At 35.6% G+C, this 72,089-nt stretch overlaps 1 long non-coding RNA gene across 1 annotated transcript; it reads left to right on the top strand.

Annotated features, from left to right (window-relative positions):
* The first annotated feature begins 13,599 nt into the window (after positions 1 to 13,599).
* On the top strand, positions 13,600 to 52,940 carry LOC144300801 (uncharacterized). Its single transcript, XR_013367585.1, has 2 exons — positions 13,600 to 13,758; positions 52,540 to 52,940. It is a non-coding gene; the product is annotated as an uncharacterized LOC144300801 (long non-coding RNA).
* The last annotated feature ends 19,149 nt before the right edge of the window (positions 52,941 to 72,089 follow it).

Below are 72,089 nucleotides of genomic sequence, written 5' to 3'. Positions count from 1 at the left end.
GTGATGACACTCTTTTCAAGGGGTCCTGCCTTTTCTTCTTTTCTTTCTCCATGGAGACTTATATATGTTGCATACATGGTGAACATTCAACAAGTATTTGTAGTACAGAGAGAGATTGGCTTAGAGAAGAGAATATTGGATTCATGCAGAAGGACTTGGTTTAATTTTTTGGAATTACCACTTATTGGCCACGTAACTAAGAGAAAATGTAATAATCTTCTGTACCTTATTTTCTGCTATTGAGATGGATTCTTGAGTTGGAACTTCTGGCTTTACAACTCCACAGGTCCTTCCCAGGTGATTGCATTTATACAGTGGTTCGTTCGTTCTTTCTTTCTTTCTTTCTTTCTTTCTTTCTTTCTTTCTTTCTTCTTCTTCTTTCTTTCTTTCTTTCTTTCTTTCTTTCTTTTCTTTCTTCTTTCTTTCTTTCTTTCTTTCTTTCTTTCTTTCTTTCTTTCTTCTTTCTTTCTTTCTTTCTTTCTTTCTTTCTTTCTTTCTTTCTTTCTTTCTTTCTTCTTTCTTTCTAGATTTTTTATTTATTTGAGAAAGTATGCAAGCAGAAAGAGGGAATCTCAAGCAGATTCTGTGCTGAAAAAAAAAAAAAAAAGATTCTGGATTCTGTGCTGAGCACGGAGCCTGACCTAGGGCTTCATCTCACAACTCTGAGATCATGACCTGAGGTGAAACCAAGAGTTTGTCTGCTTAACTGACTGAGCCACTTATGTACCCCTATACTGTGGTTTCTGTTACCACCTAAACACAGATGGTTCCAAAGTGCTTTTTTTTTTAATTGGAGTTCAATTTGCCAACATATAGCATAACACCCAGTGCTCATCCACCAAGTGCCCCCCTCAGTGCCCATCACCCAGTCACCCCAACCCCCCCACCTCCCTTTCCACTACCCCTTGTTCATTTCCCAGAGTTAGGTGTCTCTCATGTTTTGTCACCCTCACTGATGTTTTCACTCATTTTCTCTCCTTTCCCTTTATTACCTTTCACTAATTTTCATATTCCCCAAATGAATGAGGCCATATAATCAAACTGTTTCTTCAGTCCACATTCCAGGCCTTTATATCAGCCTGGTTATGGGTAATCTCTAGCTAGATGATTGCAGATACTCCAAATCAACAGATCAGAAAATAAAAAGAAATACTACCCAAACCTTTCCACTTAATCATCATGAAGAACCACTCTCCTCTTGCACTCTTTATCCTAACAAATAATAATTCTCTACCTCAGACTTTTCCTTTATCATAGGAATCTGTATCTCAACTACCTGGAGAGAAGAGAAACTTATGTCTATAGCCTAAAGACGGTTTTAAAGGCCAATGAATAACTCTTCCAAAAAGTTTTGTGTTATTAAACATAATAATACCTTATATTTATATGACTTTGCAAGGTCTATAAATGCATTTTCAAAAATCCCATGGCTTGAGATGGGATAATCTTAAGATAAAATAATGTATTTTAATGTTAAAATTTATTCTGTAGTGAGGGGTTATCAGAAAAACAAAACAAAACAAAACATTATTGGATCAGGAAAAATTAGGATTAAAAATAGCCTGGGTCTATTTACCCTGGATTTTCAGTAGTTTGTAGTTGTTTACTAAATACTAATTTTTAAAAATGAGTACATGCTTCTCTAATATTTATTGTGTCCACAAATAATTCAAGGATTAAAAGGTGCATATGCACGGATATATACAGCTTACACAAAAGAAGGTCAAATGGCTGCCTGCCAAACACAAACTTCAGGATGCCATATAGCATAGACTGAGGATATGGAGTCTTGCCCCATGATTTAGGCAGTCTACATTCATTCTCTTTATTTTTTTAGCTATATCTTTCATCCCTTGTGCTTCCAAATCTCAAAACATCACAAGAACACCTCATTGTGGAGTCAGCAATAATGGAACAATAAATCTAATCAGGCACAAGATATTACTGGAGAGAAAGAAATGTGCTCCTCTTTGGCTGGAAATAGATAATGCACTCAGGTCTACCCTCCTAGGTCCAGAGTGGAAGAGAACCCTATAAAAATCTTCAAGAGTTATTATTACTATGAGTGTTCCCTGTTAAGGATGGCATGAAGAGTTAGACCAATAGATTGCGACCTATCATTTTATTAATGTATTTTAGTAACTTTATTGTTATATAATTCACAACCATGAATTTCACCCCTTTAAGGGTAGAGTTCAATGTTTTTTTTTTTTTTTGAGCTACCACCACAATCTAATTTTGAAACAAATCTAATTTTATCTCTCCATCAGAACCGCAGGTACTTTACATTCACTTCTATCTGTTCCCCTCCTTCTAGTCCTAGCAAACATTAACCTAATTTCTGTCTCTATAGATTTACCATTATGGACATCTCATATAAATAGAATCCTTTTTGTGACTATTTCTTTCTAATAGGGTAAAAATTTCAAGGTTCATCCATGTTTTAGTTTATATTGGTACTACATTGATTTTACTGCAGAATGATATTCCATTGTATGGCTATATGAGTATATAACATTTTATTTCTCTATCTATGAGATGATGAAGAGTTAGGCCTTTCTCACTGTTGGCAATTATAAACAGTACTTCTATAAACATTTGAGTACAAGTTTTTGTATGGACATGTATGTTTTCACTGCTCTTGGGTATACAAGAGTGGAATTCCTGGATCATTTTGGTAACTCTATATTCAAACTTTTGAAAAACTTCTAGTCTTATCCAAAGCAGCTATACCATTGTACATTCTTATCAATGGTGTATGAGGGTTCTAACTTCTTCACATCCTTATCAAAGCTTGTTATTATCTGCCTTTCAGTTGTAGCCATCCTAGTGGGTGTAAAATGGAAGATTGTAGTTTTGATTTTCATTTCCCTAACAACTGATGATGCTGAGCACCTTCTCATGATGTTATTAACTGCTTGCATATCTTCTTTGTGAAAATTTTATGCTTTGGGGATGGATGAAGAGCTTAGGTTTTTGACAGGAAAATTTTCCAGATTGATATTCCCTTACAAAGGAAATATATATATATATATATATATATATATATATATATATATATATATAACCAATCAGTTTGGCAGAGGTTTTAGAGATGTTTATAAGGGACCTCAGCTGCAGTCCTATGGCCAGTGATTTACTAAATTAAGCATAGCATTCAACTACCCAATTTATAAATATGTATTTTAGTAGTCAGTATTAATAGGTCACAAAACCCCACTTAGTCTCACTTGTGTCCATTCTGACTACATGATTTAGGGCTACCTTACCTACAGGACACTCTTCACACTTCTCATATAGGCATATGGGATGAGATGGGTCGGGGAAGCATGCTGAGATGTTCCAATAACTCATCTAATGCCTGATGGTGAGAGAGTCCTTAGTGGCAGCCCAGTGAGGCTTTCATTTTAAGATAATCCAGGAACTGGAGACAAGAGAGTTATATGAATTAGTGAATATGGCTAGTGTCACTATAGTAGGATCTTTATATTCAATACCAGGAAATCTGGCTTCTACTGCCTAGTCTGAAGGAAATGCTTATACATAACATTTATTAAAAACTTGTACCCAAATCACTGTACCACACTACCCCTGCCCGACACATTAGCTATCTCATCTCAATACTATTAAAATACATAATTATTATTACACCAGTTCCATATATTATACAGTGTTGTGATGGGCCCAAATAAAAATAATAGAGATGAAATGCTTGGAAAATTATGTGATACTTTGCAAGAAGTAGTATAGTAAACTTTATACCTATAGAAGCTATTCAGGTCACATGGAGTGTGATCCCTTCTACATGGCACAAGCACCATTGAACTCCATGGAAAGTGGGAATGTGGCCTTAGAACTTGCAAAAGTCCGTATTTTAAAATAAACTGAAAAGCTATCACTTTAATGTAAGATTTAAATTTTAAATATTATCTCAGGATATTCAGGTTAAAAAAATGTCCGGGCTCTGGCTTGAGATATCTGTACCAAGTAAATGGAAAATTGTATTGTTGAAAGATCCCTTGAACAGTAGGGAGGAGACTAATGCTATTGTATGAATTCTGGAAGTCAGTTTGTGGAGGGCGAGAAAATTAAGGCCATTCCACTTTAAGTTCAGTGTTAAGCACAAGTACAGCCATCCCAGGCCCCTGTGAATAAGAGCTGAAATTTACATTATTTTAGTTACAGGAAAACAACAACAACAACAACAACAACAAACAGCTTACAGCTTAACGCCCTAGAAAGCCCCATATTAGAATGAGAACAGAACTCAAGCCCTTGAAAGCCCCATATCAGAATGTAAACAGAACTTGAGAAATTCCTCCACCCCTTCTGGAGGTCCCCTAGACCAGCCCATAAAACTAAGCTGGAACCCACTTCGGGGTCCAAGTCCCTGCTCCTCTGTGTCTGGTACACTTAGACCCAAGCTCAAATTTGCAAATAAACCCTCATGCGCTTGCATGGGTGTCGGCTCCGGCTCCTTGGTGGTTTTTCGGATTCGCAATCTTGGGCACAGCAAGTTAACCTTCTGGGACCTCAAGTGCCTAGTTTGTAACATTATGATAACAGGAATTTGGGCCAATTCTGTTTATCTCACCTGGTCACAACTTTAAAATCTTAGATTTCTCATGTTGGCAATGGACTTTGTCTTTAAGAATCTTGTATTGCTAAGAAATGGAAAATAGATGAAAAAAATACAGAACTCATTTTACAGAAGCCTGAACAAATACAAATACTACTCCCCCAAATTAATTTTGGTGTTCACTAAAAAAAAAAAAAAAAAAAAAAATGGTCTTCACTTGTCAACGGAAGGATTTATTAGAAATAGGGAAATAGAAAATTAAAGGTGGATTACTTGTCAGAGAACAAAAAGGACATAGACAACTGAGACTTTAGATATGGAGTGTATTTAACAACAGCATTTGGATCAGGGGGGTAAACAAAAGGTTGGGTTTCAAAAACTCATACTTTGAGAAACGTATAAAATAACTTCAAAGGAGAGAAGTCAAGGGAGGACATAATAGGTATTTTCCAATACCCAAAGGGCTGTCAAGTGGGAAGAGAGGTTAAATTTGTTCTGTATGATCCCAAGGGTGGAATTAGCCTCACTGAGTGGAATGTACTGGGTCCTGCCTTGTGTGTATATTAGAATGCATTTTCAAAATTGCTTAGTTATGTAGAAGACTTCTCCAAGAGGTGACAGATGTATACACATCTACTGATACCAGTAGAGATATGCAATTGATGATTAAAGTAACACTTGATGGAATGTTCCAAAATGGATTTTAGCATTAGAGAGAAGAGGGAGGAAATAGATAAACTAAAGTTTGAAGATCCTTAGCTTTTTTCTAGTCTATTTAGATGTCCCCATTTCAAGTCTGAGAGTCCATGGGAATAATGTAGTAAGCAGGTTCTTCTTCAAATCTATTCTAACCCAGACATTCTCTTTAACAATATTCTACTTAGCATACACTCTGATCTAGTCACTGTGATAATTTCTCTTTATGTTCATTATATTATACCTTATTTTTATCATAACTCTCTGGGGTGGAATTTACAGATAAGAAAAGTAAGGCTTTGAGAAGTTATAATTATAGCTCATGTGTGATGGACCCAAAATTTTATTTCTGATAATTTTGATTTCAAAACATTTCCATCGCTGCACATAGTGAATACAGGCTTATTGTATGCCTAGAACACATGGGACATTTTTGGAGACCTGAAATGTAACTCCAGGAAAGGAATAATACCTGTGGTACATTTGTGAGCAGAGGAACATTTGAGATTGCCAGTTTCCCGACTTACCCCTGTGATCTCAGATAGTTTCTGAAAGTATATGAGTAAAATGAATTCAAGGGGCAAGGGACAAGGGTACAAGGGCAAGGAGGCAAAAGAAAATTTGAGAAAAAAATATTTTTAAGATGTAATGATATTTATCCAATGAATGCCAAGAATTGTCTGTCCATGTATAATGCAGCCTTGCCCTTAACGTAATGCAGAGCTTTCTCAAAATGAGATGGATGAGCAGAAATGTGATGAACATGTAATGCAAGCCAATAATACAAATACAATTAAGATGACCTGTCCCAGTGGAGGGAGCTGTGCCCTTGGTGATACAAATTTCAATTTTCTATGTCTCCACATCAAAGTAATGCATAGCAGCCCTTTGTGATGCTCAGGCAGCTCTGTTTTACTTCTTTATTTCTTCCCCCAGGACAGGAAAAGGGAAATAAGAAAATCATGTTTTCTTTTTCTTTTTTTTTTCTCCATTTCAAGCTGACTGAATTTTTCTAAATTAAAGTGGGATATGGTTAAATAAAGGTCAGTCCAGCCTTGACGCTTTCTTCATTAACAGTAAATCTACATCTAGCTGTGTGTTCCTACCTCTCTTACTAAATCAAGATGCTTGAAGGAAGATGTTTTCAGTATGGCTAGGGAAACATAGAATATATATCTGGAATTATCAATAGCAGAGGCAAGAGGCAATTATTATTTAAGTCAATATATTTACTTTATGTGCATAACAGCACTGTAAATACAATAGCTAGATTTAATACCATACTATTAATTCTAGAGATAATTACTTTTCTGCAGAAAAACAGTGGGCCAATTGCATTGTGCAGCGGTGCTTAGTCAGAGGCTGTGGTTCCTCCTGATACAGAAGTGTTAAAAGTCCTTTTTTAACATCCTTTTTTCCTTTTTAACTAAGTCTCTGTGCTGATACCATTTTTATAGCCCAAAATGTACTGGCTCTCTAGAGACATTGAATAGATTTCTGTCAATAAATATGATCTGAAGTGAAAGGGAAAAAAGGCAATAGTCAAAAAATTAGGGGACAATTAAATTGGAGCAAAAAACATATATATAACTGTGAACCATGCTTCAGAAGTAGTATTTGGGTTAGGTCTATGTTCAGAATCTCTTAGGAACCGATTAAATATTTAATCATTAGTAGAATCTGGTGGCTAATTGGATGAGGAAGAGGTTCATTTTGAAACCCACATGAATGTAGTATTTAGGATAGAAGATATAAGTAAAAGTAGGTGACTATAAATTCATTTATGTAGTACTGCAACCAGCACTATTAAACATTAATTTGCAGTAAGTATATCTGTGACCTTATAAAAATTAAAAGATTGTTTTAGAGCACCATTTAACCACTTTTTTACAATTAAACTTTTAATTTTGAGATGATTATGGATTTATAGCAGTTGTAAGAAATAATACAAAGATCATGCATACTCAGTTTTGAAAGGGAGTATGTTGTAAAACTAGAGTAATATATCAAAAGCAAAATATTGACACTGATGCAGTTTAGATACTTAACAGCTCCATTACCATAAATATCCCTCATGTTGCCCTTTTATAGCTATGCTTAACTTCCTTTGAATATCATTACATATTTTTGTGTGCACATAGCTTTTATTTTCCTGGAAAAAAATGTCAACAAATGCAGTTATTGGGTTACAGGGAAACTGCATGTTTAGCTTTATAAAATGTTGCCGAATTATTTTCCAGAGTGACTGGACCATTTTACATTTTCGTCAGCAATCTACGAATGACCCAGTTTCTCCATATCCTATTCAGCATTTGGTATTGTCACTTTGTTTTTGTTTTTGTTATTGTTTTTAGTTTTAGCTATTCAGATAAGTATGTAATGAGATATCATTGTGGTTTCAACTTGCATTTCCCTTTTGGTTAACTGTGGTGAACATCTCGTGCATATGCGTCATCTGCAATTATATTCTCTTTGGTGAAATGTCTGTTTGTGACTTTTGCTTGTTTTTTACTGTTAAAATATTATTTTTGTTTTATTTTATTATGGTAATAACACTTAGCATATCTAATCGCCTAACATTTAATTTTACATCTGTTTATTTTTAAAGCAGAATATTCTTTTTTTTAAGATTTTATTTATTTATTCATGACAGACACAGAGAGTGGTAGAGACATAGGCAGAGGGAGAAGCAGGCTCCATGCAGGGAGTCCGACGCAGGACTTGATCCCAGTATTCCAGGATCATGCCCCTTAAAGCAAAATATTCTTAATGAATGAGATGTTGTTTGAGGTTCATAGGACATAATCTGACCATGATTACTACACAAATATTTCCAAGCCCAATGATCAATTTTTAATAAACCCACATTTATTTATTTTAATTCATCTTGTGGGGAATGAAAAGATCTCATTTTAAGTGATTGTGAATCAGCAAAAGTTTCACGTCTAGTTATCCAGGCAGGAAGTATGGGCAAAACAGTTAGGTCCAGAAGTGCTGGTGGTAGCAAGGAGAAAATCACAGTGTCAGAGAAATTAAATGTGTCCTAAGGGTGGAATAACTTTTCACATCTTTTAAAGACATTCCATTAAATTTTGCACTATTTATTGAGTTCCTACCATGTTCAAGGTACTGGATTAAGTAGAAGTAGTGGTAGGAGGAAAGACTTAGAAAGAGATAAACCATACCTTGTATTCTCATAATTACAATCCAGAAGGAAGAATAAGGGGCACTTGGGTAGCTCAGTGGTTGAGCATCTGCCTTTAGCTCAGGGAGTGATCCTGGGGTCATTGGGCTCCTTACAGGGGGCCTGCTCCTCTCTCTGCCTTTGCCTCTGACTCTCTCTGTGTGTCTCTCATGAATAAATAAATAAAATATTTCAAAAAGTAAATAATAGAAGGAATAATAAAAGCAGTTTAGATATACCTATATACAAGGCAAAATATAGTCATTAATCCAAAATAAATATTCATGTAATGGTTTATTGGCCAAAATGTTTCTTAAGTACTTTTAAAGAAAAAGAGTTGGGTCATTTACCTGACATCTACTTTGAAAAATCTGCCCAGTGGCCAAGAATCTTGGGAAGAAACAGAATATTTTAGAGACTCTCCAGCTCTGACACTGAAGTCTTCTACATCACTTTATTCTATTCTTGGTCTTCTAGATTTAAGTCTCCAGCAAGAATTTAGAAATACACTCTGTAGGTGGTATTCCTGCCAACATAGTCCCTGACACCAAAAGTGGCTTTAGGGGATCCAGGCTGTAAATCCCAGAATTCAAAAATAAATATTGAATGCCATCAATAATCTGTGCTCCTTTACTTGTTCTTGACCTGACATGAGTCTGTATTTTTTACCCATATTCTACTTCCTTGGTCTGTCCTGAGCCAAAGCCCATAGTCTTTGCTTTTCTTTTTTCCCCCAGCTTTATTGAGATATTATTGACTTACACCATGTATAAGATTAAGGTATAAAATATGACAAGTTGATACACGTATATATTGGAAAGTGATTGCCACAATGAGGTTAGTTAACACCTTCAACCCCTCACATAATCATTTGTGTGTGTTTTGTGATAACATTTAAAGTCTATTCTCTTAACACCTGTCAAATATGTAACACAATATTGTTACAATATTATTAGTTATAGTCGCCATGCTGTGTCTATAATCTCCAGGATTTACTCATTTTATGGCTAGAAGTTTGTACCCTTTGACCAACATTTCACCATTGCCCCCACTTCTCAACCCCTAACAACCACTATTCTACTCTCTGTTTCTATGAGCTCAGCTTTTTAGATTTCACATATAAATGAGGATATACAGTAATCATCCTTCTCTGATTTATATTAGTTAGCATTATGCCCAAAAGATACATCCATATTACTGCAAAATGGCCTCACGTGGCTGGCGGCCAGCCTTGCTTTAGCACACCACGACACAGTCACATAGTACAATAAGCTCATTTAAGCCTGTGACTATAATTTTTTTAAGATTTTATTTATTTATTCATAGACACAGAGAGAGAGGGGCAGAGACACAGACAGAGGGAGAAGCAGGCTCCACGCAGGGAGCCCGATGTGGGACTCGATTCTGGGTCTCCAGGATCACACCCCAGGCTGCAGGGGATTTCTTTCTTTTTTATAGCTTCATAATACTGTATTACATATATGAAATACATAAATTTCACCATATATACACATATATATTCATATTTCCTTTGTATATTCATCCACTGATGTACACTTAGATTGTTTCCACGTCTTGACTATTATAAATCATGTTATAATGAACATGGAGATATTGATATCTTTTAGAGATAGTAATTTAATTTTCTTAGGATATCTATCCAGAAGTGGAATTGCTAAATCATATGTTAGCTCCATTTTTAACTTTTTAGGGACAGTGGCTGTATAAGATTACATTTCCATCAACAGTGCATCAGATATCCTATTTATCCACATATTTTCTAATACTTATTGTCATTTCATAATAGCCATCCTAACAGGTGTGAGATGACATCTCATTGTGGTTTTGATTTGTATTTCCCTAATGTTGAGTGATATTGAGTACCTTTTTCTGTTAGTTTCATGAACCTTTCATGATGTTGGCCATTTGGATGTCTTCTTTGGAAAATATCTATGCAAGTCCTTTGTCCATTTTTAAAATTGGATTGCTTGTTGTTTTATTCTTGAGTTATATGTGTCCCTGTGTGACTGTCTGGTAGACTTTAACATTGGGTAGAGTAATTTCTCCCATTTTAAGATTGTTTTAAATATCCTATGGTCACTGCCTTTCCATATAATTTTGGAGAAAGCTTGTCTATATCCACTAAAACATTCTGGGATTTTGGTAGGAATCTCACTAAGTCTAGAGATCACTTTTAAGAACTGATACATTTACTATGTTGAGTCTTCCAATTCATTAACCTAGTATGTCTCTTCATTTACTTATTTCTTTGTCAATATGAGAAAGCTTTCCTAGGAGATTTTGTTGTCTGGGCCATTTGCCAGTTCTGGCTTGAAGGCTTCTGGTGCTCTGTCTTATTTAAGAAGCAATAAGGAAACCCAAACCCCAAGAACTCAACACCATGTTGTTCCTCAAATCTTGAGTTTCCTAGGCAGTATGCCTTCTGTTTCCTATCTTTCAGAGACTTCCTATGGTTGTTGTGTGATTTCTAGAGCTTTTAAATGTAATGAGATCTGAAAGAGAGGAGAGTATCTTGGCATATCCATTAAATCCTTTTTTGTCTTCACCTCTAATTTAAAAAAAAATTAAAAGATTTTATTTATTTATTCATGACAGACACACAGAGAGAGGCAGAGACATAGACGGAGAAGCAGACTCCTCTCAGGGAGCTGCATGCCGGACTTGATCCCTGGACCCAGGATCATGCCCTGAGCCAAAGGCAGATGCTCAACCTCTGAGCCACCCAGGAGTCCCATTTTTCACCTTTAATGCAACTTAATTTGAAACTATAAGTAAGCCCTGAGATTGTCACTTTATTTCTGTCAATACTATAGCATATAAGACACACATACACTTACACAAACATGCATACATGTACACCCACACATGTTTAATGGTCATGTTTAGCACAAACTTGTCTCTCCTATGCTGTTATTTAGGTAGGCACTTCATCACATTAATCAAAAGTAATGACTTAATTATTCATTTGTCTGTTGCAATTATTTGGAATTTTAGTATCTGATTTCTTGTTGGAAAAAAGCTCAACACTAATGAGAGACAGGCATTACCAAATCATTTCAGAATCTTATCTTTGATGTTCCAATCCCTAGATCAATTCTCCGTACAGGGGCACCTGGGTGGCTCAGTGGTTGAGTGTCTGCCTTCGGCTCAGGTCATGATCCTGGGATCCTGAGATTGAGTCTGCTTTCAGCTCCCCAAAGGGAGCCTGCTTCTCCCTCTCCCTGTGTCTCTGCCTCTCTCTGTGTGACTCTCATGAATGAATAAATAAAATCTTAAAAAGAATTCTTCATGCAGTCATAGTTTTCAGCCAGAGTAAAGGCTTGTGTATTTATAAATGAAAGATAATAACTTAATTATTGACACATTAAGTGTTCTTTTGGTTTCTCTCTCTCTCTCTCTCTCTGAGCAATAAGCCTTTTAGTCATATTTGTCCATAAATTGGGAGGGAACATGTAATTGCAAGTACAGAAAATCATCTAAGAAATTATCACCAATGGATGCAGGGACAGAGAATGAATAAATCTAAGTGTTTTATATGCTATAGTTATAAATAAGGTGCAGTAAAAAGAAAAGCATGTTTCAGAAAATTACTAGTCTTCTATAAAGATAGTTGAGGAAGAACTATTGTGTATATATGTTTTCTCTTCTTATCTCTGCATGGTAGTATTTTTATTTAAATATAAAATTAAACTTTCATTCAGATTTTCTTTAAATCCAATTGATTCTCAATCTTTATAAAATTGCTTCAGGGATATAGACATAAGACAGTATAATATAAGTTATTACATAAAAAGTCATCAAGCCTAAACCTAAATGTAAAACAGTGAGGTAATAAGTTATGACATTACTTTATAACAGTTTTTCTTTTCAAAAGCATTTCTTATTTATAATAAAATGGTATATTATTACCCACATACAATAAGCTATCTTATTTGTGCACACATGAAGGATAGAGTAGAAACATTTTGATTTCTTACTTAGGTTTCTCATTTATACTATTACATCTTAGTGTAAAGGGCCATCAAAAAAATGCTGCCGCTGGTAATATGCTATTATATAAAGAGTAGTAAAATTATCCATTCACAGAAGTAAAAAAGATCAAATGCATTTTTTCAAGACTTGAGGATTATATATCACCAATGTCCTTAGGAATTAAGACTCAGTTGGAAAGAGGATAGTTCATGAAAGGGTTTAAGAAGGGTGAACAAGATGAGAAATGATATAGAGCTAAGATTTTAGAGCCAAACTACTCTAAAAATCATCATGTACACAGGCTGGGTCTATCAAGTTCATGTCCTCAAATAATTGTGCCCATTTCTGCCAGGTGGTTCTGAGCCATCAGAGCCTGAATGCAAAGTTGTCTGCACGCAAAAGCAAGTTTTCTAAAAATGAGCCTGGAAAGGTTGATGAATCCTCTTGGACTTTACTTGGAATCCAAGTAAAGTTAACCATACTTTAAAAGTTCAGTCCCTTGGTACAATCTCTGATTCCTGAACAAGTTTATCCAAAGAAACAGAAACAGTAGGATACATATAGATATATGCATGTACATCTCCTTCTAGCTATCTAATCACATAGTAGGATATATATTTACACACATACAGAGAGGGAGAAAGAATTTGAAGGAAATGGCTTATGTAATTTTGGAGGCTGACAAGTCTAAAGTCTGTAAGGCAGACTGGCAGGTTGAGGAAAAGAGCTGGTATTGCAGTGTCAATGTAGAATTACTTCTGGGAAATGATTTTTTCACAGGCCTTTCAGTTTGGATCAGGCCCAGTTACAGTATGAAAGTAATCTCCAGTACTTAAAATTAATGATTGTATATGTTACTTGCATCTACAAAACATCTTCACAGCAATACCTAGGTCAGTGTTTGATGAAATACCTGGGAACTATAGCTTAGCCACGTTGAAACATAAAATTAACCATCTATAAGTTTCAATGTCATCTTCTTAACTTCTGTAGCAGTGATCATTTCCAAGAGAACGTTGAAAAACTTGTGAGGGATGGTTTAGGGTCACTTTGAAAAGGTAATCAAGGTAATAGCTCTAACAAAAGTAAGGTCATTAGTATTTCCTTTCTGAATTTTTTTTTATGTTTTATTTCTTTTTAGAAAGAGTGTGTGCAAGTAGGAGCAAGAGGCAGAGGGAGAAGAAGACAGAGAATCTTAAGCAGGCACCACGCCCAGCATGGAGCCTGATGAAGGGCTTGATCTCATGATCCTGAGATCATGACCTGAGCTGAAGAGTTGGACAACTCAAATGACTGAGCCACTCAGGTACCCCAATTTCCATTCTGATTTTGATAAGAGCAGCCTCATAGTTGCCCAAATGTTGACTTCTTGAGGATAAGAAGTACCAGAGAAAATTCATAGTTAGCGCTTTTCTACCAAGTCTGATGAAGACTTGGTTCAGAATCTAATTTTCCTAGAATAAAAATCAGCTGTCTGTAGTGTGACCCAAGGCTAGCTACATACAGCTTTTTGGATCCAGGGTTCTGGTAGGATGTCTGACTTACAGATTGTCCATTTTATTAAAGCAGTGCTGGTAGATTATTCATTTGAACCATTGATCTGGAAGTTTAAAGTAGTTAACACTACCAATCCTAGTAATGTCAATCTTAGGAGCCTCTACATCTGGAGACTTCTATACTCATTCCTGAAAAACTGTGTTCTTTTGCAAACTTCATTTGGGGAGCTCATATTTATTGAATATGTATAGTGGATTAGATGCTGGGTCATACCTGGAGGATCCATAGTTTTTATTTTCAAGGTGTTTACAATCTTTATAGGGGAGTTGAATATAAGAAAATAGTAATTATCTTATATATATAAAGAGCAATGAAAATGGCATGCCAATTTAATCATGAAATTATAGTCTAGGAGGAAAAATGGGGTAGGAGGGGAAGGGCCAGTACAAATGATATCCTTGATATGTACTATCTGAATCTTGAAATATAAGTAGGGATCTGTTAAATGGACATGTTAGGAATATTAGTAACAATAGAAAATATTTGTGGAATGTCTAAAACATATACTGATTATGCTTTATAAATATTATCTCATCAACTCTAAGAGGTAGGTGATCTTATTATTTCTCTTTTACAAGTAACTAACTATAAGCTAAGGAAAGCTAAGTGGTAGACCCAACATACAAACCTAGACTATATGGGTCTGGAGCATCTGTTCTTGTCTTTGAGCACTGCCTTGCTTATAAAAATGTAGAGGACAGTCTGTAATATAAAAAGGCAGCCTGTACAAATGTAGGAAGCAAATCTGAGTAATGACAAGTGAACTGGAATAGCAAGAAGGAAAAAAAAAAAAAAAGGAATAGCAAGAAGGGACCAGATCATGATGTACCTCAACCAAATACTAGATTATATCTAGAATGCATTGGAGGGCACTCAAGAATTTCAAGCAATAGAGTGGACATTGCCAGACATGCCTTTTAGGGATGCCTGGGTGGCTCAGCAGTTGAGCGACTGCCTTTGGCTCAGGGTGTGATCCTGGAGTTCCCAGATTGAGTTCCACATCGGGCTGCCTTCATGGAACCTGCTTCTCCCTCTGCCTAAGTCTCCGCCTTTCTCCTTCTGTGTCTCTCATGAATAAATAAATAAAATCTTAAAAAAAAAAAGTCATGCCTTTTAGAGAGCTTGTTGTGGTAGTCATGCACTGACATGGGTTGTAGGCTAGTTAGACAAGTGATGGAGAGGCATAACAGACTGACACAGAATGCAGAGAGAAATAAAGAGGCATGAAAAGATAGGATCAGTGAAATACAGAAGCCAGACAAGAATAAGGATTGTGTGGAAGGTAGATTTCATAGGACTTTGTGACAGATCTCAAGCAGAGATAACTCTAGAATAATTCCATGATTTCTGGAATGGGCAACTGGATAAAGGATTGTAATTATCTTTGAGGTGGGAAATACAAGAAGAGGCAAGCAGGTTTGTCAAGGAAGTTTGACTTTCACTTTTTTGATTTAGATAAGTTGGATGAGCCCCTATGCCTATGCTGTCTAATACAGCAATATGTACAGCCAATACATATTACATACAGCCAATACCAATAACTACAGACAAATGTAGTTATTTAAATTTAAATCAATTAGAACTAAGCAACATATTGCTAGAGGGTGGTCATTGTATTGGACAGTATAGATGAGGAAATATTTATATCATCACAGAAAAAGTTGTATTGGAGAATATTGCTCTAGGTTATGCAAGTAAAGTTATTCACCAGAAATTTGAATATGTTTTTCTTTGATTTAGAGAGCCATGTAATGTGTTGCCTCAGGAAGTAATACATTTCTGATCTTTAGAGATAAATCTTTGGTGAGGATGTTGGAGGGAAGATACAATTGTCAGATGAATAGTTAGATAGAATACACAAGTGTCACTGAGTGTGTTCGAAGGACTGCATATTGTGTTAGGTTAATACATTGTTACTAAATTTGAAAATAATGATGATATATCACAGAATTACACGAGAAGACCAGGGGCCACTTTTTAATGTTAACTTTAATGTCACTTTTTAATGGTACACTGCTCTAAAAATTTCAAAGCAAAAACCATCAAAAACATTGAAAAAATATCTCAGTATTTTAAAATACATGTGTCATTATATGAATATGTAGTTTGTGTGTATTAGCATATATTTAAACATTTTAGCACATTTTCTTGGCTCATTGTTGGTCTGGTACGGGTAGAAAAATAATTCATTTCTAGTTTTAAAAACTTCTAGATTATAAGATAGTTATTTTCTTTAATCATATGGAATATTTTTTGAAGTATAATTTGTATACCATAAAATACTCCCATTTTAAATGTACAATTCAATGATTTTTAGAAAACTTACAGGTATGCAACTTTCATCACAATATAATTTTAGAATGTTTCTATCCCCCACAAAGATTCTTAGTGCCTATTTGCATTCACTCTCCATTGCCGTCCCCACCCTCAGATAACCACTATTTATATTTTGTTTCTATAAATAATGTTTCTCTAGACATATTACATAAATGTAATCATGCAATAAGTAGTCTTTTACATCGAGCTTTATTCAGCTAAAAATATTTTTTGAGATTCATCTTGTCATAGCTAGTATAAGTTCTTTCATCTTTGTAACTGCTGAATAGTGTTCTCTCTGATAAACATTCATATTATTCATTTATATTCATATTCATATTCATTTATAAGTTGATGGTCATTTGGGTTGTTTCCATTTTTAGGCTACATGAAATAATGCTGTTATGAACACTCATGTAGAACATAATACTTATGAACATAATTTTTCCTTTCTCTGGGAATGATATCTTAGTAGGGAAATTGAGGGTGAATATGACAAGTTTATATTTAACTGTTCAAGGAACTACCAAAGTGGCTGCACCATTTTAACATTACCACCAGAGGGCTCTAATTTCCCCCACATTCTCTCCAGCACTTGTCTATTTTAACCATTCTTGCCAATGGAAGTGGTATCACATTGTGATTTTAATTTGAATTTTCCTGATGACTTAGGATGTTTAGAATCTTTTCATGTGCTTGTTGGCTATTCACAGGTCTCTTTGATGTCTTTTTATATCTTTTGCCTATTTCCTTTTTCTGATACTCTTCCCTGAAGTGAAAACAGTGTAATTGGGCAGCTGCAAGGCTAAAGGCAAAGTGCTCTCCTCTCATTATTTGCTTGTGCCAGAGAGAGATCCCCTTTGCTCTTCATTTTTCCTAGGTGCTTTTCTCTTCTTTCACACTACTATGTGGGAATCTCTTTAATGTCAGTTGTCAACTTGCTCAGAATAAATACATACATGATACATGTAGGAGACTAACCACAGAAGCAACTAGAACATTATTGTAGTGCCCTATGTCCTTGTTCCAGACCTTCAACTTAAAAAAAAAAAAAAAGACATCTTAGTAAAAGATATTAAAGTCATCACCAGATGCTTGTCTGTTCCAAGAGTGTGAGGAAGCCAGACCATAGAGTGAAGTCCTGAGCAGCTTCCAGGACCTGAGTTTCACTTATTTGGACACTTCTATTTGAGGTTAAAAATAAAGCAGGGGTTGTATTAACTTGGTTAACTCTTCTGCAATCAAAGACTTTCAAATCCACATCAGTCTACCAGCCTGTGCACTTGGGGTCTTCCCATGTATCAGGCATTGATGAGTAAGTAGAGAAGCTCAATTACACAGCTCCTGTCATCAAGGAGTCTCCATAAGGACCTGTCAGGAGTGATGTAGAACACTTGAAATGGAATAAATCTTAAATCAACCTATCCTCAAATTCTGTAATAATCTTAGTCTCTAAGCAGCACATGGCCCCAGAAGCTGAGCATTATTTTCTTCCTGAGGTCAGCAGTCAGTTGTCCTGCCTGAGGACCTGAAGTGGGCCCTCTCCTGTGTTCGAACTCTCATCTTTATTCCAGGCTTCCAGTGTCTATGCTCTCTCTTGACGTAAAGCAACTACTCATCCCCAGCATCTGACTTCACAGTCCGCAGGCTGATTGACAGGGTTCACAAAGGTGAACCAGAGTCTCTAAACTCACAGAACTTAGAGTCTTGTACCAGAGATAGACATGGTACAATATTCATAATACTGAACATATTCGTAGCTATTATGAGTATATTAACAGGAAGATTTAAAGTAGTATCAAAGTATTTCACATAGTGTAGGGAGTCAGGGAAGACTGACAATCAGCCTAGATGTGGATGTAGCTTGGTGATTGCCAAAAGCCCACAGTGATGAGAGGAAAGACTCTTGCAATGAAATGTCATTCTCTTCTAGAAACTGCTGGGGCCTATGATCTGGGGCCTATCTACAACCCACTCCCAGCTAGCAGTTTGACTCTCTCTTCCTGATGTGGCTTGGGTAGGGGGAGGAGATTATTAAATATATTTATACCAAAGAATTTATTGTCCCACATTTTTTTTGCTAGCAGTATATTATACTATATAGTATAATATATTTCCTGCCTTACTCTGCCTGCAATGATGGATGTGGCCCACACTGTCTCAGGCATATTTCTTTAACTCTCATGCTATCAACACTATATTCTTCATAATGGGCTGGTGGAAAATGTGACCTATTTATGTGTAAATCTAGTATTTATGGCAGCACTGTTCTATAATAATAATAATACAAAAAATTTAAAATGGCTTTCTCTGTTTTGAAATTTGCTCCATAAATAAATCCAGAATGCCAATTATTTATTAAATAATTAACAAGTTATAGTTTCCTGAAAGATGAATGTACTTTGTCATCCTTTTCTGCTAGTCTTTTTTTTTTGTCTCTTTTTCCCTACCAGAAGCAAATAATGTAAATTCAATACATTTAGCAATGAGTTTTACATAGTTGTTTCTTAATCCCCCACTAATATCTCTGATGCATTTTCTTGGTTTGAACATCTTCTCTTTCTTAGTTGGGAAAAGTCCTTTTGCTGATGTGATTATAATAGTGTTTTTTGTTTTTGCTCTCAATCCACGATAAATAGTGGGTGCTAATTGATTCCCATTTTTTCTCTCTATTTTCCTACATATAATCTACAACATGGATATAATATATAAAGTATTTAGCATGATATAAGTAATGATGACAACTGAAAAATATAACATTTCAGGAAAAAAACATGATGACCACAAAAAGAAACAAAGACTCACCATCTAAAACAAAGAATCTCATAAATATTAATGAATACAATTTACCTGAGAGAAAACCACAGACTTCATTCCTTCAACATAAAAATTTGATCTTGCACAAACAATTCAGCAAGGTTTCAAGAACCATGATTATTCACAGAACCAAAGGATTCTTTAAGTTTCCAAGGGATTCACTGCAGGGTTCTTTTAAACATTGAGTTATCCAAGTGCATTCTAAATATAATTCAGTTGTTTTAAATCTAAATCACTCCCAACTTTGCAGGAATGCATTTATTGCTCTCATATAAAGTGAGACCCCAGTGACATTAAAATCTGTAGCCCAGTCGGGTAGCTTCTACAAGAGATGTCCCATAAAAACAAATGCTATTTTTAATCATGAACTATATGGTGTGAAGTTAATGTGTAGCCCCAGAAAGATTTCCTTTTATAACCTCCCTGGGAGTCAGCTTTTTAGAGCTATGGTTCTTCCTCTAATGGCTCCAGACAGAGGAGAATTCATGAAGAATTCAACTATCATCAAGAGTGACAATGGTGCAGTCCTGCAGCCCTTACCCCTCCAAGAGCACACTCTTTGAAGCTCCTTGAACTTGATTCGTTTTTATTTGCTTGTCAGCATGTTCATCTGCTTGTCTTAGGCTGTCATTTCCTAAAAATGATGAAAATCATTGCTCATCAGGATTATTTCATTAAAATAGGGCATTTATACCTGAGGAAAGACATCTTCATGCTGCTAGTCCAGAAAAATTTGAAGCAATGCCTCAAAGTGAACAAGGCACTTTGCCACGCAGTTGGCCACAACTTTTAAAGGGTAAAGCTACAAATCTATGCAACTGACAGTTTACGTTTAAGCACATTTACTTGTTTAAGTTTATGCCTCTGATGTTATGGAAGCACAATCACTAATGAGAAAACATATCAATTTTAATCTGTTTTTAAAAATGTTAAAAACATTACAGAACAGTATAAGTGTATTTTTAATAGGAAATATGTATACAGCTGGGTGATATCATATGGACTCGAATCCAACCAAAATGTCTACAGAAGTTGCTTTTAGGTGGAGGGACTATGATTCTTTTTTTTTTAATATGTTCATTTTCATGTTGACTTTTATGTGAAGAATTTTCTTTCAACACATTGATACTAAATATTTGATAAAACAATATGAAGAAAAAAGTATTTTATCTCTTTATGACACTTCTTTTACCTAGTTTCATTTTTTAATTAGTGATTATATTATTAAGAATTCATATATGAAAATTCAATTTTCCATTTCCAAGTACTTTATCATTTCACCAACTGAGAATCAATTAGCCAAGTTAACTAGCTTTCGGAATTGAAATGTTATTGGATGGGGAACTTCTAACCTTTTCTAAGACCAACCTTCTCTGACAGGGATATGTATTCACCTAGAGGCTGGCAAAATTGAGAGAAAAAAGTATATTCTTTTGGAAGGAGCTACAGTAGAACATTTTTCCTCATGTTCATTGGTAAATAGCAAAGCCTTGTATTTATTGCAGAAATTGTTCTTTCTGTCTGTTCCCTGTCAAATATGGCCTGGTCACATGGAGCCAATGTGACTTCCTAAATAATTGTCTCCCCAGAGAAAAGACAGGCGACTTTTCTGTCCTAGGAGAAAATGGTCTGACTTCAAGGCACTGAGGTCAACTTGGAACCATTCCCTCTCTTTTGTTTGGGTGTCTAAAGGTAGAGACATTGTCATGAGCCATTAACTAAATCAAAACACAGGGAGGATTTAAGGCTCTCAATATAGGAGAACTACAATAGTGCCTGACCCTACAACAACTTTCCAAGTGTAAATACCACTGCTAATTCATATTTGCCTTCCAAATCTTACTCATATGTCTTTCATGAATAATCCTAACACAGAGCCTACAGGGAGAGAATTCTAGGAAACATACTTCCCTTTTAGCTAAATCAATACAGTGCAAAGCTACTAAGGAGGCCATGTTAAGATGTGTGGATATTATGAAAGAGATGTATGATAGATACATTTTCAATTTTGTCTTGTTTTTCCCATGAAAATGTTGATAACTGAGATGGGAGGTAAATCGTGATAATAGTAACTAATTTGTCAAATGCATTAACAATTACTATGCAAAACATTACAAAACAAGCCTTCTCCGATTTATTTCATTTTGGACTAGAGGAAAATTTCATTGTCATGGCCTATATTTAAATATTAGGAGTTTTACTATTAAAGAGTAGTAGAATATTTAAAAGGAAATTTAATCTTATACAGAAACTCTCCCACTTATTACTGGATGAATTTACATATTCCTGTCTCAATTCTGTCATTTCATTTGGTGAACTTCCACTTTGTGGCTTACAAGAAATCTATTATACTTGGAAATGTGATTCAAGACTTCACAATGAAGTCAGCCTGGAACTCTCTATGCACAATCTATCTGGAAAGCCAATAGAGAAACACAGTCATGAGGACTCTACCGTAGTATTATCAGCTCTCTGAGACCAACCTGATGGGTTCAAGTACAGGAATTTGTGAATATCTGAAACTCTTTCTTTCTTTCTTTCTTTCTTTCTTTCTTTCTTTCTTTCTTTCTTTCTTTCTTTCTTCTTTCTTTCTTTCTTTCTTTCTTTCTTTCTTCTTTCTTTCTTCTTTCTCTTTCTTTCTTTCTTTCTTTCTTTCTTCTTTCTTTCTTTCTTTCTTCCTTTTTCTTTCTTCCTTTCTACCTTCCTTCCTTCCTTCCTTCTTTCATACCACCATTTTTCTTCATCATTCTCTATTTAGTGTTCATTTTCCTTCTCTTTTTTCCTTATCTCATCTGCTTTCCTGTTTCTTTTCATTCTCCTTACCACTGTTTGTCCCAATCAATCTAAGCTCATATACTACAGGTTCTATGATTTAGACCTTCTTTTGTTTGTAGATTTCTCTTTTTCCTTTCACTCTATATCTTTATTTCATATCTACATTGGTCAAGTTCTACCCAACCTTTGAAGCCCAGCTCAGGGTTTATTTCCTTGGGATACTTCCCTTAAGTTCTCTAGTTTGGCACATTCCTCTCCTTCTAGAGACATCACAGCCTCTGAGAATCTGTACTTAACCCTCTCATTCAGCATTCACTGCATTTTTTTTTTTTTACAAACACTCCTGCTTGATATCCTCATTAACCATATATAGGAAATAATAGATACTCAACAAAAGCTTGCTAAGAAGTCAATGGTCATTGGTGAAAATATATGCTTTTTGGATGCCTGGTTGGCTCAGTGGTTGAACATCTGCCTTCGGCTCAGGTCATGATCTTGGGATCATGGGATTGAGTCCCACATCGGGCTCCCCACAGGGAACTTCCTTCTCCCTCTGCCTATGTCTCTGCTTCTCTCTGTATCTCTCATGAATAAATAAATAAAATCTTAAAAAAAAGAAAACATATGCTTTTATAGAAGCCTCCTTTGTAGTCCTCATTCTATTTATATCTTTCATTTCCCCATTTGTACCTCAATTATCCTTTATTTTTTCATTTGCTTTTTCTTGACCCTTCACTCGCTTATAGTATGAGGTGGTATTGTCTGCTCAGGCTAGAGAAGACCTATTTCTGATCAATCATCTGAAAGAAGGGAGCAAGGCCATGAACAAGTGTGTGATTGCACAGTGATCAGATAGTATATAACAAAACTTCAGAGCTCCCCATTCAGAGTGAATTACTATTATTTAAGTGTTCATTAAAAATGACATAATTTGAAAAAACATATATATGCACTTGCTCGTTGTTAGAATTCTCTAGGATATCATCCATGAAACTTTTGTGGGATAGTCTCAAAGAAGATTTCAGTGTACTACTGAAAAAATAAAAGAATCAAATCTCTCATGGGAAATTCACAGCATTGCCAAAGCTCTGTTCTTATAGCCTACCTGTATCCTTTGCTAGCAAATGAATCATTTCACAGAGATCTTCAGAAGAGTGCAGCTCTGTGATATTGCCCCTTGCCTGTTCTCACTCTCCAACTTTTTGTTATCCTCATGTTTTCACACTCTCCTTTCTTGTCCTCCTTCTTTGGAGAAGCTCCATGAATAGCTTGGAGAAAAATATCCACCTTCTCCCTCCTGCTTTTCCAATCAATTTCCCCCTCCTATTTCCTCTATTGTTTACCCACCTTCTTAGGTCCATAGCTTTTATTTGGAAAGGGAGTGAAAACAGAAGGACTTCAGAGCCTAGATCGTGGAAAACAAGCCTAGCTTAGAGAAAATGTCTACAACTAAGTGCTAAATCAGTATTATTTTTGAGGTGTTGAAAAACTTTAACTAAAGTAGGAAAGGAAATATTGTAATGAGAACTGGTGAAAGTAGAATGGGGTGCCTTGGTGGCTTAGTGAGCTAAGCATCCAACTCTTGATTTTGGCTCATATCATGATCTCAGATCATGAGATCGAGCCCCTCATCAGACTCTATGCTGGGTATGGAGCCTGTTTAAGATTCTCTTTCTCCCTTTCTCTCTGCCCTTCCTCTACATGCTCTCTCTCTCTCTCTCTCAAAAAAAAAAACTGCTGAAAGTAGGAAAATAAGGATATAATAATTCCTACAGAAAAACCAGGCATGTAAATGGCAAACAAGATTGAGAGCTAATTTAGGCAGTTTGGGAATGGAGTTGGACAAAATGTAACTGGTAGAAAAGACACTAACCTGGCTTGGAGATAGCACCACCATGGGGGACTAGGACTGGGAATCTAAGCAGGCAGTTATCAATAAGGGGGCAAAATAGCTGGTCTGGAACAGCAATGGCAAGGATCTAGGAAATTGTGGCCCTTCCTATTTCCAAAACTATCCATGTTCCTTTATCTTGAGTATCTCTGTCCATTATAAGTGAGACACTTGTTAACATCTCTGGAGTATATAAATTGATTTTAGAGATTAGAAAGAAACCAGTTATAAGAATGAATCTATGGGAAAAACTGGTTGGTAATTCACCAACAGTTCTCTTTTTTCTTTTATGCTTACAGATAATAAAATTCCTGTTTTCCTTGTACTTCAGTACAGCTATATGCCTGAGTTCTGGGCAATGAAATGCAGATGTAAATGATGAATTCTACTTTCAGACCCCACCTATAAATTTTCTCTATGGTTGATCTTTTATAACTATCTTTTGTCTGACAGGAGAGAACTCTGTAGACATGGATAGTAGAACAATGATGTGAAAATAACCCAAGAATTTGACATGCCACTCGAAGGAGAATGTCTTGTAAAACAAAACCAAAAAATTTCGTTGGACATTTTCTAGTGTTAAAACAATCTATTATTCAAACAGAGGATGCTCATAAGGCTGATAGCAGTGACTTGTATGGATTTTGCCTGCTTACTATTACCATACTCCAATCTCCTAATAACATGACCCCAGAATTCCTAAAAACTTCCCAGACCTTTAGTTCATATGATTTCACTGTGTTGACCTCCATCTCCCTCTAGATTCAGAGGTGTGCATATAACCTAGGACTCATATGATCATATCAGATCCCCCTCCTCTACTGTGATAAATAGACCCATGACTCAAACTGAGCCAACTAAAATTATTATTAGAATTTTTGTTTATGTTACAAGAAATGAGACACTATATTTTACAAGGCTTGCAGTTAAAGAATGTTATTGTGGAGAATCTAGGTTTCTATGTGGGGAATAACAGCCAGATAAAGTAGAAATGAGAAATAAAGAAAGCTTTTTGGTGACATTAAATCCAGCCAAATCTGAAGCAAGGTGCTAATGCAATTCTGAGTTATGTTAGCATAAACACTGCTCTTTTTCAGTTACTTAGTATATTAGTTTTCTATTGCTGCTATAACAATTTTTTTAAATAGCTGTTTAAAACACACACACACACACACACACACACAATGTTATTCTCATATAGCTCTAGAGGTCAAAGTCTGAAATCAGGTTCACTGAGCTAAAACCAAAGTGTTGGCAGAGATGTTTCCTGTTTGTTTCTGCTTCTGTAGGCTGCCTACATTCCCTGGCTCCTTCCTCCATGCTGGAAGCCAAGAGTATAGCATCTTCTCTCCTGTCTGACTTCAGCTTCCATTTTTATATCTCTTTGACTCAGGCCCTCCTACTTCCCTTATATAAGGACCTTGTGATTATATTGTGCCATGCAGATAATTTATGATACTCTCCCCATCTCAAGATTCTTAACTTAATCATATTTGCAAAGTCACTTTTGCTATGTATAACATGGTTATAACTTCTGGGCATTAGGACATGGATATTCTTGTGGGATCATTATTTAGCTCATCATTATGAATGTGATTTGTATTTCTATCACTTAAACACTGGAGAGAGTTATTTTGAATCTTTATCCTGTATCTGTAGGTTGTGTTCATGGCCCAAGATACAGGAAAAAGAAGGAAGAGAATGTGTATGAGGCAGAAAATAAGCAGACCATTACATAGAACAGTATAAAAACAGTAGTTCACAGAAGACTCCTAGTAACATTTTTGAAAGATAAGCTGTATACTTTGTATGATGTAAATGATGCTAGCTTGCCCTTGAAATGTTGTCTTTAGGCAGGGTTAATTACCTTTGGACTTCCTTACTATGTGACCTTTTAATTTTGTTTTAACTTTAAAAGTAAACTCTCTTTATAATTAGGGTGACATTATAATTTATCATCAGAATCAAAATATTTTTAAAAGAGAAAAAAGGTGTTTTAAAAATTAATCCAGAATAATGGGCATAAATTGGAACTGTCCTGAGAATATGAGTTTACCCTACTTATAATAAGACATGATGAGAGCATGTTCTCTAAACCAACATGTTAAAATTCCAAGTAAGATGAACTTATACTTATTTTTGTTCACCTGAAAGTAAAATGTTATTTTATATTATTATTACTAATCATTTTTTGGATTTTCCTCTTGAGGATGAAATATTTCATGGACTTACCTAAGATGTTGGATTTTCTTATGTTGTCTATAGTAACGGGAAAACATCTAACATGGTACAATTCTTCTAAAGTTATTAAATTATTAAATATATTCATTCATTCATTTATGCACTTACCCAATAAATATTTGCTGGGTACTTAATATACACTAGCTGCAGTGCTAGGACAAATATAGATTATGGGTATGATGAAAGTATATAAAGAATGCTGGGTGAAGAGAGGAAAGCAGGGATAACCAAGGAGAACTTCTTTGAATGGATCAAGAAAACTTAGACACATTAGCAAGAGAGGAGGAGGTTCACGTTTTATTTTATCTTAGTGACTGGAAGAAGACATAGGGGGTATTTAAAGGAGAAGGGTGGTTGTGTCCAGATCTTAAGAAGCTGAGGATGTAAGATTTGTTCATCTCATTTGCACTCAAGCATGAATCAGCATGGTTGTTGTCAAACTCAATGACATGATCAGAATTACCGTCTAAGAAAGCCATCCTGAAGCCTGTAGGGTACAGGGAAATCAGGTGGAAGAGTCTAGAATAGAGATAACAATGATAGTTATAAGATTTTCTGAGCTATTAGTGAATAATGAGTATTATTGCAAGTGTTTTTCATATTCTACACTTACATATGATACCTTAACTACCTAAGCTAGTGACAATTGCTTACTCAATTTTGAGAGAATTGACACCATAATAGCAAGATAATTACTTAGGGCCAAACAGCTAGTAAATAGTGTAGCTGGGGTTCAAACTTAGTCTGTCTGACTTCAGGTCTCCAGCAACTCCATCCCACAAAGGGTGAGCTTTTTGCCTTTCAGCTCCTGCAGCACCTGCCACCTGGGCCACTCATTAGGCACCTATAGGAATCCCCTTCTGTTAGATCTCATTCTCTGCATATGTTCCATCTTACCAGCTGGCTTTGAAGCTACTAACAGACAGGGCTACAATGTAAACATCTTTGTATTCCCCAAAGCTTCTAGCAAATCCTCATGTCTATCATTAGTGCTAAAGAAAACTCTTCAGAATGGCACAAACCAACCTAAGCTCACTGTAAAATCTCCTGTATTTCTATGATCTGCAAAAGGAAAGAAACAGGAGTAAAAGCAACTGTATTTAAATATTTAACATGAATTAATTGCTATGCTAATTTCTTTATCCATTAACTCAAGCAATTCTCATGACAACCAGGAAAGGTTGGCATTATTGTCCTTTTTAAACATATTAAAAAAAAAAAAAAACCTGAAACCTACAGAGGTAATGTAACACCATAAAGACACAAAGCTAGACAATGATGAGGCTGATGCATGAATGTCCATGAAATACATATAAACACTGATTTCTTTTTTTTATCAAGATTTTATTTATTCATTCATGACAGAGAGAGGGAGAGGCAGAGACACAGGCAGAGGGAGAAGCAAGCTCCATGCAGGGAGGCCAATGTGGGGCTCGATCCTGGGACTTCGAGATCACATCCTGAGCCAAAGGCAGATGCTCAACCACTGAGCCACCCAGGCATCCCTAAACATTGATTTCTTAAGTGATAACTCACCCGCTCTCTCTTAGGCTACACCTTCCTTGAAGAACAAACAACTTCCTTTGTCATTTTTTTCTGGAGTCTGGAGGTACTGAAGACTAAAGACATGTGAAGGGCTACACTCAGTTTATTCCATGCAGCATAGAACCTCTAGACCAGAACATTGAGCAAGCCCCAGACCCAGCTAAAGATCAAAGGAGAGAGCATGATAGATTGCAAGAAAGTCTTGATCTTACTCCAAGAACTTGGTTACCTGGGCTCCTCACAGCAAGAACCTGCCTTTCTTGCTCTTTCAAAGGTGAAAAGGTCATGAATGATGAAAGAAGATGCAGCACTCATTGCCAAATGAAACAGCAGGAGCTGGCGTAGCCAAGAGCTATTTCATTAATAGCATCCACTCTTTAAGACTTATTAACCCTTCCATAACTAAAAAGAGGTTTTTACCTCTTAGGTGGATGTGTCTTCTTCAACCCTCTCATCACCTCTTAAGACAAGTTATTTGTATTTTACACAGGGTTACTTAGCCTCCCAAAGAGACCCATTCACCTTGAATCTATTTAACAAGTTATAATATACCCTAACAAGGTGTTTATAATAAAAAAATTAATGTATATTAATTGCTAGCCATCATGAATTATGGCACATATTAAAATGATTTCTAGAGTTCAGTCTTAGGCAATTTCCCATTTTTATCCCCACAAACTTGCTGTAAAAGGTAAACTTTATATCTCTTGCTATCGGATTACAAAGGTTCAGAGACTAGGATTCATTTGAAAAATATTGCATGGTTTTAAATGGTATCCATGATGCTTGAATTCAAGTCAAGTTTCATTAATATCATTTTATCATATTCCATTCCATCACTCCATTGTGCTTCTGTTAAGCAACAGGAATTAGCATCATAGTGCTTTAGAGTTCACAAATCTACTTCATATCTGTAATCTAATTTTATCCTAGCAAGCAAGAATGTCAAGCAGTGGTATCTTTTACAGATTAAGAAACTGAGGCTCAACGCAGTAAGCTATTTGCCTGAGGGATCATGGAAAGTTAATGGCTGAGTCAGAGTCAGTAGCTTCTCTGAAGGATATTCTAGCATGGCTCCTTCTACTGCACCATGAAGGCTGTCAATAATCAAAAGTCTATTTAATATGTGCTTCTGTTCTCTCTGGTTCTTAAAATAAATGTATTGTCAATCAAGAAGGCAAATTGGAGGTGCTTGGAAGTCAAGAGAGTAGCAAAGGGGAAGGTGACAGTATTGGGCTTTCCTGTACCAGGTGATACAGAACAGCATGTAAGCAGCTGGCCTGTGGCTTCAGGGCCCCTATGATGTAAACTTGACGGTTCATTGCAAAGGTGCTATATGATACAATGTTGACCCACTATGAATGAGGGAGCCTTGGGCATCCTTTTTTCTGATCTGTAAACTGGAATACCAGTAGTACCTACTTTATGGAGTAGAGGTGCTGACTGACATGATGCTTAGAAGGCACTTAGCATAGTGCTTAGCACAGGAGTGAGGGATCTCTACCCATGGAAGTGTTGATAGCTTTGAGGCTAGGAGGAAAGAAGAGACAGGGACTGGAAACTGGAAATGTGTTCTGCTTTTTTCTCAATATGAATCCCAGTAGATCAAATTTATCTTAATTCCCTTACTCTTTCCTTAACAAAGCTCCTGACAACCCTCAAGGCATCTGCCATAGAAATTAGCTCATTGAATTTTCACAGCCAGTCTGTAAGAGATAAACCATGAAGGAAGAAGGTGTCTGAGAGGGAGAGAGACTTGCTCATGGTTACATCTTGAATATCTGGTAGATCAGAGGCCAGGAATCACCTCTTTCATCTCATTATTCCCTTGCTGGTGGCCTGTCCTTGGATCCCGTGGCAAGCAAAGCCAAGCAACAAATCTGACCTTCAGAAAGACACCAAAGGACATTCACCCATCTCCCATACAAAGTGTGACTTCCCTATGACAGTGCAGATGCAGGGGAGCTCCCTGAAACCCTAGGCTTGCCTGGGTAATTCCTGTCTACAGTATGCTCAAACTTACCTCCACATCTCAATTCCACCATTAATCCAGAATGCAACCTTGTGTTTGGTTTCCCTCTGATTTTCAAAACAAAAGGAATCTGGAACATCCAAAGGATCTACTCATTGTTCCTTAAATATATCTGCCAGTTCCAAATGATATACTCTTGTTCAGTCTATTTCCTAAGTCTAAAATATCATCTTCTTCATTCTCTTACTGGCCAAATTATACCTCCTATAAAGTCAAACTTCAATGTTTCCTCATCCATGAATCCTCCCATATATTTACCAGGCCTTTCTTCCTCTGAATTTGACCATTTATTTGCAGTTTTTGATGTTGGAGATATTATCATCTCTGTCATTTTGTTATGCTGGTAACTGAGCCATAGAGAGGTTAAGTAAATTGCATAGATGTACACAGCTGGTAAAATGATGAAGTCAGGCTTTTGTTCCAGGAAGTCTGATGGTAATCTCACATTCTCAACTATCACTTCATGTTGTTTTCCAGAATTTGTTTGGTATGTGATTCCCTGACATACATGGAAAAGTGTTTTGGTGCTGATAACAATGACGGCTGCTAATAACAGTAACTTGTGAGAAGCCAAGAAGGAAAGCCATTCTCACCTCTAGTTCCAGGAAGTGAACTGTCTCTAAAAACAGAATTTCTAATACAGTGTAGATTCTACATACCTACAATAAAAGAGGAAAAAATAGCAAGAGATTTATGGTAATTACAAGTCAAATGTTGGCTATTGGTTTGTTCTTCTCTTTAAAATGCATCTTTTGGTCTCGTTGCCATCTATAAGAGCTGAAAACCCTCTTCTGTCAGTATAAACACTTGCACCTTGCAAACATGCAAAGACTTAAGAGATCTCAGTGGAATTTCATTTTCCATGGCAGCTCACTTCTAAGCATAATTGGCCAGCTGGTGCATTTCCCCAGAGTATGCCTAAAACATATATTTCTTACCTGTAATGAAAATACCACTTGTCCTTTTATTCTCATTCAAAACAAAACAAAACAAAAAATAAAAACAAACAAAAAACAGGTGAGATAGCCCATCTTTAAGAAGAAAGAAATGGGAAAGACCATTCTATTTAAAGTGAAATATGCTTTTGAATCATAGAGCACCTATTTCTCCTCCAAACAAATATTTCTTTTTTTTTAATTTTTTATTTATTTATGATAGTCACAGAGAAAGAGAGAGAGAGAGGCAGAGACACAGGCAGAGGGAGAAGCAGGCCCCATGCACCGGGAGCCCGACGTGGGATTCGATCCCGTGTCTCCAGGATCGCGCCCTGGGCCAAAGGCAGGCACCAAACCGCTGCGCCACCCAGGGATCCCGCAAACAAATATTTCTGTATGGAATGTCCAGGTCCTGGGCCCGTGTGTAGATCAGGCTTTGTTTATTTTTTTAATCACTTGGAAGTTTCTATATCATTTTGGAATATTTGGAATTCAAAGTGTTGTTAAAAGGAGAGACATTATAATTTCTAGACACTTTTACTAAAAGATTAAAATGTTCTTCTTCTACTAATTAATTAGTCTTTCATGCAACCCCGGACAGGTCATAGTAACCCAGCTTTCAGAATGGGTGTGACTTGAAAAAAAAAAAAGTAACCAATTCAGTATATTTCATACAGCAAGACTCAGTTAGACATGGTCAAAGTAGCAATCATACTCTCAACTCCTTCAATCATATATATTTGCATACAGAATAAAGGCAAATAAGTGTAAGCCAAATGGAGTTATATCTCATGATTCTCAAAATGCATGATCTTCTCCAGAGTTATCCAATATTTATGATCTCAGACTCACTAGGAAAGATTTTAGTTTGGAAAAGTACTGTCTCTAGGATTTTGATATCACAAGCTGTGGGATGGGACCTAGAAATCTATAGCTATAAGCAAAGTTCAGCTGAGATGATTAGCCAGTCTTAAATGTCATTGATGTAAGCCATGTGAAATTCATCCCAACTAACCCAGCCCACCTGAAGAAGGCTCTCCAGTGAATAAATAGCACTGACTAGGCAAGAAGGGGTAGGTGATTTCAGTTTTATTTCTTGTTTGGAAGCTAGTGTGTGTGTGTCACGGGTTTTGGATAAGTCACTTCATCATTCTGTTTCTTCCTTGTAAAAGGGTTGGATGACCTTTCTAGTTCTAGAATCTTGTGATAAAAGGCAGTTTGAAACAAAAGATGCAAGTATTTTGGCCAATTCTATTACCCCTTTCCCTTTGCCATCTTTTTCCATTCAAAAAGCCAAGCCCACAGCCACCCTAAGACTCCCTCTGCTCTTAAGAGGAGCCTGACTCAAGAAGGCTACACAAATCAAGAGATGCAAATACTATATGTAACAGACTTCCCTACATTCACATCACAATGACAAAGCCCTTTTCTAGTGAGTGGAGGAAATGGTCTGGATTTGTCAGGGGAAAAGAGAGAAACTGGGGAATTTTCAATATACATTCACCCTAAAACAGCCCTGCTGAAAAATCTTAGATTTTTTGGGAAGGGTTCTTTTGCATATTTTCTATTGGTAATCTTTAGCGTTTTTTGTAAAAAGAATTACAGTTGTGTACTAAACAGCAAAAACAACCTAAATGTGCATCTGTCAGAGTATAAAATGGCAGTAGAAAAATCTTGAAATCAAGTGGAACTTTTCTTTCTGGGTAAATCTTTAGTAAAAGATAAGGGTATTGGTCGTAGGGCCAGGAATGTTATCTGTTTAAATAAGTGTTTTTCCAAATCTGTTTCATAGGCTATTAGCATAATTCTCTGCAGATGCTCCTAGAAAAAAATTCAGTTTTTAGCATAAAAATTTGGAAAATTCATAAAGCTCCATAATGCCCATTAAAATAAAGATACTGGTAAGTCCAGCAGTTAGAACAAAATACATACTTGCTAAACTTGATTGTAGAAATGCATCTCTTCAAAAAAAAATTTATCAAGCACCTACACAACTAGCCTTCTGTGGAAAACAGGTTGCCCCTTATAATTGTTTTTGTACGCTGCACAACTGCAAAATGCTCAGGGTTGCACTTAACCTTGTAGTCGTCACAACTATGTGTAGCTTTTATTTTATTTTTTTATTTTATTATTTTATTTTATTTTATTTTATTTTATTTTATTTTATTTTATTTTATTTTATTTTATTTTATTTTATTTTATGTGTAGCTTTTAAATCATCATTTGTTTGTTTTTGGCAGATGGCAAGAAGGAATGCCATTCCTGGAGGTAAGGATACATTTGTCTGCCAGTCATGGTAATTTACCTTGTATGGTAGAAGGGTGAGGAAAATCCTTTTTTAAACCAACTGGAGTTTGTTGCTTTCACAGGGGCAGGGCAAGCGTGGGTATTACGTCTCCTTATGATAGTTATTTTGGTTGCTAAACTGAATTGTATTCTTCCGGCATTTGTAAAAGATGTATCATTCTTTAAATGAACATTAGAGTCAGATGATCTTGGATATCCCATATTTTCAGCTGTAGATATTTCATTTTATTCTGAATTTAGTTAAGACTAATGCCTATCCTCTATGACGTGGGACAATAAGCATTCCAAACATCCAGCTCTCTATTCCTGCAGGAGATTAGGACTCCTGGAATCAAGTAGCCTCATGGGTTCAGTTACCAGTAAGATTTGGATCTTGTAATATTTGGAGCAGTGGAAGGGTAGGCCATGCTTTATATTCTAAAGCTGACTCTGCAATCCATATAATGTTGGATATATAAATGTCATTTGTTCTAACCTGATTTCTTCATGTGGAAAATGGATGTCCTCATGTCTGCTACGTGAAGATCAAATACATTGAATGGCATAAATATAGAAGAACTTTGTAGACCCAAACGAATTCCTAAATTACTAGTTAGGTAACTGCCAATTATTGAAGTATCGCTTCCCAGCTGGAGCTGGTCTCATGTCACATTTCTGGTTTGCCAGCTGCCTCCTGTTAAATTTTACTGATAAGGCACAGTAATGGGAGACTAGAAAGTTGGAGAAAGTAAAAGGGGTTTGTTGTCTCTTATCATTTTGCTTCTTGTTTTTATTTTCTCTTAGTGTGGGTGTATGCATGCATGTGTGCTTTCTGGTCTCTTAGCAAGACCTTAGCAAAGTTTGTTCATCCCACTCAGAGCAACTTACTCCAGTACCTTTTTTTTTTTTTTTTTTTGACAGTTGCTTGGAAAGACTCTAACACTATTTTAACCTTTCCTCCGCTTTTGTGCCACTGCTGCCATTTGCCTGGGTATCTTCCCCTCTTACCTCATGTCCATCTGTCAGTTCCTTAACTATTCTTTATGGCACAGTTTCGAACTTAAGACACTTTCTCAGACTTCCTTAATAAAAATCAATTAATCTTTCTCACTGTATAGTATTTGTATGTTTGGCTTCTACAGATCCATAGTTGTCCCTCTTAAAATATTTAAAGAAAGACTTAAAGAAAGACTTCTTTAAATCCAAGCAGAGAAGTGTTTAGAGTTGCTATATTTAACTCCTAAATGTAGGAGTTAGAGTAAAACTTTTCAATATCATGTTTTCAGCATTTTACCTTTCTCTTTAGACATCTACCATAGCAATCTTATTAAAACTGTTTTAGTCATAACCCATGGCTGGAGGAACCCCAAACTAAAAACTGGTGCTCATTGTCTCTGAACTATGGACTGGGGATATTAGCTGCTTATGAGGCCAATTAATCCGTGTATCACACAGTCCTCCTTACTGGAAAATATCAACAGAATTTGTAATCCATTGCAACAAACTTGCTATTTCTCCAGTGATTTTTTTTTTACCTTAATAAATGGCATTCTTCATCTTGATGATAAAATTAATGAGTTCAGACATTTTTTTCCCCTTCCTCTATCATTCAAAGCTGCTAAATCACTGCTGGGTTACAACCTCAGGAGTTTGCTGGGTGAAATCTGAGCGACTTAAAAATGAGACAAACCACCTCAGATTGGTAGGTTACAGCTTTAATAAGCAAGGAAACTTCCTTCTGAGGCTTGCTTTGGACAGTGACAAGATAAGTAGATCTTTCCACCTACCCACCAGAATTATGAAAGTACATGGAAGGGCTTTAACTAGGTTTAGTAATGTGTTCAGTCCAAGTAGTCTCAAAACCACCTTATTATCTGAAGGCTGCATCCTCGAAATGGCAGCCAGTATGAAGATAGTAGGCCAGACCTACACTGCCAAGAGGACAAGAGAGATGTGAGAAGCCTCAATTTCCCAGGTACAGCTCAGTGGTCAACTGATGGCTAGGTCCTTTTGATAACCTCTTCCAAAAGGAAACCAACTCTATTCTTGGTATTTTTTTAAGAAGGGAGAAATAACCTATCAGAAAGATTTAAGAGGGACACCTGGGTGGCTCAGCAGCTCAGCATCTGCCTTTGGTCAGGGCATGATCCCAGGGTCCTGGCATTGAGTCCCACATCATGCTACCTGCATGGAGTCTGTTTCTCCCTCTGCCTGTGTCTCTCATGAATAAATAAATAAAATCTTTAAAAAAATTTAAGAGCCATTAACCACAGGCAATGAGATACTTTGTATTCTAATTTGAAGAAGCCAACTGTTCTTTTTAAAAAGATCTTATTTAAGATTTTGAACACTGACCAGGTATAAATGATTCTAAGAAATGGTCTATTATTTTGGTTATAATGATAAGGTTTGAAAATAAATGCTTAGAGATAGAATTATTAATAGATGATATGATATAATGTCTGATTTGCTTTAATATAACCTCATGGTGGGGTAGGAAACTAGCTGGGGATATAGATTATAAGATATTTAGAAATATTAGCTGCTTGACATTCCCAGTCATAATTACCTTATTTCTCCCCATTTCCACTGCTCAACTCTTAACTATAATCTTAAAATAGATCTGAACTGCTCTCAGGGTCAAGTATGTCCCTCCCAGTTTATTCTGAACATCACAGTTAGATATTCTTCTGAAAACATAAACTTGATCCCACTCCCCTACTTAAAATTCTCTAACGTAAGGTTCAAATTCTTTGGCACAGTTTAGAAAAGCATTTATCTGGCTTCTCATTGACTTATCTATTACCAATCTACACTTTATTCTTATAAACACCTAGAATTTTCATTTCAATGAACTTCTCATGATCTTGTATCTCCTTTCCTATCAACTTCTCAACTCAACTCAAGCCATTCCTGACTACTTTTATTTTTTTTTCAACATGTATTTTATGCTATTCCATTGACTGCTATAATTTGCCTCCTTGCCACTCTGGGTTTTTTTTTTTTTCAAATTTTTATTTAAATTAAGTTAGTTAACATTAAGTATATTGTTTTCAGTAATATAACTTGGTGATTCATCACTTACATATAACACCCAGTACTCATCATAACAAGTGTCTTCTTTATTACCCATTACCCGTTTAGCCCATCCCCAGCCCATTCCCTTCCATCACCCTGTTTTCTATCCTTAACAGTCTCTTAAAGCTTGTTTCCTTCCCCACCCAATGTATTCATCTACTTTGTTTTTTTTTTAATTCCAAATGAGTAAAATCATATAGTATCTTTTTCTGGTTTCTTTTGCTTAGCATAATACACTCTAGCTCCATCCACATCTTTGTAAATGGCAAGATTTCATTCTTTTTGGTGGCTGAGTGGTATTCTAGTGTGTGTGTGTGTGTGTGTGTGTGTGTGTACATACATGTATGTACCACATATTTACCATTCAACAGTCAATGGACATTTGGGTTCTTTCCATAGTTTGGCTATTGTTCATAATGCTGCTATAAATATTGGGGTGCATGTACTCCTTCAAATCTGTATTACTGTATCCTTTCTGTAAATACCTGGTAGTGTAATTCCTGGGCCATAGGGTAGCTCTATTTTTAGCTTTTTGAGGAACCTCCATACTGTTTTCCAGAGTGACAGTACCAGTTTGCATTCCTATCAACAACAGTACCCCTTTCTCTGCATCCTTACCAACATCGGTTGTTTCATAAGTTGTTAATTTTAGCCATTCTGACAGGTGTGAATGTGGTTTTGATTTGTATTCCTCTGATGGTCAGTGATATTGAGCATCTTTTCATGTGCCTGTTAGCCATCTGTATGTGTTTTTTGGAAAAATGTCTATTCACATCTTCTGCCAATTTCTTAACTGGATTATTTATTTTATTGGTTGTTGAATTTAATAAGGTCTATATAGACTTTGGAATACTAACCTCTTATCAGATGTCATTTGCAAATATCTTCTCCCATTCCATAGACTGCCTTTTAGTTTTGTTGATTGTTTCCTTCACCAGGCAGCAGCTTTTTAGCTTGATGAAGTCCCAAAAGTTCATGTTTGCTTTTGTTTTCCTTGTCTCCCATGATGAGTCTGATAAGAGGTTGCTATGGCCAAGGTCAAAGAGGTTGCTGCTTATGTTCTCCTCTAGAATTTTGATGATTTCCTGTATCACATTTAGGACTTATATCCATTTCAAATTTATTTTTGCATATGGTGTAAGAAAGAGGTCCCAGTTTCATTCTTCTGCATGTTGCTGTCCAATTTTCCCAACACCATTTGTTGAAGAGATTATCTTTTCCACCAGATATTCTTTCCTGCTTAGTTGAATATTAGTTGACTGTATAGTTGTGGGTCCATTTCTGGGCTCTCTGTTCTGTTCCATTGATCTATGTGTCTGTTTTTGTGTCAGTACTATACTGTCTTGATGACCACAGCCTTATAAGGTATAGCTTGAACTCTGGAATTGTGATGCTTCCAACTTTTGCTTTTCTTTTCTAGGATTACTCTGGCTATTTGATGTCTTTTTGTGGTTCCATACAAATTTTAGGACTGATCTCTATAAAAAGTGCTAGTGTTATTTTGATAGAGATTGCATTGTATGTGTAGATTGCTTTGGGTAACATAGACATTTTAACACTGTATGTTCTTTTAATACATGAGCATGGAATATTTTCCCATTTCTTTATGTAAATGTATTTCTTTATATAAAACAAAAGCTTTGTTTTTTCCCCATTGAGGATGATATTAGCTATGTCTTTCATATGTGGCCTTGTTGACCTATGTTCTATCTATATCTACTTTGTTGAGTTTTTTTTTTTTTAATCAAGAATGGAGGTTGAACTTTGTCAAATGCTTTTTCTTCATCTATTGAGAGAGAATATGGTTCTTATCCTTTTATTAATGTGATATAGCACATTGATTTGTAGATATTGAACCATCTTTGCAACCCAGGAATATATCCCACTTGGTTGTGGAATAATACTTTTAATGTACTATTGGGTTCTATTTGTTCTATCTTGAATATTTGCATCCATGTTCATCAGGGATATTGGTCTGTAATTCTTTTTAGTGGTGTCTTTGTCTGATTTTGGATCAAGGTAATGCTGGCCTTGTAGAAGGAGTTTGGAAGTTATCCTTCCATTTCTTTTTTTTTTTCTTTTCTTTTCTTTTCTTTTCTTTTCTTTTCTTTTCTTTCTTTTCTTTTTTTTTTTTTTTTTAACAGTTTGAGAAGAATAGTTTTAATTCTTCTTTACACATCTGGTAAAATTTCCCTGAGAAGCCATCTGGCCCTGGACTTTTTTTGGGAGATTTTTGACTACTGATTGAATTTCTTTGAAAAATGGGTCCGTTCAGGTTTTCTATTTCTTCCTGTTTTCACTTTTGGTAGTTATATGTTTCTAGGAATTTATCCATTTCTTCCAGATTGGCTAATTTGTTGGCACACAATTGCTCACAATAATCTCTTATGATGTTTTTGTATTTCTGTGGTGTTCATTGTAATCTCCCCTCTTTCATTAGTGATTTTATGTATTTAAGTCCTTTTTTCTTTTTGATAAGTCTGGATAGGGGTTTTTCAAATTTATTAATTCTTTCGAAGAACCAACTCTTAATTTCATTTGTTTTACTGGGTTGTTTGTTTCCATATCATTTATTTCCTCTCTAATTTTTATTTCACTTCTTCTGGTTCTAGGATTTATTTGCAGTCCCTTTTATGGCTCCTTGAGGAGTAAGGTTAGGTTTTGTATTTGAGACTGTCCTTGCTTTTTGAGGTAGATCTTTACTGCAGGAATCATCACCTTTGCTGCATTCCAAAGATTTTGATCTGTTATGTTTCATTTTCATTTTCTTCCATGTATCCATTCCCATTAGACTAGAGATATTAAAGAGGTCATAATCCATTTGCCAGATCCTATTAGTTTGTAGATGTTTCATATACCTCTGTGTTGAGTAGAATCTGAGACTTTATATAGGCTCAATGAAGGGAGAATCTCCCATGAATAATTTGTAATGCCTTCAAAGAAAAAAAAAAAGAGGTGGATAAATGCCTGTCTTTGCAGTCACTAACCTACATTTAAAAGTAAGGTCTGTGTTTCACCCATGACTTTTTAATTTTAACCTTAAAACTACATAATGAACAATTAAGTTCGTTAAATCTTTGCCTAAGCTCTCAAATAAATGGCTGAAACTAGATTAATTCAGGTCTATAATTTTGGATCCAATTCATATTCCTTTCTGTGGAAAGAAAAAAAAAACTGCAATGACCTGTATTCTTTGAATTAAACTGATTGCCAGGAGTATCTTAGAGTATCCAAACAGTACTCTATAAAAACAGAGGATGTAAGACCTGGTTCCCGCCCTCAAGGGCTAGAAATCTTTTTGAAATGTGACATAATTTCTTTCCAGTTCATGTTTTAAGTGCTAAACTATGTTCTATATTCATAACCATCTGGGAAAAGCCAATTAGAAGAACTTGAGAATTGATGTCTTTTATTTTTACCTTCTTTCATGTTGGCCATATCTTAGCCTTGCTTCTCTGCCAAGGATGAAATGATTTGCAACTTCCATCCTGTCTTGGGATGGTGTTGACTTAACATTCCGATTTTTAGTTCCTTCTGAGTTTATATTACCTTATGAATTCAACTTTTGTGCCTACACTGAATGTATGACTTTATGGACTATTCAGCTTCCACTTGTAATTGTTAATGTGGGGGTAAGAGTCTTATGTAGCTTTCCACACTCTAAGTAAAAGCAGAATAACTCTGGTTTCATCATTTTTCCTCCATTGTGAATAATAGGCCTGAGATCCTGGTGATGAGGATAGAAAGACTGGAACTCTCTCATGAAGAGTAGAGTATTTAAAACAAATGTCTTTCTCTTAAAATACAAGACTTAGTATATAATAATCTGGTCTATTTCTAGTGATTCTTCATTTCATTAGAGAAAAGGCAGTAACTTTGCACACAGAGTGCCACATCCAGTTGTGGTAGTTCCACTCTTGACTTTTGTTTTAAACGGTCCCCTAAAGCTCAGGAGAAATATGTAGAATTTCAAGTCACTTGGTATGTATTCAAATCTTGATCTGCTTTCTTATCCTGTCCCCACTTAACTTTATAAACTTAGGAAAATTACTTATACAGGGTCATAGTATTCATCTAGAATGGAAGACTATTCTTTCAACAAGATTGTTAAGAGTATTAGATGCTATAACATGTGATGTAAAAATAGGTGCTTAAAAATATTAAGGGAGGTGATACTGATGGCCACAATGAAGACAATTATGTCAGTGGTGGTGGACATGTTACTGAGAAGTAACTACAGCTCCAGGTTCTCCATCTGTCTATTTAAATTCAGCACAGATATGTGGGTCAACTTCTGCATACCTCTGTTGCGAGTATAACCAGTATACCTTATGTTATACCTTACTTAACTATGTTGTGTACCTATGCTGGGGAATAGCAACAAACTCTGTTATTTATAGTCTGTTCTAATTTAAATGTTTAATCAAATCAGTTAAAATAGGGAAAACCTTTATTAGGGAGCCTGACACATAGTATGCTACATACCCGTTAGCTACTCTTATATGCTTAACTAAAAATAGCAATACTATTTTATACAAGTATTCTACTATATAGACTAGGCCCCACTCACTCTCTGTATACTGTATATACTCTGAACTGCATACTACCTCTAGGTCTTAATTGTTTCTTATTTGACCAAGTTTCTATAGCTTACATTAGCATTTTTTGGTATGTACTCATTTTCTTCTTAGAATCTAAGGTATAGAATTTATATCATCTAAACAATACATAGAACTATGTAGCTTTTACTATCCTGAACCAAAATAATGTCTTAAACTCATTTAATTCTTTCTTAATTCTGCCTGGCTCTCTACCTTGACAGTTAAAACCTATGCCATGGAGCTAGCTCTATCTAAACTTATCCCTCTACATTCCAACATACTGCATGGTCTTAGTTCTTTTTATAATTTTTTTAGAGTTTGTTTATTTGAGAGAGAGTGAGAGAGAGCATGAGCAGTGGGAGGGGCAGAGAGGGAGGGAGAAGCAGGCTCTCTCTGCTGAGCAGGGAGCCAGGGAGCCCAATGAGGGGCTTGATCTGGGAACTCTAGATCATGATCTGAGCCAAAGACGCTTAACCAACTGAGCCACCTGGGTGCCCCATGGTCTTAGTTCTATCCATTATGATATATTTATTCTTCCTCAATTTTTCAAAGACTTGTAACTTTAACTTTTTGGTTCATTTTTCTTTCTACTCAGTATAGGAAGTCTCAACACTCTTGCTATGGCTATAACAGCTTTCCCTCTTGACTATGATTTGAATGTTTTTCCAGCTTCTATGGAACAATTTTATTTCCTATAGAGTGACCTCCATTCTTTATAGGATTGTCATGTAAAAGGGGGGCTATGTGTGGACTCCTGCTTCTTAGCAGACTTAAATCTTAACCAGGAACTGTGGTGAGCACTTACATGGGTTATTGTGTTTAATCTTTACTCCAGCCACTGAAGTTGATAGTAAAATCCAAATTTGATAGGGGGAGATCATAGTTGAACTATAAAGGGCCATATAACTAATAGTAAATGTGGAATTTAGATGCAGGGAAGGGGATTCTCTAACTAGATGGATTCCCATCTAATTATATAAAGTTGTATCTTATTCACCATATCTTAACACAAGTTTAACTTTCTAGTATTAATCTAAGTGCTCTGAGATCTGGGGTAGATCCTATGTCCCCTGCATATTACTTTGAGATCTAGTATAAAACAAATCCTAGGTGTGCTAAAATTCCATTGAAAGAGCAATATTGAACAGAATGGACATTTGAGGAATTAGAGAAGTCCTAGACCAGTGAGATCACTCCACAGTGACACAAATTTTAGGACCATGGAGACAAGACAGGATTTTTAAGTCCTGATCCTAAGTACTAAGTTACCATGTGTCTCTTATTGATTTCCTGTATAAAATATCTGTGGTTGAGAGGAGGCTAAACAGGCATTTAAATGGCCATTAAGGTTGAATAATGTGTGCTCTATATTTAATTCATGAGAATGTAAACCCAAGAAATTTGCACAAAAAAAAGGTCAAACTTCACATTCTCCAAATAGTTCCTTTGAGCTCCAAGTAAGGAAGAGATATTTTAGAAGGAGTGTACTCTTCACCTTATTGTTAATAAATAAATCACCAGTAGTTACATATTAAACATCTGACTGTAATCCCATAGATATCCAAAGCTGTTTTGTCTCTGGTCCACTCACCCTTGGCATCTAAGCTACTACAATAACTGCGTACTTAATTGCTTAGCAAGTAATGGTAAAGATTTTGCTTACTACTCAAAAATGATCACAGGCATGTTTTCCTTGATACTCTGACTGCCATAGTATAGTTAAAAGAAGTGAGTTTTACCATCTTGACAGCCTGTGAAACCAAAACTAAAGGATACTAATGGCTTTGAGAGAACCTATGTAATCCTTGATAACATAATTATACTGTCAGTTTTTTGGCTGTCTCAATAACTAAATACTGAAGGGGGAGAAAGGGGGGAGGGGAGAGAGGGGAAGGGAGAGAGGATTTTTACTTTTAAAAAAATAACCTACAACATGTTGTCTTAGTAGGACTTCTTTCAATGTAATCATTTTGATTTACTTTACCTATGGTTCATACTTCTTGCTGAGTAGAATTCAGTATTTAGAACATGGAGGCCATAATTGGTTTGGGACTACTACAAACAATGGAGCTATGCAGTTTGTATAAGTCTATGTGGGCACAGGTTTTCAATCCTCTGAGTAGTTATTTGGAGTTATAGTTGCTAGGTCATATAGTAGAGATCTGTATTATATTTTAAGAAAATATCTGCTTGTTGAAGAGGTTGTACCATCTTACATTTCCACTGTATGAGGATTCTGGTTTCACCATATGCAAAATATTTGGTCTTTTGTACTTAATTTTGACCTTTTAATATTTTTATTTTTTATAGGTAATAGTATTACATTGTAGTTACAAGTTAATTTCCAAATCTTCACTATAGTCAATAAAATTGATAGCAACTAAAGATATTGAACATCAAGTCTTATATTTATTTGCCATTAACACAGTTTTCTTTCTTTTGTCAGCTCAGTTTTTGGCTCATTTTTTCATTTGACAATTATCGAGTTATTTATTTCATTATGTATTCTAGATAAAACTCCTAGATTTGCAAACATTTTCTGAGTTTGTGGATTGCTTTCTTCATCCTAATAGTGCCCTTTGAAGAGAATTTCTGCATTTTGATGAAGTACAATTATATTTTTATGGACTATATATTAATATCTAAAACTTCCGTTTCATGTATAATTTCAAGCTTTCTCCTAGATTTTCCTACAGAAGACTTACAACTTTTGAGTTGGCACTTAAAGCCATAATTTAATAATTTAATTCTTACAAAGCTTGAAATTCACTGAACTCTTTTTTAAAGTATGGATATCTAGCTTTTCCAGCACTATTATAGAAAACTATCCTTTATCCATTTAATTTCCCTTTTTTTATTTTTTTAAAGATTCTATTTATGAGAGAGAGAGATTGAGAGGCAGAGACACAGGCAGAGGGAGAATCAGGCTCCATGCAGGGGGCCCGACGTGGGACTCGATCCCGGGTCTCCAGGATCAGGCCCTGGGGCAATGGTGACGCTAAACCGCTGAGCCACCCGGGCTGCCCTAATTTCCTTTTCAATTTACTTTTATTGAAGACCAATATATGGGCCTCTTTCTGAATTCTCTTCTGTCCCTTTGATCTACTGGTCTATTTTCCCCTTCTATACTTTAAAAATCATTTTAAAGCTCTAGTAATCAAAGTCAGGCAACAGATCTTTGCATTTCATTTTTTCAAAGTTGTGACTTTTCTAAGTTCTTTGTATTTTTATACTTTTAGACTCAGCTTGTAATGTTTTTCTTGTAGAAATTGTTTGTAGTGGTGTCAAATCTGTAGACCAACTTTAAGAGAACTGATATTGTAGCACCAATATTGTCCTGTGATCTGTAGGCATGGTATAACTATTCTCAGTAATGTTTTTTTAGATTTCACTATATGAATCTTGCAGATCCTTCCTCATATTGTTCCATATTTTTATATCCTGTTATGAAAGATGCTTTAATTTCCAATAATTGTCTGTATACAGAAACACAATTGAGTTTCAACTTCAGTCCTACATTTGGTTAAACTTAAGTTCACCAAAAAAATTAATAGAAGTAATAGAACTTTCTACAATAACAATTTATCTGCAAATAAAGACTGGTTTTTATTTCTTTAACAATCCAGATGCTCGATTTTTGTTTTTTTCTCTTTTCCCCCTTGCTCCCAGACAGAACCTCTAGTTCAATGGATTGGTAAATGTTCATCTCAACAACTTACGTACTGGGAAAGATCATATGATCCTCTGGTCCTACCCTAGAATCTGGAACACAAGTATTCCAAAGCTGTTCTCTGAGAAGTTATTAAAGAGTTGAGAAGACCACCTTTTTCTACCTTCATCATATTTGGGAGGGGGGATGGGAGTGTGGGAGTGGAGAAACTCTTGCTGTTCTGAAAAAATAGAGGTATGCTAGGATGTGAGATCACCTGGGAGACTAGTCCAAATGAGAGGCAAGGATGGGTTTTGGTGATGGTAGAGACAGATAGAAGCAAACCATCAATGACAAATTAAAGATGTGTGGGACATGGACCCTAGCACAATGCCTGTTATGTAGGTAGAATTCAAATATTTTAAAGTGATATGGAAGAAGGAGGGGAAATAAGAGTGTCAAAGCCAAGTTTCATGCTCTATAAGTATGTGAGAATCCATATTGAACTGTCTCCCTAATTTTGCCTGATCGTATTTAAGATACCTAATGGTGTGTGTGCATGTATTATATATATTTTTTAAGATTTTGTTTTTTATTCAGGAGAGATGCAGAGAGAGAGAGGCAGAGACATAGAGGGAGAAGCAGGCTCCCTCTGGGGAGCCCAATCTGAGACTTGATCCTAGGACTTAATCCTGGGACTCCAGGATCACTCCCTGAGCCAAAGGCAGACAGACACTTAACCACTGAGCCACCTAGGCATCCCACCTAATGGCATATGAAGTGAAATCTAGTTAGTGTGTGTTCTCTTATAAAATTCTGAAGCTTTCATTTGAGCCAATAATACTCTTTATAACCTTTTTCTATATCCTCTAAAAATTTATTTTCCATGTCTTAAGTATAATAATCAGTAACTAGAGACAAATGTATTCTATCTGTAATTAGTATATTAAAGAAAGCAGGTTAAAATGATCCAAGTTCTAAAACTTATCTAAGAAAAGCATTATTTCACCTCATGTATATAGTTTCTTAGACATAGAGGATTAAATTGTGCTGATAAGCTCTAGTGGGTAACTTTAGACTTGATAGCCCTGGGACAGATAAGATAGACTTGATCAACCAGTCTAAAAGAGACCAGATTGATGGGGCTTTCAGCCTGGAATGCTGGCTTCCTGTAGAGTGGTAATATGTCCATAGGTGTGTGTGTATCTGTGTGTGTATGTAAAGCACAATTCACCATGAAAGTAGAAATGCTCTTCAACTGGTAGCCTCATATCTAGTCTCATTGGTCAGAAGTTATATTACATATCGAATATTATGGAAATTAGTACTTTGCCCCTGGAATCCTGCCAGGCAAACAGATTCTGTTGGCAAATCTCCTGAAAAAATCTATTTTCAGAAGCAGCCAAGTACTTATTCCATTTGTTAAATACATCTGTCCTTCTCTTCCCTAAAAGAAGTTTCAGATGAGAGAAAATGTCCTTAACCTAGAATGACTGTAAAAATAGTGGAGTCTGTACTGATAATGTTGTCACTAAGGAAATAGGTGCTCAAAAATAGAGCAATAGCCCTAAGAATAGAGGACAATGAAAGGACTTGCCCAAGGTATTATGAGTGAAAGTGGTGATAAAACACAAATAACAATCTGAAATTTCAAGCTTTTTGCACTTGACCATCTAACAGAATCCAACTGACCATCCAACAAAATCTCCATTAACTAGAATTTTTAGAGACTGATATCATGGAAATGGCTTTGTACTTAGGCAATCCAAATTTTCTGAGGATAGTTGACATACCATGTTGCTTCAATTTCAGGTCTACAACAGTGATTGACAAGTCTATATCTTATGCTATGCTCACCATAAGTGTAGCTACCATCTGTCATCTTACAGAGTTAATATAGTATTGTTAACTACATTCCCTATGTTGTACCTTTTATTCATGTGACTCATTCACTCCCTAACTGGAAGCTTGGGTTTCCCACTCTTCTTCACATATTATGCATGTCCCCCCAGCCCTCCTTCTCTCTGGCAGCTATCAGTTTGTTCTCTGTATTTATAGGTCTGCGTCTGGTTTGTGTTTGCTTATTCATTTGGTTTTTAGATGACTGCTATAAGTAGAATCATACAGTATTTGTCTGTCCCAGTCCGATTTCACTTAGCATAATACCCTGTAGATCTACCCTGTTGCCAAAAATGGCAAGATGCTATCCCTTTGTATGGCTACATAATATTCCATTGTACATATACCATATCTTCAGTATCTATTTGTCAATTAGTGGAGACTTAGGGAAACAACCTATCTTGGCTATTGTAAATAACACTTCAGTAAACATAGGAGTGCATAGATCTTTTCAAGTTAGTGTTTTCATTTTCTTTGGGTAAATATTCAGTAGTGGAATTAGTAGATCATATGGTATTTCTATGATCTTTTTTGAGGAAATTCCATATTTTTTCCATATCAGCTGTATTAACATATTACTACCAACAGTGCATGAGAGTTCCTTTTCATCTGACATGAGCCATAGCAATATTTTTCTATACAGGTCTCCTAAGGCAATGGTAATAAGAAAAATAAACTATGAAGATGACATTAAAATAGCTTCTACACAGTGAAGGAAGCCAACTAAACAGAAAGGTAACTCACTTAATGGGAGAACATACTAGCAAATGATATATCTGATAAGGGAATAATACTTAAAATGTATAAATAACTTATACAACTCAACACAAAAAGCAATCTGATTAAAAGATGGGAAGAGGACCTAAATAGGCATCGTTTTTTAAATTTTCTAAATAAGACCTACAGATGGTTAATAGATGCTCAATATCACCAATTATGAGAATCTAAATCAAAACCATGATGAGGTATCCCCTCACACCTATTAGAATGGCTAGAATCAATAAGTCAGGGAATAACAAGTGTACTGGACATTTTTGCAGGTTAATTTTATAATAGAATATATTGAACAGTTAGGTATCCAAACACTTATTAGCTGTGTAGAACAAAATATTAGCTATGCAGAACAAAAGGTGGTGGAAGGGCAGAGTTTGGCAGAAGGACCTGAAAAATTATCAGTCTTTCCAATAGTCTGGCAGCCTAATGGGGTACAAGAGCAAAGATCACATTTAAGGATTTCCATGTGGGGTGAAACTGGGTGAACCATTAGATAACGTTTTTGCAAAAAAAAAAAAAAAAGATAATGTTTTTCTTAGTCACTGTCTAGTGTCTTCCCAGTAAGTTTTATTAATTGTCCAAGGTCACTTTACAAATAATTTGACCTCAACTCAAAAACTAAAATGAATCTTAAGGAAACAACTACAGGCTCTAGGTATTATGCTCCTTGTGTCTGTCTGACTTGTCCTTGTTTGAAGAGGAATTTAGATAATATATCTTGATACTGTCCACAGGTGTGTCATGATGCTAGTATATACTATGAGTGAGTGTTGTTTAGAATTATGAATTGATGTAAGCCTGACTATTTTTCCCACAAAGAAAATAAACTCCCTCCAATTACTCTACTTGTTTTCATATAAAATATAAGGAACAAAAAACTGAAACTAACAAAAACTAATAGTGGAAGGTTACCTGAAGTTGAAGGCACTCAACCAAGGCAGAGAATTTAATTTCTCATAATGGAAAGATAACATCATTCAGTTAGCTGCTGAATTTCTTTCCATTTTAAATGGGAGTGAAAAAAAAAAAAAACAAGTAGTTGTGGAATGTAACAGAATGGACACTAGAAAGACATCACAAAGTCCAACCCAATGCTTAATTCACATTCTGCCTTCTTTTGTGACTCCAGGTTAACCCTTGACTCACTTCATTTTCTCAGGAACTATTTGGTCTAAGGTTTAAATGAATATCATTAAAAAATAAGACATCAAAAACCAAAAATGAAAACAAAACCCTTTCATAGTAATTAAGTTGGTAGGGATGTTTGGAAATAGGACCAAAGGGGTTTTAAAGATTTTGTAGGTAACTTTATTTTCTTCATCTCAATGCCAATTACATGGGTATATTCACTGGAAAATTCATTATTAGTTATTTATTTATTTACTTTTCTATTTGTATGCAATACTTAAAAAAACCTATTAAAATAAAATCTAAAAGCCACCTCAAATCTTTATTAAGCAGAAGATCAAATGGCGATACATTTCTATCTATCATGATTCCTAATCATATTTGTAGGAGTTACCAAAGTCGGGTGAAAAACAACTGTGGAGGGTTGGGGTGGAGTAGTAAGCACAACATTAAATCAGTACGGGCCGTTCTAGATCATTAATTCTTATTTAAAAGATCACCTAACATGTGCTTTTCCTTTGAAATATGGCCTGAATACTTCATTGTTACTTAAACTGTGCTCTGAGGTATTATGTCTTTAATAAACTTAAGTTATGAGGCATTAGTTGAAGTCTATAGTTATCCAGACCTTACAATATTAGCAGCTGTATTACCTGTAGTGCTAATATTCTATAGTGCAATGAGAAAGGATATTACGTTTGTTAAGATCTAGGCAGAGTATAGCATATGAATTGGATTGCAACTCAGCCTATTAAATTAAAACAGATCACACTTAGATAAATGCAGTCCTTTGCCATTAAACTGAACATTAGGTTATTAATGGAAGCTGTATTGGAAATGGAAGAATTCTAAATAATTAAAAATTAGGAAGAAGGAATTCCTATGCTTTGGACAGTAAACTTTTATGGCTTTAGGTCATGCAATAATAGTAGAGATGGAGATCCATTAAAAGTATGGTGACCTTATGTCCCTGCTCTTGGACACCAGAGTAACTGAGGGCCTTGAAGGTATAGTGCTTTGAGTAAGACTGACTGCAAACATCAGTGTAAATGTCAATACCCAAAAGGCTATTGGTGTTGGAAAATCATAATTTTATAAAATAAGGACTCATAAGAGTAAGTTGCACAACCATTTTGGAGAGTTGTCTGGAAAACATGAATAAAATTGGAATTTGCATGGGCTAGAACTCAGCATTTCCACTCCTACATGTACTTGACATCCATCTGCTTATCAAACATCAGACATGTGTACAAATGTTCACCACAGAATTGTGGTAATAGTGAAAATTTGATAATGACCTAAATCCCGTTAATTTAAGAATGGAAAAACCCATTATATATTCATAAGAAGGAATACTAAAAAATAAGTGGCACTAAATGAGTTAGATGTGCATCAACATCAGTTTATCTCAAGCATATTTATGGGTGAAAAAGCAATTTGGAGACTAGAAACAGTATTTTCTAAAGTCTAAAAAGATAGGAATATTGTAGGTTATGTGAAAATCCATACATGAATAGAAAAGATAGAAATAAATGTGAATTACAAGTATTAGATTCATTATGACAATTACCTATGAGTAATTGAAGGAGAGTACACAGGTTTTTAATATGGTGGTGGGTTCAGTTACTTATTGTATTTGTCATTGTTACGTTTTCTGTATCAGAAATATAAGAAACTGGAAGAAAAATTCTGGAATTTTGTAACTATTTAATCTTAAATTCATTTGTTGAGCATTTGTGTAGCTTCTACTTGGGGGAGGCCATCATCTAGTTAGAGCCTCTGAAAGAAATAGAAGAATAATGACCCATCCTCCTTTTCCTTTGAAGAACGTATGTTCAGTTGGGAGTATAAAATCATTAGAAATTTGGGTATTTAATAATACCCAAAATATTCAGTAAGCTTTTTTTTTTTTTTAAACAGACTTTATTTTCAGAGCAGTTTCAGGTTCACAGCAAATTTGAGCAAAAGATATGGAAAGTTCCCATATATCTTCAGCCTTTGTGCTTGTACCTCCTCTCCTACTACCCACATTATGCACCAGAATGGTATATTTGTTAACATCCATGAGTCTATATTGACATGCCATCACCCTTCATCCATAGTTTACATTAGATTTCATTCCTGCATTTTACAAACATATAATTATATCCACAGTTGTCGTTTCATAAAGACATTATAGTTTCACTGTAATCCTCTGATATACCTGTTCATCCCTTCCCTCCACCATCATATCTGGCAACTATTGATCTTTTTTACTGTCTCCTTAGTTCTACCTTCACCAAAGTATCATATAGTTAGAATCCTACAGTATATAGGCTTTTCAGATTGACTTCCTTCTCTCAGTAATCTTCACTTAATATTCCTCAATGTCTTTACATGGCTTGAGAGCCCATTTTTTTCAATTCTGCATAGTAATCCATAAAAATCCATAAGCAACTCAGTTTGTTTATCCACTCACCTAATCAAGGACTTTGTGGTAGGTTCAAGCTTCGGCAATTACAAATTACGTTTACTACAAATATCCGTGTTCAGGTTCTGTGTGGATATAATTTTTCAACTTGGATAAATACCAAGGAATATGATTACTAGATCTTATGGTAAAAATATTTTAATTTTGTAGGAACCACTTTTTTCCAAAGTGGCTAGACTATTCTTGCTGTCCCACCAGCAATGAATGGGGATTTCTGTTTTTCCACCTTTTTTCCACCATTTGGTGTTTTCAGACTTCAGATTTGGGCTATTCAAAAAAGTAGACAGTGATATCTTACTGTGTTTTAATTTGTAATACCCTAATAATATGAGATGATAATTTTTCATCAGTATTAAAATATATAATATATAAATATATATTTATACATTATAATAAAATATTTATAAAATTTATAAAGTATTTTAGATTTATTTATTTAAGAGAGAGAGGCGCAGAGACACAGGCAGAGGGAGAAGCAGGCTCCCTGTGGGAAGCCTGATGGGGGACTCAAACCCAGGACACCAGGGTTATGACCTGAGCTGAAGGCGGATGCTCAACCACTGAGCCACCCAAGCACCCTTTTGTTCACTTTTAAGGAAGTTATTTTTTTGAGTTCTGGAGATTTGGGGTATATCTTTGTATATTTTTAATAATCTTCCACAAGTTATATCTTCGGTAAAGATTTCTCCTACTCTGTGTTTTATCTTCTCATTATCTTGATTTTTTATTGTTGTTTTTGTTTGACATAGTTTTAAATTTTAAAGCAGTCCAGATTATCAGTGATTTATTTCAAGGATCACACCATTGGTTTGTATCTAAAAAGTCATTGTCCTATGCGAGGTCATCTAGATTCTGTCATGTTATCTTTAGAAATTTTAAAGTGACCTGTTTTTCATTTAGGCCAGTGACCTATTTTAAGTTTACTTTTTTTGTGAAAAGTATATCTATGTCTAGATTCTACTTTTGTCATGAGAAGATCTACTTGTTCCACCAGTGTGTGTTGAAAGATCATCTTAACTCCATTGTGTTGCCTTTGTTTAGTTCTCAAGGATGAGTTGGCTACATTTATGTGGCTCTATTTGTGTGCTCTATATGCTGTTTTATCGATCTACTTGTGTATTATTTTGCCAATATCACTCTCATAATTATTAATGTTCTGTAATAACTGCTGAAGTTAGGTAGTGTTAGTCATCTTTGTTCTTACACATTAATATTGAGTTGGTTATTCTGGATCTTTTGCTTCTCTACATAAATGTTATATATGCAGTTTGTTGATATGCACAAAATAATGTTCGATAATTTTGATTTAGATTGCATTGAATCTATAGGTTAAGTTAGGAAGAACTGATGTCTTTGTTCATGTATAGAAAGATTCAGTGTTACAAAGAATCTCTTTATATTTGATCACTTTTGTAGTTTTACTCCTATAGATCTTGTACATTTTTTGCTAGATTTATGGCTAAATACTTCATTTTTAGGGGTGCTAATGTTTTTTTTTTCTAAATTTTAAAGTTCACTTGTTTGTTGTTGATATGTGGGGAAACAACTGACTCTTAAAAATTAACCTTGTATCTTGCAACCCTGCTGTAATCATTAGTTCCAGAAGTTCTTGGTCCTTCTTTCAGATTTTATACTAGACAATAACATCATCTGCAAACAGTTTTATTTTTTTCCTTTGTGAATTTTTATAGTTTTTGTTATCTTCTTTTACTGCATTAACTAGGACTTCTAGTACAATGATCAAAGTTATGTTGTGAGGTGATATCTTGCCATCATTGTGATCTCAGCAGAAAAGCTTCTAGATTCTCACCATTAAATATAATGTTAGTCATAGGTCTTTGTAGATATCCTTTATCATGTTGAAGATCTCTATTTTTAGTTTTTGGGGAGGTTTTTTTTATCATGAGTGGCTGTTTTTATTTTTGTCAAGTACTTTTTCTGCATCTATTGATATGATCATGCAATTGTTCTTATTTTTTTAACATGTTGATGTGGTAGAGGGTATTGATTCTCCACCCCACCCCTGGAACCAGCCCTGCATACCTGAAAAACTCATTTGGTCATTGTAACTTTTTTTTTCCTCTTTTTTTTAGATTTCATTTACTTGAGAGAGAGCATGATCAAGAGGAGAGAAAGAGAGAAAGTGCGCACATGAATGGAATAAGGCCATAGGGAGAAGCAGACTCCTCTCTGAGCAGACAGCCCAACATGGGACCCAATCCCAGGACCCTGGGATCATGACCTGAGCCAAAGACAGAGGCTTAACCAACTGAACCACCCAGGAGCCCTGGCATATAACCTTCTATACATTGTTGTGAAGAAGGTATATTTAGCTCTTTGGATATAAGTGTATAGATGTCAATTTTATCCATTGACTTCTAATGTGGAGTTTAATTATGGTCCTAACTTTCTGGCTGCAAGATCTACTCATTTCTGATAGCTGACATGTCCAAATATAATAGAATTTCAGGAAAAATAAATATGCCTACTATCAGTTTTTGCCTCATGTAGTTTGATGCTCTCTTGTTAGCAATCCTTAATGTGTGTGTGACTGTTTTACTGGAGGATTGACTCCTTTTTTTTTTGTTTGTTTAATGCAATACCCTTCTTTGTCCCTGACAACTTTCTGTTCCATTATGTTGGCTCTAGCTGAAATTAATGTAACTTTTTTGAGTTAATAGGGTATATTTTTATTTTCCTTTTAAAAATATTTAAAAATTAAAATGAGTTTCTAAGACATCATGCAGTTGCCTTGTTTTTTATCTACTCTGAAAATATTTTTAATTGATATATTTACATGATCTTTAGATTAACTGACAACGTTGGATTATAGGATCTGCTATATTTGCTACTATTTGCTATGTGTTGTTCTTGTCCTTTATTATTTCCATCTTCTAAGTTTTCTGCATTTTAGTATTAACTGAACATTTTATTATATTTTTCTCCTTTCATAATATATCAATTATAATTTTTAAACTTTTAATTGTGCCCTAGAGCCTGATGTGTTCATTTACAGCTAATCCAAATTCATTGTTAAATAATACTATATTTCTTCACAGCTAATGAAACAACTTTAAAATAATAAAATATTCCTAATTTGTCTCATTGCTATTATTTTACTTACACATAAATATCTATATGCAGGTGCACATACACATATGTGAGCACATATAATTGAATACATTTTGCTATATGTACAAATTTATATGTTGGATTAATTAAGAATAAGAAAGATAAAAAGCTATTTTGTAACCTATTCTTTCTCTAGTACTTTTCTTCATATCTGAGCTTCTAGTCTATATAATGTTTCTTCACTCTGGAAAAACATTTCTTACCAGGAAGTTTACCTGAAACAAATTCCCTCAATTTTTGTCTGAGAATTCTTTTTTTTTTTTTTCACTTTTGGAAAATTCCTTCCCTCAATATAGAATTCTATGTTGGCAGTTTGTTCTTCTTTCCTTTTAGTACTTTGCAATGCTTTTCTTGCTCATGGGGCTCTGAGAAGTTTCATGTAACTCTTTGTTTCTATATAAGTTTTTATCTTTTTCAAATTTTTGCTCTTGGATTTCTTGCTGTTTTGGATATGGTATACCTAGATTTCATTTTTTTTTTATTTTGTGTGTGTGGAGGGGGCTTTGATTTGTTTTCTGAGCTTCCTAGATCTGTAGCATGGTGTCTAACATTAATTTGAAGAAATCCTCAAATCCTATTCCTTTCCTTGTTCCTTTCTATTTATCCTCTGGTATCTTCATTATGTATAAGTTATAACTTTTGTCCAATATTCTTGAATATTCCTTTTCTTCCTCAGACTTTTTCTCGTAGCTTTCTGGTTTTGAAAATTTCCATTGACATATCCTCAAGGTCAAATTCTTTCCTCAGCTATGTGGAGTCCATTAGCAAGCCCTTTAAGGGATTTTTTTTTTTTTATTTCTGTTTAGTGTTTTCTGACCTAGAGAATTTTATTCTCATCTCTACTCACATTATCTATCTTTTATGACATATTATCTACTTTGTCCATTAGAGAGCTTAGCACATTAATGATTTTGTTGTTAAATCCTGGCCTGTTCATTCCAACACTCTTGACATCTAGGACTCTAATTCTGATGTTTACTCAGTTTCTTTAAACTTTTTATATTTTCCTTTTAACATTTTATGCAATTTTTTGATAGCTGTGCAGGATGATGTACTAAGTAAAAGGAACTGAAATAAATAGGTTTTTAGTGATGTGGTGCTAACAGTGGTGGGGGTGATTTGGGGGAGAAGCATTCTAGAATACAATTATGTCTCCATGGTTTAGTAAGCTGGCGCCCTTGGACTGTGAACTTTACAAGTGCTTCTCAGTAACTCCTACTTTAGGCAGGACCAGTTAGCCAGAGGCGACTGGATTTGTATATTTCCCTTGCCTCATATGGAAGATTAAGCTGAAGTTGGGTATTATTTTTTTTCTCCCAAGTTAATTGGGCTGACTTAAAATATAGACAAATAACCTCTGGTAAAATTTAAGAGCAGTCCTCTTAAGAACATAATGGCAGAATAATCTGTATATTTTTTGTTTTGTTTTGAGAGAGAGTGCACAAGTGAGCACACATAGTAGGGGGGAAGGGGGAGGAAGGGGCAGAGAAGATGGAGAATCTTTTTTTTTTTTCTTAAGATTTTATTTATGTATTCATGATAGACACACAGAGTCAGGGACATATAGGCAGAAGAAGGCTCCCTGCAGGGAGCCGGATGTGGTACTTAATCCCAGGACCCGGGGATCATGCCCTGAGTCAAAGGCAGACATTAAACCACTGAGCCACCCAAGTGCCCCAGAGGAGATGGAGAATCTTAAGCAGGCTCTACCTTTATCCCAGAGTCCTAGGAAGGTCTTGATCTCATGACTCAAAGATCATGACCTGAGCCAAAATCCAGAGTCAGATACTTAACCAACTAAGTTACCGAGGCACCCCTAATCTGGGATCTTTTTAAACAACTACTTTCCCCCTTGCTTAGAAGCAGGGGAGGATGAAGACCTTGTCAAACTCTTGGAATTAAAACTCAGAGAAAGGGGGAGGTGGCAAGATGGTGGATGAGTAGGGGTCCTCAGCTCCTCTGGTCCCACAAACTTACCTAGATAACGTTCACAATATCCTGAACACCTACGAATTTGACCTGAGATTTAAAGAGAGAACAGATTGAATCCTACAGAGAGAAAAGTTTTCACTTCTAACAAGGTAGGAAGGCTAGATTAGAAAAAGAATAAAGTGGGGGAGGGGAACTGCAACTAGTAGGGCTAAAGTGGAGCAGCAAAAGCATTTGGGGCATGAATGCCCAGCCCCTGAAGAAGTGGAAACTTTAGAAATCTGTGTCAGAGTTTTCCCTGAAAGAAAACTGTCTAGCAGGGAAATCAGGCAGAATCAGAGGGGCACTGCAGCCCCAAGATTCCCAGAGTCACTATAAGGGGAGAGGCACTCAGGAGAAAAGCTCACCACAAACCACGGCATGATATTGGTAAAGGACTAGAGCCTTGCAGCCCTCCGGGGCATTTGGGAGAAGCCAGTCCAGTTAAGCAGATGGGCTCCAGAGTGGCCTTTACACTAAAGCCTGGCAATGGACAAAGGTGGGTTTCTTCTGTTCCCTTTGGGAGAGGTGGTCCCTGGGAGTGCAGATTCAGTGGCGCAGGGCCTCAGATCCCAGGGTGCCCAAGTGGACAAAACTGGCTATCCTCTGTTCCCTCTGGGACAGGTGGAATTAGGGAGGGTATAGGAAAGTGAGAACTCTCCTGCTGGGCATTCTGCAAGCTGTGCAGATTAGTGCACCCATGCCTGCCCCTGGAGCTTCTAGGCCTGTGTGGACTGGGAGACTGAGGTTAGTTACCCAGGGGAACTTGACTCCAGAGCTGGAAATCTGGCCACTGCTATTTTTTTTCTTCTTTGTTGCAACTTGTGCCTGGGAGAGGTGGGGCCTCTAGGGAACAAAGGCCTCACAAGATAAACAGCTCATACTGAGCCCAGCACCTGGCAAGGGGTGGGGCATCCACGCCCAGGCACAGGCACCTGAGAATCAGAACAGCAAGCCCTCCCCTGGAAGACCAGCTGGAAGAACAAAGGAAAAGCAAGTTTACTGAATAAGCAGCACTGGAAAGCTCCAGGACTGAGGGAAAATAGTATATAGAACTAGAGGGTCCTTTTTTTCCCTCCATTACCACTTGTTTTTATATCAGACTAAAATTTTGTTTTTCTTTTTTTTTTAAGATTATTTATTTATTTATTCATGAGAGACACACAGAGAGAGAGAGAGAGAGAAAGAGAGAGAGAGAGAGGCAGAGACACAGGCAGAGGGAGAAGCAGGCTCCATGCAGGGAGCCCGACATGGGACTCGATCCCGGGTCTCCAGGACCATACCCTCGGCTGAAGGCGGCACTAAACTGCTGAGCCATCGGGGCTGCCCAGACTAAAAATTTCTAATTTTTTTTTCTCTTTTCCAACTTTAGATATGGGTTTTTGAGATATGGGTTTTTGTTTTTTATGAGATACAGGTTTTTGTTTTTTCTGCCTTGTTTTGTTTTATAATGGTGGAAGTTAGTACCTTCTAACACATGACCAAAATACACTCAGAACCATGTGGAACACCGTGTTGGTTCATCTGTGAGATAATATTCTCTCTTCCTTCCCATTCTGTCCCCCTCTTTTATCTTGTTTATGTTTTGGTGGTCCATGTTGGGGCTTTCTATAAGTATTGGTGGTTTATATAAATTTAGGATTAAGCATCTTCTAACATACAGAGCAAAAGACACTCAGAACCAAGAGGATCACTGTCTAGGACCCCTCAGGTAGACTACATTCTCTCTCCACTACCACATACTCACCACCATCTCCTCCTTTTTTACTCTTTTCTTTATCTTCTTTGTCTTTTTTTTGCTTTTCATTTTTAGTACTTTGTTTTAAAATTTGTTTTTCACTTTACTGATCCTTTTATTTTGTTATATTCTTCTTTTTCTTTTATTTTCTGGTGTCTGAAAATGGAATCATTTGGAATCATCTAGAGTGTAGTTTACTTAGGTCGTGGTTGATATTTTTGACTTAGCCTGCTCATACAGCCACTCTGCACTGGAAAAAATGACTAGAAGGAAGAATTCACCACAAAAGAAAGAACCAGAAACAATACTCTCTCTCTCTCTTTCTCTCTCTCTATCAGTCTGTGACCTATTAAATATAAGTTAGGCTATTGAATCCAAACTTTTTAAAGATTTCATTTATTGATTCATGAGAGATACACAGAGAGAGGCAGAGACACAGGCAGAGGGAGAAGCAGGCTTCATTCAGGAAGCCCAATGTGGGACTTGATCCTGGGATTCTGGGATCACGCCCTGAGCCAAAGGCAGATGCTCAACTGCTGAGCCACCCAGGTGTCCCACTTTTACATTTTTTTTTTTCAAATGGAGACATTAAGTAGAGACCCATCTTAAACAGCAATATCTTACAATTTTTTGTGCCAGAGCTGGACAGAACTGTGGTTAGTTTTATTCCTGCAGCACAGTGCTTCCAATTCTGTGATTAACATTACCATACCAAATCACTGGCAATGGCTATGGTACTGTATTTGTGGCTAAACTTCCATTTATTTTTGGAGGGCAGGAGAAACTCCTGGAAAACAAAAACTACATGCAAACACAAGAAAACAAAATTCAGTGGCTATTAGTTCCACTACTACAGGCCATGTCCATTACATACTCCAGGTCCCCTGAATTCAGCTGGTGTGAGACAACTCTAACACCAGTTAATGCTTCTACCTTTCACAAGACAGAATTGAACAAAGCCATTTTGCTGCATGTCAAACATTAGTGTGCTGAATTCTGTGCAGAGAAACAAGATTGACTCTTAAGCAGAATAAAATTCTTGCCTGTCTGCAATAACACCCATAACATAATCAACATAAGGTCCGATGTAGACTTGAACCTACGACCTAAGAAAAGAATGCTAGACCTTTATTAGAACTGAATTCTCTAGATACTAAGTAAATTAATCTTCTAAAATTGACTTGATAAAATTCCTAGGAAGCTAGTGCTTTTTTTTCCGAGAGTGGAGCTAAGTTAAACCAAGAGGAGAGCAAGGCAAATAAAGGAGAATAGTATCACCTAATGAAATTTTTGTCCCATTTTAGTAGAAAATAGTCATAAAAAACCCTACAAATTTTTTCTTAAACTTATAAATAATAAAGATGACAAAGCTGCCCAGAACTAGGGTATGTGCTTTCACTTTCTATACAGCTTCCTAAGAACTGATAGTTTGTTTCAATTTTGTTTTCTTACAAATACCTTCATATATTGAACCTCAGAAGAATCCCTGTGAAGAAGGGAGAGTAAAGTTGATATATTTGCATGATACAATTTAGAGAAGTCTTTAAAGCTACCTGAATCACTTTTTTTCCCGTAAAATAAGTTATGACAAAAAAAAAAAAAAAAGACATCTGAAACACACAAAGTCATAGATAGTGGAAAAGTCTATTTACAGCTGTCTCAGCTTCAGGTTTTAGATTTTAATCCAGAGCCAGTTTTTCTGATTTTAATTGAAAGCTTTCAATTGATCTATGAAGCAATAAGATACCAGCAGATAGCATTCATCCAAGGAAATAGATAAATCCTATCATATCAGAAAGCTAACATCTCTGAGCTATGAAGGGAAATCATTCATAGGATTGTGTCATCTATTTGAAAGCTGTTGAAGTTGTATTCAGTCCATGTAATTCTAAGCCACCTAAGATTATTGGGAAAATATATTTGAATAAGTATTTATTTCTGCCTCTTCAGTCATAAGTAGTTACATAGATAAGAACAGAACCAGCCCTGTCCTGCAGACATGAAATAAATTGTCCACCTACATCCTCCATGAAAAGGAAGAATGCTTTAGACCCAGGTGTGTAGCTGAGTGTGACGAGAGAAAAGAATGTTTAATTTTTTTTTCTATGACCTTCTCTAAATGATTATCTGACAGTGTCAATCGGGTCTCTAAGAGTAGTTTTGAGATGATTCCTACAAATTTCATTTAAGATTCAATTTTAGTATTTTTGCTAAAATTCAAACATAGGATGTATCTAGAGGGGCTTTTCCTAAAAACATGTACATATACACATACATATTTATAAAGGAAATAGCAGAATCAAAATCATAAAGGAAGCACAACACTTGGGAAAGAATCTGTTAGAATATGGTGTCTTTCTAATGAGTAGATACTAAATGTTCAAAACATTATGAAAAGGAAGCAGAGAACGACTATGATAGAGTATTATGAACAATAGGCCATATAGGTCAGGAGTAACAGATGAACCACTTTGTTTTAGATAAGCCCAACTCCTTGTTCTGCTTTTGTTTTTGCTATGTGGGGAAATTGTGCATTTTCTTAATGTGAGGGAGTCATGCCTGCTCCAAACTAGCATACACTCAATGTGATCTATGTCTCAACATAGGATCTCACCTAACAATTCTCTGGGTCCCTCTTTCTAGACATCCTCCTATATCAAAACTGTGATAGTGTATGGGTCCCCCATTTGCTAGCTTCCTTATCCTTGAATTGGGTAAGACAAGCAATGTAGAAAATTACGACTTGTTACTTAAAGGGAAAACAAATACTTTAAAATTTCTCTAGGTTCTTAAACTTCCAATAATCTCTGACTAGGTAATTCACCATCTCATTTTCCCAGATGGGAAAGATGTTTCCCAGATCTATCTGAGCCATTGCAACAGGTAGGTAGCCCCTCCTTTTAGGTGTGCTGCTACAGCCACTGTTACCTTTATTGCTTAAGCTCCCACTTCTTGAGAATTGACACTATGTTTAGCAATATGTCAGAAAACTTAGGTATATATGAGAGACTCCTAACTCTGGGAAACGAACAAGAGGTGGTAGAAAGGGAGGTAGGCAGGGGGTGGAGGTGAGTGGGTGACAGGCACCGAGGGGGGCACTTGATGGGATGAGCACTGGGTGTTATTCTATATGTTGGCAAATTGAACACCAATAAAAAAATAAATTAAAAAAAGAAAAAAAAAGAAAACTTAGGTATACCTCATATGCTCAAAGTAAATAAGTACCTATGTTCTCTAGAGTCATTACTGTTTACTATAGTAGCTCAGTGTCTTTGAGAAATTATTTTACCTTATGGGATTAGTAGTGTTTTTGTTAAGTATAAAATTCTTCTCGTATCATCAGTCTTACAGGTGTATGTGTGTTTTATATTGGAAGGCATAGCCCATTGCCTGAAACATGGTAAGCTCTTTGTTAAGAGTTTCCTAGAATAGTAGTTATTAGTCTCCCCTTTTATAGGAAGAAAGGAACAACACAGGTTTGGTGATTTGAAAAAAAAATCATTCAATAAGAGCCATAGTCAAAAATCATATCCAGAGGGGATTGTGGGAAGATGGTAGAGTAGGAAGCACAGCCATTCAGAACAGTTACACTAGCAGAATCTGTCCCATTTAACAATTGTCTAGAGTCTATTATAGGCTTTCAACTCTCAAGGGAAAGATTGAATAGTGAATCATAACTGGTCTTGTTCAAAGCCAACTTTTACTTTTTTTTTAAGATTTTATTTATTTATACACAGAGAGAGAAAGAGGCAGAGGGAGAAGCAGGCTCCATGCAGGGAACCCAACGTGGGACTCGATCCTGGGTCTCCAGGATCATGCCCTGGGCTGCAGGCGGCACCAACTGCTGTGCCACTGGGGCTGCCAAACTTTTAGCCAGGCAGCAGCTACTCATCACCCAGGCCATATAGGTGGATGAACACATTTTGGGATAACTTGAACACAGCTTTTAGGAGCTAGGGCAGTAAAAAACGATTTTGTTCTACAAATATCAAGGATCCATCATGTTTTGATTGCTAATTTCTGCCTCTGCTAAATGTTGCTTCTGATCATGGAGGTAGAGACAAAAAGGCAGGCAGCCATTCTTGTTGCACTTCTGTATGTCAGGTTAAAATGTCCAGTTTTCAACAGCAACAAAAACACTATACAAAGAAATAGCACAGTATTGTCAATTCTAAGGAGAGAAAAATGATCAACTATTACAGAAAAATACTTGATGGCAGATCTACCAAACAAGGACTTGGAAACAGCTTCCTTAAATACTCAACAAAAGATAAACATGAAGAAAGTAAAAGTATGAATACAAAAATATTAAATATAAAACTTATCAGAAATGATAAAGCTGGGCAGCCCGGGTGGCTCAGCGGTTTAGCACTGCCTTCAGCCCAGGGCCTGATCCTGAAGACCTGGGATCGAGTCCTGCACCAGGCTCCCTGCATGGAGCCTGCCTCTCCCTCTGCCTATGTCTCTGCCTCTGTGTGTGTGTGTATGTGTGTGTCTTTCATGAATAAATAAAATCTTTAAAAAAATAAGTGAAATGAGAAATTCACTAGAGGGATTCAAAGGCAGATTCAAACAGAAGAGTTGATGAACTTGAATATAGCATAATTGAAATTACCAAGTTTGAGGAAGAGGAAGATGAAAAGAGTGAAGAGAACCTACAGGACCTGTGGAACACCATAAAGTAGACACATGCATTGTAGATCTTCTAGAAGAAGGAAGAGGCAGGGGAAATATTTGAAGCAATAATGGATGATAATTCCATGAATTTGAGAGCTGTGAATATAAATATCCAGTTAGTTGAGATACAATTGGGATAAAACTAAAAGACAGCCACACCGAATTCTATGAAATCAAACTACTGCAGACAAGGATAATTTTGCAAGCAGCAAAAAAAGAATGACTCATCACACAAAAGGAATCCCCAATAAGATTATCACCAGATGACTTGTTAGAAACCTTGGAAGCCAGAAGGCAATGGAGTTACATATTTAATGTGCTAGAAGAAGTAACCATAAATTACCCTATATTTGGCAAAACTGTTCTTTAAAAGTAAGGTAGTAATTAGGACATGCCCAGATAAACAGAAGTTGAGAGTTGGTTACTGCTAGATTTGCATAGTGAGACATGCCAGACAGTTCTGTAGGTTGGAATGAACACACCAGTCATTGCACATGTTTTTTGTTTTTTTTTTTTTTTAAAGATTTTATTTATTCATGAGAGAGAGACAGAGAGAGAGGCAGAGACACAGGCAGAGGGAGAAGCAGGCTCCATGCAGGGAGCCTGATCCGGAACTTGATCCCAGGACTCAAGGATTGTGTCCTGGACTAAAGGCAGGCGCTAAACCACTGACCCACCCAGGGATCCCTGCACATGGTTTCAAGAAAGGGGATACATGGGCTGCTATAAAAGCCGTATTGTAACTCTGGTTTGTGAACCTACATTTTGTTTCCCTACTAGATTTAGAGACTGTTGTATTCTAAATTGTTTTGGATGTTCTATGGATAAAGATGTAATATTTTGATAACTTTAAGGGATAAGGATAAAGTTGTAAAGGAGCAGCACTTTGTATGTAGTTAAAGTTGAGATGCTATAAATTTTAAGTTAGAGCATTATACTTTCAGGATATTTAATGTAATCCCAATAGTAAACACAAAGAAAACAGCTATAAAATGCACATACACACACAATTAAAACACTTCACTACAGAAAGATCAAACACAAACCACCATAATAAGGTGGAATAAGATGAAATTACAAAGGTTAAAAAAAATGTGGCAAGTCTCTTATCAGTAAATATTTACATGTAAATGGATTATCTTTCTAATCAAGGACAGAGATTGATAAAATGGATTTAAAAACTTCAACTATGTGCTATATTAAGTCACTTTAGATCCAAAGAAACAAATAGGTTGAAAGTGAAAGTAGGGGAATATCTAATTATGTTAATGCTGATGGACTTGTAGACAGTTGTTTCTGTTTTGTGTATCTGTGTACATGCTGTAATAAATGCTGCTATATTCCAATGTTTGCATTTTATTTAACATTTTTGATGTACTTATGTCTAAGTGTGAGCTTGCTTGGACTTCATATATGTCGTTGTTAGGCTTCATTAGATAATCTTGAATTGTAAGCCAATGCGGCTGTGCCAATTTAACTCACCAGCAGTGTATATTTAGTGCTCTAGTTTATTCACATTTTTAGTGGTATTCCGCAGCCAAAAGTTATCTTTTCATTTAAGCCTTTCATGTTTAATTTATACTTCTATGATATCTAAAGTTAAGTATCTCTTCATTAACTTGATGGCTATTTTGTATCCTTTTTTTCATAAAGAGCTAAATTTTTTTGTACACTTTTCTCCTGGGTTGTAGGACTTACTGATCTGTAGATATCCCTCATATATTCTAAATACAACACATTTGTCAGATATGTCTGAAAAATTAAGTTAGCCTTCTAATCCTAGTAATATCTTGTGAAGAATGCAAATTTTTGTTCTGATAAATTTTAATTTACTAATTTTCTTGTAGTTTTTGTGTCCTGTTGAAGAGGTTTACTCACTCTATAATCCAAATGATGTCCTTTAGTTTTCTTGAAAAATATTTTTTACTACTTTCCATTCATATTTAGATCTGACATCTACTTGGAACTTTAAGTGAAATAAGGATCTAGATATAATTCTTAAAAATCTAACATATCTAACTGAGAAGACGATCTTTTCCCCACTATATACTACTATCATTTCAGTGATACTGGATAAATTTATAGGTTTTGGAATTTTCTGGGTTCTGTATATTTCATTGTGTAGCTATCTTTTACTAGGATTGTGACCTATTAACACAGCTTAGAAGTAAGTTTTTGGTACTGTATATTTGCTAGCTTTCTTCAACATTTTCTTTGGTAATCTTGGATCTTGAATTTATATTTGAACTTTAGAATTAACTTGACAGTTTCTATAAAGACTAACATGCACACATAAATTGCTGATATTTTAACGAGGATACACTGAATATAAGGGTTAACTTGAGGAAAACATATATATAACTGTTACATACACATAGTTGTATATATAAATAAAATTAATTCTTGACTATTGAATGAACCATGTATTCTGTGACTTTATGACATACACAAATTAATATTAAGGTCTTACCTGAACATTAGTTTGAATTTCCTAGATAAGTAGACTTGTCTTCTAGACATTAAAATGCAGTTTTTTTCAACTTCATAGGATATCAGTACTCTCAGTGTAATCTTGAAAATTGCAATAATAGACTTTTTTTTGCCTACCCTCAAGAGGAAAGCATTTTGCTATTTCAATATTGGCAGTAATGATGGATGATACACAAGGTTGTAGCACCCAAGTCTACTTGTTAGTGTGGGATAGAAACCTATGTTATTCCTATCATCTTTTTTTTTTTTTTTTTTTTTTTTAACCAGCCACTTTGTGGCTATGCCATGAGGACTCATGCTGTTGGTAGACCTATGATTCTTTTTCCCTGCAATAAAATCACCTATCCAGGTTTCATGGGGAGATTACATGAGAAGGGTATTCACTTCTAGATAATGTGTAATCACTGCAAAGAACTCATAGCTGAATTCAAATTTTTTTTCCTACACAAATTGATGCCCAAGACACAATTTATATTTCTCTTATGTCTTTCATTGGCCATCCCTAGGCCCACAAGTATAAGATACCTCAAACACTTCCTCACTCTGTTCTATGCCCACTGCTTTGGATCTGCTAAGGCCTCTTTTTCTCCACTTGGTGTGAAATTTGTGTAAATTTACCAGGTCAGTGGCTTTCAGTTTTTTTTTTTTTTTTTTTGTCTTTCAAGTAGGAGTTGACATCTCTATCTCCCGGGATTTTTTTTGGCATCTGAAGGAATTCATGTCTAGTCCCATATCTTCACCTCTGAGCCCTTGAATAGATTCTGTCCTAGAATCATCTGTTCTACTACATAACATCTCTGGGTCCAGCTTTTGCTTCATTCAGGCCAACAGTCGTTCCTGTTAATAGAATTCAAGTAAAATATAAAAGCTAAGAAACATGTGCATAACTCACATTCTGAGTAGAGGAAGATTAGCAAGCAATCTTTTAAAATTCTATTTCCTCACAGTTTGCCATTGTTCAGCTCAGAAGGCAAAGCTGCAGGGTCTCTTAATATTGTGGTAATTAATACTCAATGTATGATGTCTCACTTTATTCAATTTATACTTAGTGTGCCCTGCCAAAATGCAATAAAGAGAAAATTTAAAAAGCCAAGAAAGCATAAATTATTAAGCTTTATTCCCCTTGAAGCATGATTTTAAATAATATCCAGTGCAATGTCATCTAGGGCATTTGGAGATTACACAGTTGAATATTTTGGCTGAAGTTCATTGCAAAGGTGGGGTAATGCAAGTTAGTTGTATCTTTCTTTGAATGTGAAAAAAAAAATGGGTCTATAAGGAAGGATGTCAGATGGCTTTCATCTTTCTCAAGGGAGTTTGGTTAGTGAGAAAGACTTGAAGAGTAGTGAAGGTGGGGACTAGGCATCACACCTGCCCTCAATCTCAAGCGGTCTACCCAGAGTGGATTTCTTGAAAGTAGCATCTAAGGAGGAGAACTAGTGGCTTAGGCCTTCACTTCCCTCAACCTCCTAGGAAGAGACCATGATTAAAAAGGAAATTAATCTTCTGTCCTAGAGACCAAGCTGCAGGGTCTCTTAATATTGTGGTAATTAATACTCAGTGTATGATGCTTACCTGGGCTTTCTTATCAATACTGTGGCTTCTATTTGGATGGTTACTGGATATATTTTGTGTGGGAATACTACTCTTCCTGTGGAGAGGAGAAGAAACACAGAGTACAGAAGGCATTAGCATGTAAAACAGGTAAGTGAGAATGGATAAGGAGAGTATATCTATAGCCAAAATTCCTAAAAATAAGGAGAAAAGATAAGGACAGTGGAAGAGGTAAAGAGCTGCTCTTCTCTGCAGAGACCAGATGATAAGAAAGGGAAAGGGAAGCTGACATTTTTCATATACCAAGAAATGGGAGCGCACATAGAAGATCAGGGAACAACTGACCTCTTATTCAAGCCTGGATTCAAATGCTAAAAACTAGATTTGGGCTTCTGTACATCTTCTTTGTGTGTCTGATTTGAACTGGCACAGAGCAATTGAGATGGTAAGGGAAATAATGGTATTAGCCTAGTGATTATTTCAGAAAATGGACAGGCATCTCAACTATGCAGGAAAGAGAATTTCTTGGCCATTACCTTAGTCTTCCACAATCCCTTGCACTTACGTACTTAGACACTATCACAGGCAAGATATCTGATGCACCATTTTGATCAAACAAATCATTGTGCATTAATTTCTTTGTTTTATTCATTCTTACCCCTGCTATGTATGTAGACCTGAAATAATTCTAAAAGGGAAAACAAAGTTTTAGACTTAGAAAATTTATGATATTTGTACAAGTAAAATAAGCAGCATGTAAACAAGAACTTCCATCCTGGCACATCTTTGTTCAGATTAATTGGAGGAGGGTTGAATGAGGAATTGGGCCTTGAGAAAAACTTGGATACATGAAGATAAGTGGAGGGGGGTGGGGAGTAAGAGCCTGAGTAAGATTCTGGAATTTAGAAAAAAATACTCTATGTGTAGAACCTATTCTGGCTCAACTCGTATATTCATAAAACCATCTGCTCCAGTTACCTGACCCCTAAACCACCTCTCACTTCAGAATGTTTTGACAACTCTTAAAGTTTTAGATTTTTCCTATTAGCCAAATTACAGACAACATGGGGTCATTAATTTTGATTTTTAACTTTTATTTAATCCCTAGGTAATATTATGATAACTTTAAGGATTAACTCTTAACTTCCTATGTAACACAAAACCATGTTAGATGTAGTTACTGTGTTGTAAGTAACATTCCTAGTAGTTATTTATTTTATAACTAAAAGTTTGTACCTGGGACCATTTCCCTCCAATTCTTCCTCCTATCTGCCTCTGGTCTAATCTTTTTCTAGGAGTTGTATAGATCCCACATATAAAGACAAATATGGTATAATTTCACCATATAGAAAGAGAGGGGCAGAGACACAGGCAGAGGGAGAAGCAGGCTCCAAGTTGGGAGCCTGACAGGGGACTCGATCCTGGGACTCCAGGATCACACCCTGGGCCAAAGGCAGGCACTGAACCGCTGAGCCACCCAGGGATCCCCACTGTTGTTATTTTTAACTTTTCGAGATTTCCCAAACTTTCTCCCTAGTCTTTACTAATTTACACAGTACACAGTTTATAAAAGTGCACAGGGATTCTCTTTTACCCACATTCATGCCAGAAATTCTCTCTTATCTTGGTGATTATGGTCATTCTTACAGGCATGAAGTGATATCTTACTGTGGTTTTAATTTGTATTTCCTTCATAACTAGTCGTATTACACACCTCTTGATGTACCTATGGGCTTTTCATATATTTTCTTTGGAGAAATGTCTATTCAAGTCCTTTGCCCATTTTTTAATTGGATTGTGCCTTTTTGCTTTTAAGTTTTAGGGATTCCTTAAATGTTTTTGATATTCTTTTATCCTATATATGCAACTATTTTCCCTTTCCATAGGTTTTCTTGCTTTATTTCTTTTGCTACACAGATGATTTTTCAGGCTGATGCAGCCCTACTTGTTTGTTCTTGATTTTGTTGTTTGTGTTTTAGATGTTATAACCAAAAAATTGTAACTAAAACCCATGCCAAGGAGCTTTATCCTTTTATTCTAGGAATTTGTTCTAGGTTTTATTTGTTTTGAATTAATTTTTGCGAGTAGTATAACATAGAGGTCCACATAAATGTTAGGTGGTTTGTTTTTCCCCTGGTTTAAAAACAAACAAACAAACAAACAAAACCAAAAAAACAACCTTAAAAGGAATTGCATTGAATCTGTAGATTGCATTTGGTAGTACAGACACTTTAACATTACTTCTTCCAATGCATGAACTGAGGATACCTTTTCATTTATGTCTTCCTGAATATGTTTTATTAATGTCTTGAACTTTTTGGAATAAAGATCTTTTGCCTCCTAAGGATTTCATTGTTTTTGGATACCGTTGTAAATAGGAATTTTTTTTTTCACAAAATTCACTATTGGTGGCAGAAACACTAATATGTATAAACTTTGTATCCTGCAACTTTACTGAATTCACTGATTAAATATAATAGTCTTTGTGGTTCTCTATATATGATCATATCATCTGCAAATACAAAAAAATTCTACGTCTTCCTTTCCAACCCTAATGACTTTTTTCTTGCCTGACTGCTCTATCTAGGACTTTCACTACTATATTTTAAAGGAGTGAGGATAATGGACACCCTTGTCTTGTCACTGATCTTAGAGGAAAAGCTGTCAACTTTCAGAGTTGAATATTATATAACCTGTGGGATTGTGATATATGGTCTTCATTATGTTGAGATGTTTCTCTTTTGCTTAATTTAAGAGATATTAATCATTTTATCTGAACTTTTATCAAATGCTTTTTCTTCATCTATTGATATTGAGATTCTACATTCTGTTAATGTGATGTGTCACATCAATTTATATATGTTGAATCATCATTGCATCCTAGGGATAAATCCCACTTGATCATGGCAAATGATCCTTTTAATGTGCTGCTAAATTCATTTTGCTAATACGAAGAATTTTGCCTCTATATTTATCAGGACTATTGGGCTATACTGTTCTGATTTTTAGTATCAGGATAATTGTTGGCCTCATAAAGTGAGTTTGGGAGTGTTCCTACCTCTTTGATATTTTGGATGAATTTAAGAGGGATTGTTAAAGTATTTGAATTTTGATTAAAGTATTTATCAATAAAATCATCTAGTTCACAGTTTTGCTTCATTCAGGACATTTTGAATTATTGATTCAATCTCCTTACTAATAATTGGCCTATTCAGATGATCTATTTCTTCCTGAGTCAGTTTTGGTAAAATAAATGTTTTTTTATAAGAATTTTTCAATTTAAATCTAGAATTTTCAGTTTGGTGGTATATTGTTATTCATAATAGCCTCTTATGATCTGTTGTATTTCTGTGGTATTGGTTGTAATGTCTCCTTTTTCATGTATAACTTTGTTGATTTGGTTTCTTTTTTTCCTTGGTTAGTCGAGCTAATGCATTGTTAATTTTGTTAAATTTTTCACAGCACCAACTACCAGCTCATAATTTTCTATTTTTCTGTTCTATTTCATTTCTGCTCTAATTTACATTTTTTCCCACTAAATTTGGGCTAAGATTACTTATCCAGTTTAAGATATAAAGATGCTTATTTAGGATATTTCTTTTTAACATACACATTTATTGCTATGAACTTCCCTTATTGAACTGCTTTTTGCTGCATCAAAACCTCTGGTACATCATATTTCAATTTTAATTTAAGTGGCCATATTTCTTTTAATGTATCCTTTGATCCATTGGTTGTTTAGGAGATCATTATTTAATTTCCATGTGTTTAGGGACACCTGGGTGGCTCAGTGGTTGAGTTGGTTGAGTGGTTGAGTGGTTGGTTGAGTGGTTGAGTGGTTGAGCCTTCAGCTCAGGGCATGATCCTGGAGTTCCAAGGTCAAGTCCCGCATCAGGCTCCCTGCATGGAGCCTGCTTTTCCCTCTGCCTATTTCTCTGCCTCTGTGTGTGTGTGTGTGTGTGTGTGTGTGTGTGTGTGTGTGTCTCATGAATAGATAAATAAAATCTTTTAAAAAATAATAATTTCCATGTGTTTGTCAATTTTCTAGTTTTCCTCTAGTTGATTTCTAACTTCATGCAATTGTGGTCAGAGAGTATACTTGATATGATTTTATTCTTGAATTTCCTAATATTTGTCTTGATGCCTAACATGGTTTATCCTAGAAAATGTTCTATGTGTGCTTGAAAAAAATATGTAATGTGTTGTCATTGGGTACAATGTTCTGGATATGTTAGGTCCGTTTATTCTACAGTGTTCAAATATGTTTTCAATTGATTATGTTTAGATGATGTATTCATTGATGTAAGTGGGATACTAAAATCCTCAGCTGTTATTATCATATTCCTGTTCATTTTTCCTTTTAGCTCTTGGTTTTCACTTTGCATATTTAGGTGCTCTCATGTTGGGCACATAAATACTTACAATTGGTATACTTTCTTGATGGATTGATTCCTTTATCATTACATAATGATGCTTTTGGTTCTTTTTGCCATTTTTAATTCAGTCTATTTTATCTGTTATAAGTATAGACATCACTTTTGTTATAAGTATAGCTATCACTTTTGTTTTGTTCTCCATTTTCTTGAAGTAATGTTTTCCTTCCCTCTTCAGTATTAGTCAATGTAGGTAAGAGATTATGGGATTTTGTTTTTGTTAGTGTTAAAAATCTATTCAGCTATTTTATCCTGTTTGTTTGGAGAATTTAAGTGGATTACATTTAACATAATTGTTGATAGGTAAGGACTTACTATTGCCATTTTGTTCATTGTTACCAGTTGTTCTGTAGATCTTTTGTTCCTTGTATCTTATTCTGCTGTGTCTTTTTTTCTTTTTTTATTCCCCCATATTTTGATGTTTTTGATATTAGTAGGATTTCTTTATCATGTTCTTTTGTATAATTCTTACAGACTCTCCCTTCTTACCATAGAGCTTATATAAAATATTTTTAAATCATAATATCCTATTTTAAACTGATAACAGCTTCAATAGAATTCCTAAACTTCACACTTTTATTTCCCCTCCTTACATTTTAGGTTATTACTATTATAGTTCATGTTTTTTATGTTACAAGTTTTGTGGTTATGGTATTTTTTACTACATTTTTAAAAAACTTTTAAATTCAAGTTTTAAGTGAATTATGCATCACCATTACCAAATTACAGAGTCTAATTTTTACTATACATTTACCATTACCATGACATTTTATACTACTTTTGTGTGTGTGTTTTCATGATAATTAACATTCTTGTACTTCTACTCAAAGAACTACTTTGACATTTCTTGTAAGGCAAGTCTAATGATAATGCATTTCCTCAACTTTTGCTTAAAATTTTATCCCTCCATTTCTGAAGGATGGCTTCAGTTATAGGATTCCTTTCCATTCCTTTTTTCTTTTTCCCTCAGTATTTTGAATATGTCATTGCACTCTTTCCTGGCCAGAATTGTCTGTTGAGAAATCTACCACTAGTGTTATAGGAGTTACCTGTATGTAGCTTTTCTCTTTTGCAGCTTTTAAGATTCTTTGTCTTTGACTTTTGATAATTATAATGTATCTTAGTGCAGCCCTATTTCAATTCAACCTACTTAGGGTCTTTGGGCTTCATAGATTGGCATGTCCATTTCTTCCCACTGATTCAGGAAATTTTCAGCTGTCTGTGCTTTAGATATACTTTCTGTCCCTTTCTCTTTCTGGAATTATACCCTAAATGTTTTCATTGTGTCCCGTAAGTCTAGTTGGCTTTCTTTAGTCTCTATATTCTTTTCTCTTTTTGTTCTTCTGACTGAATGAATTCTAATATTGTCTCCTCCAGGGTGCTGATTCTCTTTTTGGCTTGGTCAAGTCTTTTGACCTATTTTGAAACTATTGGGTCAAGCATGGGGTGGTGTTGGTTTGGTTTCCCAAGTTGGGCTCCACCATACCTGTATCCTCTGGCCAGGCTTACTAAATAGTCAGGACTTGGTGTCTTATTCAGTAATTAATGAGGCCATGAGCTAGCTTCCCTGAACTAGCATGGCATCAGAACAGTACCCAAGGCTTATACAATTCATTGTTTGCCTGAATTAGGCAAGAGTATAAACTACATT

Source organism: Canis aureus, chromosome 29, assembly GCF_053574225.1.
Source record: "Canis aureus isolate CA01 chromosome 29, VMU_Caureus_v.1.0, whole genome shotgun sequence".
Taxonomy (NCBI): domain Eukaryota; kingdom Metazoa; phylum Chordata; class Mammalia; order Carnivora; family Canidae; genus Canis; species Canis aureus.
Note: the sequence above shows the minus strand (reverse complement) of the source record. Positions and strands in the feature narration are given on the sequence as shown.